This window comes from Brachycentrus maculatus, unplaced genomic scaffold (assembly GCF_059751285.1).
Source record: "Brachycentrus maculatus isolate JH-2025_06_01 unplaced genomic scaffold, ASM5975128v1 h1tg000790l, whole genome shotgun sequence".
Classification (NCBI taxonomy): Eukaryota; Metazoa; Arthropoda; class Insecta; order Trichoptera; family Brachycentridae; genus Brachycentrus; species Brachycentrus maculatus.
The window spans coordinates 17701-89789 of NW_028281518.1; the positions used below are offsets into that span (position 1 = coordinate 17701).

At 29.7% G+C, this 72089-nt stretch overlaps 2 protein-coding genes across 2 annotated transcripts in view; both read left to right on the top strand.

Moving 5' to 3' along the window:
• Positions 1 to 880, top strand: part of LOC148300201 (uncharacterized) — a 12104-nt gene extending 11224 nt beyond the window's left edge. The window contains exon 6 of the mRNA XM_088275113.1: positions 1 to 880. This exon is cut by the window's left edge and continues 429 nt beyond it. The gene's annotated coding sequence lies outside the window, so the exon portion shown is untranslated.
• Positions 881 to 28962: 28082 nt separating this feature from the next.
• On the top strand, positions 28963 to 42662 carry LOC148300202 (uncharacterized). Its single transcript, XM_088275112.1, has 6 exons — positions 28963 to 29381; positions 31913 to 32121; positions 33006 to 33141; positions 39953 to 40086; positions 40883 to 41084; positions 42414 to 42662. The coding sequence occupies exons 1-6, from the start codon at positions 29333 to 29335 to the stop codon at positions 42518 to 42520; spliced, it is 837 nt and encodes a 278-aa protein (XP_088131238.1). The 5' UTR covers positions 28963 to 29332; the 3' UTR covers positions 42521 to 42662.
• Positions 42663 to 72089: the final 29427 nt, after the last annotated feature.

The window sequence follows — 72089 nt, forward strand, 5'->3', positions numbered from 1 at the left end:
TGCATAGTACTAAAACGGTTAAGTAATTTTGTTTTGTGAAAAATAATAATAAAAAAACTGAATTATCTAAAAGTTTCATGGTAAAGAACCTGTATCAGTTTTTGAAATAGAAATTAATATACCATTATTTTAAATAACACTCTCCTTATCATTCATTCTTCGCTTTGTGTACTACCACTAAAAAATAATACTTCATGACTACGGGTTTCTCATCAGGTCAAATGTAGACTACATTTACATACATTCATAGTGGTGGAATGATTATTCCAAAACGGGTAGTCATGAAGTGTTTTAAGTGGTATTACACAAAGTGATGTTTAATCATTCTCATTAAGGCACCGCTATTGTAATACGATTATTGAATATGGTGCAATGAATCCAATTTTTTGGGATCCACATAGATCCTGCACCTCCATTGTGTTATAATAAGATATTTTTTCATGTTTACATACCGAATATGCTTAAAAAGTGAGTTATGGTATAAAATATACTTACTTTTATTTTCTGGACTCTATGTGGTGCTTGGAGTTACATATGGTACCACTGAACCACTGCTTGCATCGACACAGTGTTCACTCGATCTCCATTTAAAGACCTCAGGGTGATCAGTCCTACGAACCCTGAGTTGTATATGTTTGATGAGATGAAGATGACTTTATTTTAAAAAAAACTCAGGGTGATCGACATATGTATTTTGTTTTAGTGGATAGAAAATGGAAAACGAAGAACAGGTATTATACAAAATTAAAATAATAGTAGAAGTATTGGCAAGGACACTCGGGAAAGCACACTCATAATTGTACAACTTACGCAAGCTAGTATTATACTAGAGTTACTTTATTTTTTAATTTGCGTTGTATAATCCAATTATACTAAAAAAAACATTAATTCTAGCTTTTGCAAATAAATGAAATATATTTATTTACATTTTCATTATTTTCAATTAATTTAAGTACTTATTAAGTAGGCTTAAGTCATTGTAATAAAATAAATAATTAATATTGAAATTAAGGTAAAAAATCGCTTCAAAAGTAGTTTCCTAAACATAATTGACATAATAAAAAATATTATCAATGCCTTGGTATATCAGTTACGTAAAACATATGTACTCAAATTGATATAACATTAATAATTATGTAATATTACATTACTGTGAAACAGTTCCATTTTATAACAAGAAAAATATATTTAAATTAAAGAATAATATTTTAGGATTTCTTAATTTTTTGCTGGTATTTGTAATGTAAATTTATTGTTTATTAATGGTATCTCTAAAATTATTTACGCATTTTGTGAAAAAGTATTTAACTAACTAATCAACTAACCATCACGTCATATAAGTAGGCAATAGGAATACAATCCGACACCAGTCTTTGTACACAATCTTCGTCTCTTCCACATTTATACATCTTCTCATACATACACGCCGATTGTTCCAACTCCTGACCTGACCACTTTCAAGTATTTGAAATACTTGATTTTGCCAAATTTTTCTTGATCTTCCTTTTGCTTCTATGACCAACCACATTCGCAACATAAATTTGTTTAACATAAATAAAACACATAAATTTTCAGTTCAGTTTTGTTGAATATCTTAATTTTTAAATAAACATGATTTATTTTCTATGCAAAATAAAAAAATATTAATTTATCTTGTATTTTTACTGTTATCCCTTTTTGATCCCTGTTTACATTATCGTAAGTAATATTATTTTTTGACATCTCAACATAGATGAAGAAGAATATAGAACTCTGGGCATTTACGGCGGTTACGACCGACATAGGCTAGTTTACGTGATCACTTTAAAAATATAAATAAAAACATAACACCTAATTGGAGATAATCCAGATTTGTGAATAAGTATTTGGACACACTCAAAATGTTGTAACCGTTAGTTATTACTAAAAAATAATCCCTTATTCATAGAAACTTTTTATAAGTACCATTCCACAGTAACCTGATGATATTATATCGAGATAAGATAAACATTTATTCTATTGCATCGTTGTCCTCATTGCTGAAGATCGTATCTATCCTCCGCTTACTTATAGCTAGGTCTCTGAGTTAAATAATTTCAAATAGAAAATAGATCGTTCCTTACGAGATGAATTGACACAAGACCAAAAATCAAAAAAGTGAAAATTTGGAGCATAACAAATTTTGCCAACACATGCCAAAATTCAACTAATTTTAAACTTAACATTTTACTGAAGAGTGAAAAAAAAAGTGAATAATTAATCCACCTTCGTAATGTAATGGTTAGTAGGTTCATCTACCGTGCTAAAGGTTCTGGGTTCAATTCTCAGGGGGGGGGGGCGGCGGAAAATAAATATTAGTTATTTTAAAATATATATTTAATTTACCTTGGACAGTTCCCTAACGCGCAGGAGTGATAACCTTGCCCTCATGTAAGATAACACTGCGTCAATGGGATCCAGTACCCTTTGCACCATTGGGCGCGGATAAGGGTTAGAAGAGGATATGTACATATACATGATAAACGTAATAAATTTAAATACTTGAAAAGATCAGTACCCTAAAACATTTAAGCAGCTATAAATAATCTCCCATAATAATAATAATATCCGCACCTAATGGTTGGAAATTCGTCGTATATAAGCAGTGTTATCTTAGCAAGGGTTAGAAGAAGAAGAAAAAAATATCAATAGAATCTTAATAATAAATGTATCAAATAAAATGTTATTTTATTTATTTATTTATTTTCATAATACATAGATACATTCAATATACATATTCATTTCATATACACATTTATTATACGTATTACGGCTCTTTAGGCATGGCCTGTGTTGAGCCGAATACTAACATGGTAATACAAAGTTTATATATAATTTTTTTTAATTTTTAATATATATATATATTTTTAATGATTAGATTATAAACATAACATACAGGAGATATAAAAATAATTTATGTTTTAAGGTTTTTCAATGTGATAATTACACCTGGACTTTAATTCATTCACTTTCCACCTTGTCCCTTCCAATGTTAAGTAACCATCGACGGACACTGTTCTTAAAGACCTGATCACTCCTGGAAATCTTAATGGTTTCGGGCAGCAAATTAAATGTTTTTGGAGCGAGGAATGAAAAATTTTTTTGGGCAAAACTTGTTTTAATGGCTGGGCCAATGTAGTTTTTATTTAATGCTGCCCGGGTTCGAATAGTTTGTTGCGTTCTAACCTTTTCCATTTTATTCCAGAAGTGAATCAGTACTTCCTTGACGAACAGTTGCCGTACGTCTAGTACCATATAGCTTGTAAATAGCTCATTGGATGGGTGTGTCGAGTTACATTTATTTATTATTCTTAGGATAAGTTTTTGTACTTTGAAAATAGGGTCTAGCGTGGTTTTGGCACCTCCGCCCCAGCCAATAATTCCATATAGAATTATAGATTCAAAAAGTTCACAAAAAGTTCAAAACTATGAAGTATATGTGAAGAAATAAAACGCTCTCTTGAAAAGTATGGACTCATTTAATAAAATATTTCATCAAAAATAGTAAAATCATATTAAACAGTACTACAGGACAAGTTTTTTCTTACACAGTTAAATATAGAATTTTTCCAATAAAAATATAAGAACTCTCCAGTTGAAATTTCTATAATTGAAAAGATCTCTCAAATTGCCTTTGAAATTGAAACAAATCAAATAATTTATATAAAGATTTAGAAGTGGTTTCAAAAATACGAATGGAATTCAATTTAACTTTTTCTATTTATAAATGTACATAATAATATTGTTTTGTGTTTACTCTTCACCACCCTTAACCATGAAGACCAGCTCAATAAACAAAAGTTTGCGTAAACAAAAAAACTTTGCTTTCGACGTTACGATATTAAAACGAAAGCGTGCCGACAAGGACGAAACAGCTTAAGCCGTTTAGTTTTTAAAGTGGTCCTTTTAAGGGCCTTTGTTCAACATCCGAATTATAACCTTAATTAAGTGAATGGCAATTGTTTTATGCGAGTTAACGGTGAAACTTGGCTTAGTAAATCCCGCGTAAAGGTGATGACGGTGTATTTAATTAGACAAGTTAGTAACTATCTTACCTGCTTACCCAATCTAAGTTTGGTGCTTACCTAAGATTCCCTCGACTACACACCAGATATTGCCGTATTCATAGTAAAACTAACGAACCTCGAAACCGAGACTCTTGTTAGACATATTTACTTATTTATTTTTTAACAAATGTGTTAATTATATTAGTATATAACCACTTACCGAGATTTTAATCAGTGCATTATTAGTGCATGTTTAATCTCGGCTCGTAACGCATGTTTGTGCTGAAAAAAATTAGTGCATGTTGGTCTTCGGGTCGACCGAAAATCGCATGTGTTAAATATTTTGTGTAGTTTTAAGTGTATAAATGGTGCTATGGTGGTGAAGGATGGTATTGTTTGCATGCTGTGGTAGTGATTGTCCTGACGAAGAGATGGGTACGTTTCGACATGAAAATCTCGGTGAGTGGTTATATACTAATATTATTAACATTTTTGTAAAAAAATAAATCAGTAAAAATTACTAACCACAATGTAAATGCTTTAAATATTAATAATATTGAGAAAAGATATATTTATTTAATCTTCTTTTTACAATGTTTAGTCCCTGTTTGGTGTGGATCCTATTTAACGTGGTCCAAAGTTTTCTTTTGAGATTGAACCCTGGGACCTCCTGGTGTGTTCTGTTACTCTGGTAAGTACTTCGTATTTTTTCACTCCATGCTCCTCCTATATAGACTTCCAATGTATCCCAGCATCTTTACATTTGATTGTCAATTGTCTATATAGAGTTTACCTGATTTAAAATGTAATTGAAAAAAATATTGGACGTGAATGCAAACAATAATGACGCACTCAAATTTAACTAAGGTAATCACTCAAAATATATAATTAAACAATTTGAGTCAAGTAAAACTTGAAGACGTACTAATTTATTGAAATTGACAAAAAAAGTTTTCGATACTAATTTCTGTACGGTCGCTTAAGAAATACGCGTACAAATAAATTCGATCCCCCATTATTATAAGGATAGCACTGTGAATACGGGGACGGAAGACAGTCAACTGCCGAGACATGTTTTGCGCTCAGTAAAGTGTGGCTATTTAAACTAAACACAGTCTGGAGTTATCCAATAAATTTATTCAAATTAACTTAAATCTGTTATCATGAGATCGAAACTTGATTGAGTGTTTCTAGGGTAACATCTGTGTTTTTATGAATAGTATTGTGATTTATAGCCTCTAGATTTTACTTCCAAAGATTCTAAAAAGTATTTGTAAGAAAAATAAAAAATAAATATTCGCGGCATTCCTTTAAAATATTATGATTAAATATTTTGTACAAAATATAACGTTAACTTTTATTTACGTTTAACTTAGTTTAATTTAATTTGAAAAAAAAATATTGATACGTTTTTTAAAGTTCGTAATACGTTGCAATTAATCATCATTAATTATGGGTTATTTTGTGTATTATTGTGTGTTGTTTTGTACACTGTTGTCTAAAACTTTGATGTTTGAAATGTGCCTAATTTCGATTGTTTTTCATCGAATTATTATAAGTCATATTACATAAACATAAAACCAGCGTTTGCTTATTTTAGGGTTCAGTAAAATAAGAGTATATAGTATTTCAAAAGGGTCCATCCCCTAAAAAAGTTGAGAACTGCTGTGCGAGTTTGTTGTCGTACATTATTATTTTCATCTAAATCTTAAGTTTGTTCGAGAGTGAGTAAAAGTCCTTATATGTGTCACAAGCACATAGCTTGAAATGTAATAATTATATCCGATTCACCGGCGGAGAAAACCAGGGTACATTCGTAACGCGAAGAACAAATATTATGAATTTATGTATCTGGTACCTTCGGATTTGTATTCCGTGAATTTCAAGCGGGTGAATAAATATCTACAAAGTGGAACTGTGTCACATTTGATATAGGTTACGAACAATACATTCGACACAATAGTTCGGAATCTGGGCCGCTCGGTCCGCGATCATTTTGAGAGAATTCCAACTGTAACCTACAATCGCATCTTAACGGGATGAACTCGATAATACATTAACGTACTCGTACGTTTCAACCCTTTTATATTTACGCTGATGTTAGCAGAGTAAGGGAAACATTATTGGACAGTATAACGACTGTTCATTGTAACTGAAAAGTATTAAATTATGTACATGTACAATGACATACATACATATTCGCATAAACTATCTTAAATTCGTCAGCTCTTTTTAAGTCAACTTATTTTGGATCATAGTATAACGACTGTCTATTGTATCTCCAAAGAATTCAATTTTGTACTTGTACATATGACATACATACATATTCGCATATACTATCGTACATATGTACGTCAGCTCTTATTTCGTTAACGTGATTTGGATCACAGTATAACGACTGTCCATTGTATCTGCAAAGTATTCAATGATGTACTTGTACACATCACATACATATATTCTCATAAACTAATGCTTAGATGGTGTGAGAGTGTTCCTTAGAGACAAAATAAAGAGTTCACGCATTCGCGGAAGCCTGAGTGTAACAGCCAGACATTAATACTAAGGTAGAGGAAAAGTACTTGGGATGGTATGGGCACTTAGAACGCAGAGAACCTGAACATATTGTGAACCAGGGATTTCCACTGGACTTCCTCAAAAAACATCGAGGGGAAGATCAAAAAATTTATAGATGTTTGAGAAAGATAACATGATTTGTAAGGCATAGTCTAGGTGACGTTATCAATGATAGCAGGACCTACAACCTTAGGACGAGGAGAGCAAACACCAACAGTCTACAAAGATGATTAATTGGGATAGAATAAGGAAGAATAAGACAAACTCGCATTTACTATCTTACATACATCATCTCTTATTCGGTCAGCTTAATTTAGATCGTATTGTAAAATGAAATATCTTTTATTTTTTATAAAAATTTTACTTGGTTAATACCACTATATATTTATATATATTTTGACATGTGTTTCGATGTATTCAATATCATTATATACACTGCATATGGAGTTAAATAAAATTTTTAGAGTTGTTCCCTTAGGATATCAATGGGCTGTTCATAAAATATGGTAAGAGTTTAAAGCAGGATTTTATATAAATTTGATTAGAAATGGATTTATGGAACCATTTAATATTCAAATTAACTGAATTTGCAATGAATTTGTTATAATTTTTTTAATGAAATCGTGGTTTTAAACCCCTGCCATTTTGTACATGCATATAACATTTTTTATTTATTTGAATTTTGTCTAGCCAGTCTGATGATATCGGTAACGATGAAACATAGTCACTAGTCAAATAAAATCAAAGTGGAAAAAGCTAAGTAATTGTCGTTTTATAAAATATAAAGCTGTTTTATAAGAAATCTTAGATGTGTAAAATTTGTTTTTTTTTAAGATAAATTTTAAAATCTTGTGATATAAATAGTTAGTAATTGTTTTACATTACTAAGTGGTTTTAAATGTCCACAAAGAAAAATGGTTATGAAGCGAAACTCAAGGCATAAGGCATTAAACTCCGCTTTGAACGGTTATTAGATCATTTCCGGAAAATATAAAATTCCCTCAAAGTATGTTAAAAGAACGAGAGGTACTTCAATATCCTGTTAAGGAGGAAACTAAAATATATCGGTAAAATGAGAGGATTAAAACATCACTCCTAGGAAGAAGTCATATTTCATGACTATGCAACCTATTTGGCAGGTAAGGATAAGGTTCTCTATTTTTTTTGTAAAGCTGTAAACATTATGTAGTAAAGTAAAGCGCTCAGCACATTTGATTACCATGCTGAAAGTCCGAGGTTTGATTCCCATAGGTTTCAAAATAAATACACATAGGTATAAGGTTGTCAATTATCCGTAGCATGGTGAATGTTGCACGTGTGTAAAGTGATCACTATAACCCTATAACAGGTCACAATTAGGGAATTATCATCGAAATAAGTGACATGAATTTATTTTTAAATAAAATATACATTAAAAAGACTCAAATCAGTGTTTGATGTTCATATTTAAAAAACAAATTTGTATAGAGTTCTATAAAGTAAACGCCAAATCATTAAAAAAATAAATACATTTTTTTAAACTCTCCGTATCATTCATCGATCACTTTGCTTAATACCACAAATATATTTTTATAATTAAATGTATCTTTGTTTTTAAATCACAATAAATATTTTTTTTAAACATAATTATAATGTCTACCGTTTTCGAAGCTAACCGTTTCTTTGTAAAGTCTTGATAAAGAAGCGGTTAGCTTCGAAACCGGTTGACATTATAATTAAGTTATAATAAAATATTGATAGTGATTTTAAAACAATCAATCAATCAGAATCAAACCCTTACCCGCACCCCAGTGGTGCATAGGGCACTGCATCATATAAACGCAGTGTTATCTTGATCGTTAACACATGAAGGAAAGGTGATCAGCCCTCAACATCAGGTACCAGTCCAGGGTAATATCGAATTGATCCCCCCCTGGCAATCGAACCTGGGACCTCCGGCACGGTAGCCGAGCGTGCTGACCATTACCCTACGGAGGCGGACGAAAAAAAGATACATATAATTATAAAATGGAAATTCACAATGTTATTGCTTCGAATATAAATTATAAATATATTTTTGTTTATTGTTCGAGATTTGTGCCACATTATTATCTTTATAAAAAAAAATATAATTGAGGTCCGAAAATTCTATTGTTAACTCCAGATTGTCATTACACCCGTTCCCCTCGGGAATCAGAGCCGAATTACAGTTCCAATCAGTTGTCCTCTAGCACTTTCCGAATAAGATTATTTCTCAAGCCCCCAGCGCTACGAGTCGTCTCGCATTGGAAGGAAATGGGGAAAATTCTATTTCCATTGCACATAGTAATTAAGTCACACACCTGATTACTTTGCCTGATAGAGATTTTTTTTCTTTTAATTCATCCGTTAAAGCGATCTACGTAGACGGGACAAACAGAGACCTGTAAAAGGGTTTTAGTTCAAAGACACTGATAGAAATTAATTCCTATTATTTGAACGATGTCTAGGGTAAAACTGACCCAAGAATCTGTCGTATTAAGCATTTAAACTGTATTTAGATAGTTAATTAAAACAAATATTAAAACAAAGTGATTTTTGTGATGTATTATTACAAAAAATGTTTATTATTAACGCAGAAAACCTTATTTATTAATCAGATTTATTTTGTAATGAGTGGTTTATTTATCTTAATTTTAAGCTAACGAATGCAAGCCTTTGAGGTTCCTTCGGCATAGATTATATACAAATCCCGGTTTTTTGGCATTTTTATAAAAAAAATAAAGGCTTAATTGAAAAGAACAAAAAATTGCTCTTTTTCACTGATTAAAATAACTGGAGTGCAATGTTTCACACATAAAACTGACCCTTGAAATTACCAAAAAGAGTGTTTATAAATAAACCACGACCCTAACTTATGTATTAATTTTAAATCAAACACAGATTTTTCGAGTCTACTAAGTTGTATTTTATTAACACATAAAAAATTATACTGTGACAATTGTTTCGCCTTGTTAGGGCATTATCAAACGAATGTTAAAGGTCGGGATGGCAGGTAATAAGTAGTAGGTAAAATCTATATATATATATATATATATATATATATATATATATATATATATATATATATATATACATATACATATATATATATATATATATATATATATATATATATATATATATATATATATATATATATATATATATATATATATATATATATATATATATATATATATATATATATATATATAAAAACATGTAATAAAGCCTCTTTAGAAATGGAGACGGTATCAGATGCCAAATATCTTTTCCATTGTTTCGAAACAAGAAAAATCATTTTAGAATTGTGTCTAACTAAGAAAACAAGAATAATGGCTCAAAAAAGGTAAAAAGCGAAGAAACTTGTGTGTTTGACATAAAAGATTAATTGTCGGTGACCGAAACTAGTTTCTATCACGAGTATATACGTCAGTTAGTATAAGATCTCACTTCACCCACTACCTACCACTTTCTTCGTATTTGTATTCTCTGTTTATCTCCACATTATGTTTCGGACGGTTATATCTCAATAAGGTTGCCACTTTCATAATTTGAAAGATAAAAGCAGTAAAAATGAATTCAAATTATAAATAAAACATCATAAGTATAAATTGAAAGAGGATTCAAAAAAGAAACATACGATTTAACTTAATAATTTCTAAATAATCAATCAGTAAACAATGAAATCCTGGTACTAATAATATTAAAAAGCATTAAAACGTGCATTTTGGCAAAAGAAGTATGAAAACTGACAAGATTTAATCATAATCCAATATCTCACACGGATGCAGCAAAGAATGTATGATATACGTTAAAAAAAGAAATACATAAATAATGTAATTCTGAGCTAAGATTTTTGATGAAATTAATAAAGGTGTGTTAAGATGATCGATAATATTAATAATAAACAATTTATACAGCGGTATTTTCATGTAAAATTACCTCAAGAGCGCTTTGCAATTTACAATAATTTAAACATTTAAAACGAAATACGTTAATTTTTTTTTTCAATATCAATTTATGTACTTTTAATAAAATAATAATATTTTATTTCATTCAACACAATTAACAAAAGTTTAAGTTAATTATTTTAATGTTTACATATTGTTTCCTTAATAATTACACCAAAAACAGGCACGTAAGGATATAATTAATTTTTACTTAAAGAATTCTAGTCATTTTCAATGCGAAAGAAAGAAATAATCTATCTTTTCTACAAAGGGCTTATTCGTTGTTTATGGCGGTTGCTTAATAGGAATGTTGCCATCCCTGAAGGAACGAAATGGGGTTTTTGCTACCCAAACGAGCTGCGGCCTCTCTAAATCTTCAACTGTCAAAGAGCTTGTTCTCTCACTCTCTGATTTTGATTTATATACGGAATCCAACTGCGTGTTATCTAGTATCTGGACCATAAGGGATAACAAGATTATCAGGACCTCCGTGATAAGTTACTTATTGTTTTTCTCTGTTGTCACAGAGAAAACACTCCGTGGATTATCTTGTCGAATCGATAGATTTCGATCAATCTTGTGTATAAAAAAAACAATTCACATTTTATAAATTACACTTTTCATTTTGAGATAAACATATTTATATGCGAGTATATATATAAATATATATATATATATATATATATATATATATATATATATATATATATATATATATATATATATATATATATATAAATATATATATATATATATATATATATATATATATATATATATATATATATATATATATATGTATATATATATTTATATGTATATATATATATATATGTATATATATATATATATATATATATATATATATATACATATATATATATATATATATATATATATATATATATATATATATATATATATATATATATATATATATATATATATATATATATATATATATATATATATATATATATATATATATATATATATATATATATATATATATGTATATATGTATATATATATTTATATGTATATATATACATATATATATGTATATATATATATATATATATATATATATATATATATATATATATATATATATATATATATATATATATACATATATATATATATATATATATATATATATATATATATATATATATATATATATATATCCATGCTGGAAATGAACTCTCGGTATACTAATCGAATGTTACGTCTTACGCCATATCTGTAACGTCCAAATATCTCATAATAACTGTTGTAGCCAGATGCTTTACAAAATTTAATTTTTAAATATAATAATAAGGGTATGTTTTTAGAAATAATTCATAAGAAGGTAGTTTTTGTAAAATTTATTTAATTTTAAATTTATTTATTAAAAATTAGTAGCCAGTCAAATTATCGTACTAATATATAACTTGTCTAAGCTGGAAAAATATAATTAAATTAATGTAGATCTAATATGTAGTTTATATTTTATTTTCCTTAATGTCAGTCAATTGTGTAATAAGAAACTGCATTGAAGTAATGCAATGTTTATTTCATCGTTTATTATACGAAGGCAAGGTGTTTAGTCTTGCGTTTCACGTATCAGTACAAGACAATATTAAATAAATATAAGAGTGAAAATATAAAATATTTAAAAAGCTTGGAAACCGAATGTCCCAACCACTAACGAGGTGGACATAAACTTATTTAAAAAAGGTCATTTTTATTTAAATACTATTATTTTTTTATTTAATTACTTTTAAGGATAAGCATTCCTTCTTTTTCGGATTAAACGCGCTAATACATATAAAATATACAGCATTCCTATTCTTCATTTTAGGTGGCACGCAGGCATGAATTTAATGTGTTATCCCAAATCGAATTTTATATATGAGGCTACTAGTTCATGAATGATCATGAACTAGTAACCTCATATATAAAATTGGATCTGGCGGATTTTGAAAGTAGGCGTCACAATATATTGTATGTATGTACATATGTAAATTATATTATCAGTCAGACGGTGAGTGTTTTTCAAGAAATGCAATATCACTCTTCTTATTAGTTTTCCGATAATAAGGAAATATTGAAGCGTGATAAAGTTCACAAAAACATAAATAAAAAAATATATTTAAACTCCTAGCGAAAATATGCTCGGCATGATTCTTGTGTAATGTGTAAATTATTATACCTTCGGTATTTAAAAGAAATTGAATTATCTATATATCCTAGTATGTGTGTGTATGTATATATATATATCTATGAAAAATTATGTACTTAAATATATAAAATGAAACAGAAGAAATATGTGATTAGTATAAAACTACGCTTGCAAAAATAAAAACGTTAAAAAACGTTGGTTTTCACGGTTAACCTTGAATGTTAACTTTTGGTAGAAATGTCAGTCGTCCATAAACAATTGATGAAACTTTTTTTCAGGACATAGTTTTCAATAGATGAACTCTATGTTTACTAATTTTTATGCAGAATTTAGAGGTTTTCTTAACACAATGGGATATTATGGAAAATGTGTTGGGTTATGGTCCCGTGGTTAGAGTCACGGATTCTTGAGTAAGAGTTTCTGGGTTGAAACCCATACTTTCACAATTTGATACATATTTTTAAAAGTAGGAAATCGAGATTTTTTGTATATAATGAAAATACAAATATTTATCATTAAAAAAAAGCTTCACGCATCGGACATTTATGTCAAAACATATAACCTGTTACATACAGGTAGTGCATTATTTGTACTACCCGATCTAATAATCCCATAATAAAGAATACACTGAAATAAAATAAAGTAAATTTAAATGTCATTGATTATAATTTTCATTGTAAATAATTACGTGAAAATCATAATTTTCATTATATTTAAATTTGTAATTTTAACAATATTAACAAATAACATATGTAGACACTCGTTTAAAGTTTTAAATAATATCATATTATCTTTTATTTCCAAATAACATTTCTCCAATATTTTCACGAGCTTTGCCGAAGGTTTAACGGTATTTCCATATGTAGAAATAAACCCTCGCGGTCGTTCTAGGGCATCCTTGTAAATACAAAGTCAGCCGTTGCGGTTAAATGTGGAAGGTTTCCAATCTCCATACTATTATGCTAGTCGACGCGCGTCGTAAGTTAGAAGACGATGCATAATGTTAGCAAACCGTCGGCGTCGGGCGTCGCGACGTGATGGTGGCGAAGCGCCCCGTGTAAAGTGTCTCCCACTTTATCCCTTTGTAATATGCATTTATTCTCTTCGTAATGTGATAATTATCATGTAATTCAATTTAAAGTAGTTGGCGCTGTACCGTTTTAAAACAGTGATAACTTTCTTTTACCAAAGATAAGAAAAAGGAGTATCACGAGGAGGAGTATATTTGCTAAATTATAAAGAATTTATATCCACATTCCAAATAAAAGGAAAGAGTAATGATTTTATTTTCTACATAAAAAAATCAATGAATTTAGTGGCTCCTTATTTCTGAACGATTCAATAGATTTTATTTAATTGTTAAGAACTTATCACAAAACTAATATGAAGAATTCAATGTTTTTTTTTGCGAATGATAATACTAATTAAATAAACAACTAACTAACCACCATACTAATTCTCCACAGGGTAGGCAGAGAGGACTCAAAGAAAAAAAAAAGTTTTTTGATGGGACACTGAATCATTCTTGAAATTTGTGTTTTTTTTTAGTTCGATGTAGCAATTCAATTTTATTTAATATGTTTACTTATCACTACTTAGCGGTATTTTTATTCTTATAACATACATAATTATTTCAAATCAATATTACTTTCGAGTAAGTCTAAGCGACTTACTCGAAAATAGAAATCAAATTATAATTGCGTGGAGTCTTTTACTAAAAACCTTACTCATAAAAATAAGAATACGATTATAAAACAGTTTAAGCAATAAAAATCCTTATTCACAGGGTAAATGAAAGTGCCCATTATATATTTTTTTGAAATTTAAAAAATAAAAATAAAATATTTTACACAACAGAGTATATTCAAAATAAACCTATTATAAATTATAAAAATAAATAAACGGAGAGTGATTGTCTTTGTTAGTAAAATAAACATTTTAAAATTTTTACTGAGGAAGGATAATTTAAAGATAATTTGTGAAGAAAGCTCAGAGCGTGCAAAAAATATAAAGTGCTCATTTTCTCAGCTAAAACTTTTTAAATCTCTGAGCAAATTGAACAAGACATTTTTTTCTTTTAATTTCACGGAAGCTTTTATTTCTTAGCTTCAATGTTAATAATCTTTTTGAAGGCCAAGAAATCAAATAAGATATTTGATAAATAAAAGTTCTCCATTTTTAGTTGAAAATAATGTAAACGGAAAAACTGAAATATTTTATTAAAACACAACCAATAAAAAATATGGTATTTTGTATTTTTATTGCAACAAAATTAGATGATTTTTTTTTTATTTAAACAAGCATGTTGTTCAATATGACAAAATAAACAGTAGAATTTAATATTGTTATATAAATAATTAAAATATGAGTTTTTTTTTTTTTAAAAGTGTAAACATTTTTTTGACTTATTTAAATTGTTCTAGTTCATTTTTTTTATATTTCAATAAACTGTAGGTCCTTCAAATGAGGTGAAATCAAGTCATAAGAGTTAATATTACTTATTAATAAATCATATTGCTATTCGATGTCTCTCGATAGATTTTTAAATGGGCAAATATTAAAAATCTACTCATAATACACAACGTAAAATAGACATTCACTATCGCAGATAAAAATATTTTAATTTCATTGAATACACGACAAGAAATATGGGCAGTTCAACTCATGAATAAACGAATATTGGATATTAAGTACGATTTCCTCCAGGTAAACAATTCGCATAAAAAAATGGTTACCATTTAAAATTTATATTTAAATATAATAGGGTTTTGGTTTCACACATCAAAAGCATGCCAAAAAACACAACAAATAGTAGTCAGCGTTGAATATTTATTTATATTTTTAGTTAAAAAACTAAAGGAATTGCTGAAAAATAATAGTTTCAAGAATATGATATTCTTTACTTATCTTCAATGGCACCACAATTTTGCCGAGAATAATTCAAAGTGTATCTCATTTTAATAAAACCATCATTTGTCAAAAGAATAAAGCCTGCTTACACAGTCATGTCACATCGTTTCCGAATTAATACGAAAGTATACCATCCAAAGATATGTATTTATTCCAGAAAACATATTTTTAATAGCTCAAAAGACTTCCCTTACAGCAAAAGCGGAAACTTTTCCGCTGGAAATAAAATATCCTCGCTTGTTTATCAATACACAATGCGATTCGCAAACTCATGATATAAGCTTGTGTTTGATACATTTTTTCATCCCTCGCAATAAACAACTCCCCACATGCAAAAACTCTATTCAGGGGTGGTAAAATCATAAAAGCGATATGAAATATTTTCGAGGGGTTCAATACGCTATCACATGGAAGAACAATCTAATAAATATGCCGGTTATTTATTTCTTTATTGGATTGATATAGTTTTACTAGTATCTGTTGAAGTTTTCTCAATGCTCTTTGTCGAACGCTAAAATTTTGTGTTATTTTAAAGCTATTGTAATATTCTACCACATTGTATATATATTGTAGACTGTTTTGAAATAATACTCTCTTTATCAAGCATCGTTCATTTTACGTAATACCATTTTTATACGTATTTCGTATTGCGAAAAGTGAAAGATGAATGATAAGGAGAGTGTTATATTACCATACCACAATGTTAACAATGCTTTTAATATACAAAATATGTTTTTACATAAATCATAGATGTTTTTGGAAGCATAAATTCTAATGTACTCGTAGTAACATAATTTTTTTGACATCTCAACATATATGAAGAAGTATACGGTGATAAGTATATGAAGTCTGGGCATTCAAGGGGCTTACGACTATCATAGGCTTGTTTTAGTGATTGTTTTACACACGTGTAACATTTACCAATTCCACCCATGATTGACAACCACACGACTCAAATTCTTGGAATTTCTATATTTATGGTTCAATTTCGAAATATAGTGCTTGAATCACTAGAGTTTCACTAGAAAAACAATTAAAATGAAAAATAACTACTATAATTGGAGATAATTTAGATTTGTGAACAAGTATTTGGACACACTCAAAATATAGTACTCGTAGTGATATTTATGTTTTGACTTTACCAATTTGACTTTACATCTGCTTAGCCTCAGCAGATGTAAAGACAAATTGGATGTTTTTTTTTATTTCCTTAAGGTGTATATCCATTGGTATCGAAACAAGAAGCAAATTGCTTTGAGTAGATACATTCACGGCTCCATATATAGCGTTCCATTTCAATCAAATCTGACAGCAAACACACTGAAAATAGCAGCGATGAACGAAAGGTGAAATTTCGAGATAGTGATCGTATTACAATATCCCAATGATGGTTTGAAAAAATGCATTTTGGGTAAATTTTAACCATTGTTTGATTACCGTTTATCCTGACTAATTCTACCGTAGTAGCAACCAATATACCAGCAACCAGCAACCTACATACTTAGGATACATTCGAAATAAGGTTTAGAAACACTTAAATAGATTTTTGGCAGTAATGGGAAGACTACAATTAGTTTTCTATTGAGAACTGTAATCCATATCTGATTTTATGATTGAAAATAAAACAAAATTATATGAAGGAGATTCTATACAATATGCAATATTAATGACAGTTACCGATTAATAAAATTGACTATGAATTAGGTTTTTTCAAAGAACTGAATAATAATATTAAAAAAAAAATGGTTGCACAGCACTGTACACGTGATGGCAGTCAAACTTCTTAAAAATAAAGAATGAGAGAAATTTTATGTGAGAGTCAGAGAGAGAGAGAAAGAGAGAGAAAGCATCTCAAAAGAAATACAACAATACAAATTTGAACACAAAATTTTTAACGTGTCCAAATACTTGTTCACAAATCTAGATTATCTCCAACTATAGGAGTTATTTTTTATATTATTTTTTGACATCTCATCAAAGATGAAGAAGAATATGGAAGGATGGGCATTTACGGGGCTTACGTCCGTCATAGGCTTGTTTAAGTGATCACTTTACACACGTGTAACGTTCACCAATTCTACCCATTATTGACAACCACACTACTCAAATTCTTGGAGGTTCTTTATATATGAACCAACTTTGAAACATTATTCTAGAATCACTATAACTTCACTAGAGACATCTATTGGTGAGATGAAAATTTTTATTGAGCTTTTTATCTGCTCAATAAATTGTAAGAAATTTTACTTTAAAAAATGTCTCTATTGAAGTGACATTATTTAATCTTCCCTGTGTCCAAATAAACAGTAAATAAAAGTCAGAGAAGTAAATGCGTAAATATAAACACACCCAGACGAGGAATCGCGTGGTCGAGTCTATAGCCTGGCGCCTCTTGTACGAGCAATGGCTAACTCGAGGGGGGGGGAAAGTCCAAAATATACACGGAAATCTGGAAAAGTCAAGAAATTCCTTCTTAATACAGACTCTGCCAATGAACCGACACATTTAAAGGGGCTGATTTATAGAAATGGAAACATTTCCGCTAGAGAGGAATCTACGAATACATGTTTATTTCTCGTATTTTGTATAGATATTTGGATTCAAGATTTCAGCCCTAAACGGTAGATAATTCAGGGTTTTCTCCGATATCTTGTTTCGCTGGACAAAGAATAAGGATTTTATTTGAAAAACTTATATATTTAAGAAAATTCTAAAAAATTTAAAAAAACATTTGTTTTTTTAATGATTAAAATGTTTTTTTCGGACCAAAGCAGTTTTTTTTAAGTACAATAATTGATTCGAAAGGGTTTTAAAAAATCTTTTATTTATTTGGCAGTCATTTTGTGGTAATATCTTTCCAAATTGAAATTTAGTTTTATTTAGTAAATACCACTATTTTTAAATAATCAATAATTTAATAACTTTTCCGAATTAAAAGTGCATTAAATTATTATTTTTATTGTTAAAATCTATTGGGACATGTTATTTAAAAATGGTGAGGAATGCATTGAATCGTATGTCATAAAAGATTTTATGACAAAGTGGTATATACTAAGTAAAACATAAATAAATAATATTACTAACTGCGTACTTCTCACGTAAAATTTTCATACAAAAATAAATATATTTTCTTTTATATTAAACGTAACATTTTTTTTTTAAATTTCCATAATTTCTCCCATATCTTAAAGCTTATGTTCAAATTTCATCCACTTTATGTTGGAGAATTTTATATGTAATTACCGTGTTGTATGAATCACGAATCTCGGAAAAATGTAAAAAAAAACTTAATCGGCCACGCAACAAAATCCTACATAAAGCCCAATTTGATCAGAGCTTCGCTACCCTCATTTTAAATCTCCCCCAAATTAGTATAAATTTCTGAAAATTACCAAAAAAACCCCTGAAAATTGTTGAAGCAATTTTCCGTTGAATTACGATTAAGTTTTCTAACGTAAGAAAATATGGCAGAATGAACCGTCTCACACCAAAAGGGAAATTAGCGCCTGGAGAAAGCTCGCTTATGCAAATAGGCTAACAAGATCTCCTTTACCGCACTTTACATAATTAGGCAAGCGACTGAAGTATGGTGTACTTCCTAAAGCAAGTTTTGGCATTGTTATTATTTCTTAATTAGTCGCTCTAGACGAGCTCGTAGAAGTCACGTAAAAACCCTCATCAGTCTGCTATACGACGTATAGAAATTTGAACCTGTTTTAATACTTTGAAAAAATCTAATATAAAAATAAGTCCAAATAATAAAAACCTCATTCAGTATGCGGTATTTCACAAGAACTTTATTGAAATTTTAGAGTTTTAGAGTTACAGAATAAGAGCAATAAAGTAATAGGATTATGGAAGTCTTAGCATTTACAGAATTTCGACGTGTCATTGGCTGGTTTAGTATTCATTTAACTGTGTGTAATTGAACACCCAAATTATTATTCCAATTCCGAAAGTTGATTTAATATATTTTACGCTTCTAAACATCGAATATATAATATCGGCAGAGACAATAGAACGTCACCCATTCTGTCTATCGAAACACTCTTAGCCTTCAACTCCAGCTCTTCACTGAAGTACTTTCACGTTTTTGGAATACTTGATTATTCCAAGTTTTTCTCGGTATTCCTCTTATTCTATTTCGTTTTGTTTAACTGTATTTCTTCACTCGTTTGCTCCACATGCCCAAACCATTTGGACACACCTTCTTTAATTTTATAGATAATGCTTATCTCAGCCTTGCATTGTTTCATTATGTCACCATTCGAACATCTACCATGCATCATTTTGCCTCACATTGATCTGATTTCCTCACATTTCAACTGCATTCAGTCTAATTTCATCCTACTTTTGCCAACTTCATGATTCACTTCCACACATTAGGGTTAGAACTGGTAATATATAACAGTAAAAATCCCTATAACGTTGAAATAGGTACCGCATTATCAGGGGGAATGTTACACATACTTAATTTTAAATGTTGTATTATTACATTTTAACCAGCAGAAAAGACTGAAATGAGTGAACTTAAAATTAAAATACTAACATTGTTCCCATTGAAAAACGCGGTAAATATTACAACGTTATAACGGGGTTCACATAATTAAACCCTTATCCGCACCCAAATGGTGCATAGAGCACTGTGTCATATAAACGCAGTGTTATCTTGATCGTTTATACAGGAAAGGTGATCAGCCCTCCGCTTCAGGTACCAGTCCATGGTAATTTTGAATAAATATTACAGTGTTTATAACGGGGTTTACTGCATGGATACGTTTTTTTTTTGCTTAAAAATAATTGATACCACATCTTACTTTAGACCAAATAATTGTAAATTATGTATGTAATTAATAAAACTAGTTTGGATATATTTTCCTTTGTGTGTAGCTAAAAATAAGGTTTCTAAAATAACCATAGAATCCTTGAATGAAACCACATCTGCATGTTAGTTTATGAATCCTAAATCTACCCTTACATCCATCACATAATCCTTGCGGTTCCTTCAAAATCCATGAAGATAAAGCGTTACTGTAATTGTGGTTTATGCTAAACAATTTTTTATCTCATTTTAATCATTTAACTTGACTTAATTTATCTACTTACTAGTTGTACCCGACTACGGGTTGCTGTGGTTCAATCTGATTATATGGAAAAAAGAAAATAGAAACGTTTTCTACATAACTAATACGGTTAATTTCACAACGTTTGTTGGAATACAGTATTTAATTCAGCTGTCAAGAAATACACTGATTGCCATCAGCATTTGCTAAGTATATAAGTGGAAATATTACGTGTGTATAAAGTGATCACTTAACCAGCGTATGACAGATTGTAAGCCGTGTAATTCCATATTAATTTTCATTTATGTTATGTCAAAAATGTGAAACATTTAACTTTATAGATAAATGTATGAGGCCATTTTTTCCAATATCTCACGAAAAAGATGAATATAATTCAATACTATGAGATGGGTTTCAAAGCTTCACTCTCTTTATAGACAAAACAGTGTTTGGCAATTTAGTAGGAGATAGAAATTCAAAAACACGTATCAAAGAGAACCCGAAATTCTCCTTCTCTTGGGTAAGGCGAGCTTAATTTAAGACCAAGCCGTCAAAGATTAAGTGGCGGCCTTTATCTGGAACTAAACAATTAGCGAGTGATTGACTGAGAGCTTTATGGAAGCCTTCAAACAGTTTTTCAGCATTTAAAGAGATAAAAAGTATTCAAACTCTTTGAAGTCTCATCCCTAGTTTTTGGGGAAACTGGATTTTGTTGGTTCGCAGTATGATTAATGCAAGTTCTATTATATAAAGGTTTCAGTATTTCAGGCGCAAAACTTTACGTGTGAGAATTTACAAGTATGAAAACCAAGGTTCAAATCATGTTTCTTTACTGCATTAAAATATCTTTATATTATAAACAAAACAAAACATTTTTTTATATTAGCGAGATTAACGTTCAGTATGTCATGTTTTAACACTTTCCTTGGTATTACACAAAGTGATCGATGAATGATAAGGAGTTTGTAACATTACCATACCATAAGGTTAATAATATTTTTAATATACAAAATACGTTATTAATTACTTTATTATATTTACGAGTCAAATCATTAAAATTTTATTCCAGCTACCGATGCGGCCAAATCACTCTCTCCAACAACGTCATTTATCAAAAAACTTAATTTTTCAGGAGATCGTTTGTTAAGTTAAAAATATAATGAAATGCATTAAAAATAAATATCAAGCCACTGATTAAACTTTTTACCGTGCAATAGATCTTTTTAGGTAAAGCCTGAATGTTTTTCTCCATTTGAAAAATATTTCGTATATTTGAAAAAAAATATTAAACAATACCTTTTCTTCAAAATGCAAAAACAACACTTTCTGCCCTGTAGCGGGTAAATATTAAGTTAAAAATATGTAATTTTTGCTGGGATATAGTACATTTTTTGGGCATTCTAAAAACACGCACAACTGAAAATTGACGATTTTTGATGTATGACGTTGTTGAAAGGAGTGAGCGAAATGTGCAATGATCGATTTAAAAAAAAAAAACTTATTGAGTAACGACGTTCAATCGTTATTCAACTGAGTTTTTATATTGCTTGAAACAATTCTTTTCAAAATCACGAAAATTTAGCGTCTAGATGTCAAAATGACGGTAAAATTTTAGTAAATTCAGTTTATTAATGTAGCTTTTCAATCGAATTTTAGTAGTAAAATTACAGCAAAAAGACCGAATTTAGCTTGTATTTTTTGTACTTTTTTTGCAAAGTACATGCACCAATAAAAATTAGGTTTTCTCATTTTTCTGTTCCAGCAGCGTAAAAAGAGAATTTAATATTAGCTTGCATCTGAATATGCCCGAAGCCACAAAGTTTCTCAGTTATTTTTTTTTAAGTGGCCCAGGAGAAATTAAATTTTTCTCGCTTTGTGTACCAGATACCTTCTTGTTTAATCAACGAATCCGTACCAAATTCAAGTTTATAGAATAATGTACACTTTCTGACACAGCCTTCAACGGATCTGCAAATGAAAAAAATATATTTGTATGTATAAGTAAAGCGAAATGTTTCGAAGGAAAAAGCTTTGATATCAAAAATATACAATTTGTAAGTAAAGAAGTCAGAAATATTACTTTGTTCTTTTGATTCTTATGAACTGATTTTATTTATACAAAAAAAAATCGAAATTGAATTATGGGTTGAGATTTCTTTATTTATTTTTATTATCATTCGTGGAAGTGAATCATGGAGTTGGTAAAAGAAGAATGAAAGTAAACTGAATGTAGTAGAAATGCAATCTCTCAAATGAATATGAGGCAAAACGATCTATGATACATATTCGAATTATGCCTTGCATTATAATGCCTTGCGTTATTTCCTTATTTCACAATTCGAACAATTAAGAAGGTTCTGGCATATATTGTACCTTGATGTAGTATTTTACGAAAATAACACATTATGAATTTTCTGTTATTTGATTATTATTATCATTATTATTATTATTGTATAATTTATAAATAAAAAAAAACAAGTGGCTCATTACTAAATCTCGGTTTCAAATTATGGCAGAGTGGATATGAACCATAAAACTCTGACTCTAAGTCTACGATACTAACCATGGAGCCGCTGCACAAAACTATACTTACTAATTAAGGTTTTTTTTATTTATGCTATTTTTGAAATACCTTTTTGTTACATTATTGTGTTTAAATTACAGTAAAAAGGAAACTTTGTCACATTTAATACAATAATTATTCTAACGATAGGATCTTTTTTGTTAAGCTACCTTTAGATTTTCATATGGTTGCATCAAAATTATGAAGGAAAAAGAATGCTCCATGAAAGTATGGAAAACAATAACTGTGGTGAAATTGAAAAGAGTGTATAGTAATGCGAAGCACTGCATTGAAAGAGAACAATATTCTAGCAAATGCTCTCATATTGTCATGGAAATGTTCAATGGCCATTTTGTATGTAGGGCCGGTGGCATAAAAGCAATAAGGCCATCGGAAAATGAAAAAGTTCGATAGTAAATTTTACTTTACGTGCATTGCGAGCAAGTTGATTTTGAAGCAAAGTTTCACGTTACGGGTAGTTTGGGTAGGAATCGGTTTACTCCGGGTGGGGTGTAAGGTGCCAAGTTCTGAATGGGAGAAAAGTAATAAATATCGTCTGCAAGAGTACTACTCGAGTCTTATATTTCCGCGATGCTTGCTACCGCTTATCCACAATATAACGATTTTTTAACCACAAAAATTGAGGTCAAATTGTAATAATTTTTTTGACATCTAAACACGGATGGTGAAAACTATGGTTGTAATGATTAGTACGTTTGGTTTCCATGGCGAAAGTCTTGGGTTTGATTCCAAAAAGTGTTTATACAAATAGTGTGATTTATTAGTACAATATTTATTTATTTACAATATTTTGAGTTCGTCCAAATGCAAATAGTTCACACATCTGAGTTTATCCACTTAAGAGTTATTTTTACAACTCAACATAGATAAAGAAAAATAAATTAGTCTGGTTATTTACAGGGCTTATGGACTGTCATAGGCTGGTGTGATCACTTTACCCATGATTGACAAATACCATACTAACTTGTTTTAACTCCTACATATATCATAAATCTCATGACACTTTATGTGTGAGTTTGATGTAGCCGATGAATTGATGGTTTGAAAAATCTTTTATTTAAGATAACCTGTTTATTTAGATTTTATGCAAGATAGTAACCGGGTTTTTTTATGTACTGTGAGACGCCTGAAAACATCTTATAATTTGACCAAATTATTTTCATCACAACCTTTTTGAGTATGTCCAGACCCTTATGATAAATGTCCTTGTTCACAAGCCTTGAAAATATCCAGAATATTCTATTCTTCTTCATCTATGTTGAAATATAAAAATAACTTGTAAGTGGAGAAATCCAGATTTGTAAACAAGTATTTGGATACACTTAAAATGTTGTAAATAAATACACATTAGACAAAAAAATAACTTTAATTTTTACCCCTGGGAATCAAACCCGAGACCTTCGGCATAGAAACAAAACGTGCTTACCACTACTTAATGGAGGCGGACAATATTTCATTTATTATATTCGTGCTCAATATAAACTTATTTATTTAAAATAAATACATTTCTATGCAAAGAATTTTGATATCAGACATGAAGTACTAATATAATATTTACATATAATTTCCTTCATATATATTAAATCAGGAACATACTAGACCATAAAATGTAATTTAGGACGAGAAAGCTCTGAAAAGCTCGACAAAAGACAAAGAAACTTAAAACATGCCATATTACATACAAATAAGGGAATGGAAACATGTGATGAAGTATTCTCAATATGAACCCTTACATAAATAACTCATCTTATTACTTACGCTAATAAAGGATATTCTTTCCCATATAATGGAGGAATTATTATTTCTCAGGAGAATAAATATTTTCCAAGAATGATAAATAAAGGGTGGCTAATTGGAGTTTCTGATGAATGGTTTTTCTTATAATTCCAATTTTATTTTGATTTCAGTTAATTGTAAAGAACATGTTAGATATTGATTACGGATTTGGCATTAATTTTGTAAAAATTATGATGATTTCAATGTTTAAATTTAAATTTAAACATGTAAAATATAACTTTTTTTATTATTTCGAGAACTACTAATGGTCCAATCAAGAGAAGACATCGCAGACTTTATTAAATTTTTTACAATATGTATTTTCACAAGCTGCTGAACATTCAAATTTCAACAAAAAAGTGTTATTTACAACATTTTGAGTGTGTCCAAATACTTATTCACAAAATCTGGATTACCTCCAATTACAGGAGTTATTTTCATATTATTTTTTAACATCTCATCAAAGATGAAGCAGAATATGGAAGTCTGGGCATTTACGGGGCTGACGACCGTCATCGGCTGGTTTAAGTGATCACTTTACACACGTGTAACATTCACCAATTCTACCCATTATTGACAACCACACTACTCAAATTCTTGGAAGTTCTATATATATGAACCAATTTAGAAACCTTGTTCTTGAATCACTAGAACTTCACTAGAGACATCTATTGGTGGGATGTAAAGAAGCTTTTTATTAAGCAGAAACTCTTATATTAGTATGTGAGGTCCAAATCCTGGATTATAATCACACACATGAGAAACGCCAGAAAATACCATTTTTATTTTTATTTAAGGTTTCTAAATTGGTTCATATATATAGAACTTCCAAGAATTTGAGTTGTGTGGTTGTCAATAATGGGTAGAATTGGTGAATGTTAAACGTGTGTAAAGTGATCACTTAAACCAGCCGATGACGGTCGTCAGCCCCGTAAATGCCCAGACTTCCATATTCTGCTTCATCTTTGATGAGATGTTAAAAAAAAAAAATAAAGTGTTATTTTTTGTGTCAAATTTAAATTCAATTCGTTAGTTTTAATAAAATAGTTACTTTTATCATGTGCTCTTTAGTATCATTTTTTGACATCTCATCAAAGATGAAGAAGAATATGGAAGTCTGGGCATTTACGGGGCTGACGATCGTCATCGGCTGGTTTAAGTGATCACTTTACACACGTGTAACATTCACCAATTCTACCCATTATTGACAACCACACTACTCAAATTCTTGCAAGTTCTTTATATATGAACCAATTTAGAAACCTTGTTCTTCAATCACTAGAACTTCACTAGAGACATCTATTGGTGAGATGTAAAGAAGCTTTTTATTAAGCAGAAACTCTTATATTAGTATGTGAGGTCCAAATCCTGGATTATAATCACACACATGAGAAACGCCAGAAAATACCATTTTCATTTTTATTATTTAAGCTTATAATTTGACCAGATAATTTATTTACAACATTTTGAGTGTGTCCAAATACTTGTTCACAAAATCTGGATTATCTCCAATTACAGGAGTTATTTTCATATCATTTTTTGACATCTCATCAAAGATGAAGAAGAATATGGAAGTCTGGGCATTTACGGGGCTGACGACCGTCATCGGCTGGTTTAAGTGATCACTTTACACACGTGTAACATTCACCAATTCTACCCATTATTGACAACCACACTACTCAAATTCTTGCAAGTTCTTTATATATGAACCAATTTAGAAACCTTGTTCTTCAATCACTAGAACTTCACTAGAGACATCTATTGGTGAGATGTAAAGAAGCTTTTTATTAAGCAGAAACTCTTATATTAGTATGTGAGGTCCAAATCCTGGATTATAATCACACACATGAGAAACGCCAGAAAATACCATTTTCATTTTTATTATTTAAGCTTATAATTTGACCAGATAATTTATTTACAACATTTTGAGTGTGTCCAAATACTTGTTCACAAAATCTGGATTATCTCCAATTACAGGAGTTATTTTCATATCATTTTTTGACATCTCATCAAAGATGAAGAAGAATATGGAAGTCTGGGCATTTACGGGGCTGACGACCGTCATCGGCTGGTTTAAGTGATCACTTTACACACGTGTAACATTCACCAATTCTACCCATTATTGACAACCACACTACTCAAATTCTTGCAAGTTCTTTATATATGAACCAATTTAGAAACCTTGTTCTTCAATCACTAGAACTTCACTAGAGACATCTATTGGTGAGATGTAAAGAAGCTTTTTATTAAGCAGAAACTCTTATATTAGTATGTGAGGTCCAAATCCTGGATTATAATCACACACATGAGAAACGCCAGAAAATACCATTTTCATTTTTATTATTTAAGCTTATAATTTGACCAGATAATTTATTTACAACATTTTGAGTGTGTCCAAATACTTGTTCACAAAATCTGGATTATCTCCAATTACAGGAGTTATTTTCATATCATTTTTTTAAAATGATATGAAAATAACTCCTGTAATTGGAGATAATCCAGATTTTGTGAACAAGTATTTGGACACACTCAAAATGTTGTAAATAAATTATCTGGTCAAATTATAAGCTTAAATAATAAAAATGAAAATGGTATTTTCTGGCGTTTCTCATGTGTGTGATTATAATCCAGGATTTGGACCTCACATACTAATATAAGAGTTTCTGCTTAATAAAAAGCTTCTTTACATCTCACCAATAGATGTCTCTAGTGAAGTTCTAGTGATTGAAGAACAAGGTTTCTAAATTGGTTCATATATAAAGAACTTGCAAGAATTTGAGTAGTGTGGTTGTCAATAATGGGTAGAATTGGTGAATGTTACACGTGTGTAAAGTGATCACTTAAACCAGCCGATGACGGTCGTCAGCCCCGTAAATGCCCAGACTTCCATATTCTTCTTCATCTTTGATGAGATGTCAAAAAATGATATGAAAATAACTCCTGTAATTGGAGATAATCCAGATTTTGTGAACAAGTATTTGGACACACTCAAAATGTTGCTCTTTAGTAAATTATTTTTTTTGTAAAAAGTACTAGAAAACAATATAGGCATACTCCCACCAAAAAATCAACAAATTACAACATTTGACAATTATAAAACCATACTTTAAAACAACCCATTTAAATGCATTTAAGAATTCTTCTATATCTTACAAGAAAATACCTCCCAGCAAAACATACAAATCACCATAAACACAATTTATGAAAACGTACATACATAGATCCAAAATACAAAAATACATGAAACAAAATCTAATAAATATGTCTTTTGGTCAAAAGAGCTTTGATAATTTTGTAATAAGATTGTACAACCTGCTTCCATTTTCCATAAAATTATGGATAAAAAAGCTTTACAAACTAGATGGTAGATTTGAAATTTATCGCATCATTCGGCCATGTTGTATTTGATTGCATTTCAAAAATAATTTACTTTTCACGTTATTTTATATTTTAGTATTGCAATATATGCCCTTGGTACGAGAAAACCCAATAAAGGCACAATTTTGAAAATTGTAATTAGTCATGATGTGTAGAATGAAAGAAAAATAAATAATACTCTTTTTTGTATATTAAAAAAAAAATCATAACTTTGTGGTATGGTAATAATATATAAAAATATATAATTTAAAATAATATAAAATATAATAATTATATGTTATTATATGATTATTATATAATGTAAGGTGATAATATATAATATTAAAGTGGTATTACACAATGTAAACAATGGATGTTAAGAAGAGTGTTTTAAATAACTCTCGTTATCACAAATAAATAAATTAAATATTTGAAAGTACATACTTGACCTACCACAAATCCTGTGATTACGTATCAGGTAATGCAGCAATCTGTTAAGAGACTCGCATAGCTAGATCCGCCCATTCCCACATCCGTGCGTCTGGACGTCTTTCAGTTCGTTTCGACGCCTTGTTGCGAGCCGACGCCGACGCTCCGGCGTTACGTGGTCGTAGCTCCAAACAAATTAGGGAGCGAAATATTTCATTTAAATCATCACGAATATGGCGGGAAAGATACCAAAGAGACGTATAAAATGATGACTCAGAATATTGTTACATAAGCTATTATCACTGCATGATTTTAACAATTATATAAGTGCTTAGAAATGGAGATGTATTCAAAACAACGTATAAAAAAGAACATTAAGTTTTTAAGTGAAATCCTAAGTGTTCGTGCTTTGAGTGACACATACATTATCTCGGGGCACGTCAAGGAACGAAAACAAAGATCTTCTGTATTTTTTAGTAACGTGTGAAGATACAATGTACTTCAATTTAAGTTTTGTTTTAGCCATCATCTCATTTGTGAATGGTAAGTATATTAAATATAACTTTAAAGTAAACATAACTTTTAAGTACTGATTTGAACATATTATAACTTTTTAATGTGTGTATGTTGTAGGCATGTTTGTATTAATTCGTTAACCGTTTTCATCTACACTGTTTTTTAACATTCAGACAAGTTATATCACATTTCATATTATAACTAATTTTCCTTACTCTATTTTCTATATAAGTACTATTTTAAGTATTTCAACTGTTTTTCTTTACAAATTTCATAATCTAGTAATTTACTACGTATATACATATGTACAAAGCTTAACAATGTTCTTTTTATTATAAGTCTTTTAACTATTTTTCATTTTATTCTAAAAATTCAATTACGGCCGTAAATATATAATTTAATAAATCTGTAAATAGCACTATTTTTATTTTTTTACTATTCAGTATCTTTAAACACATTTTTATACGTACATGTACATATTTAATAGCATGGTATGATTATTATTTTTGTTTTTATTTGATAAAAAATAAAGTATTGAGTTTTGTTGTTGATATACTAACATATATAGAACCCTTATCCGCACCCCAATGGTGCATAGGGCACTGCGTAATACAAACGCAGTGTTATCTTGATCATTTACAAATGAAGGAAAGGTGATCGGCCTTCCACTTCAGGTACCAGTCCGGGGTAATATTGAATAAATAGTACAGTGAAAAAATCATTTATATTTATTTTACCCCCCCTGGGAATCGAACCCGGGACCTCCAGAACGGTAGCCGAGCGTACTGACCATTACACTACGGAGGCGAACGATATACTAACATAGATGAAGAAATGTATGGAAGTCTGAGAATCTTTACAAAGAAAATTATAGGTTATAAGCCCTGTAAATGCCCAGACTTCTTTATTCTCTTTCATCTTTAGATATTAACACAAAACAACAACATTTATTTTTATTTATGAAAGAGAAAAACGTTCACTGTTTTTTGACTATTGATTGAAACTTTATCCAGAGAATTTTGTCATATGATGTATTAAAGAAAATTAAATAATGATTTGTGTGGCCACTTTGCGGTGAACTTATTTTTATTTTTTAATATGATACCAAGAAGTCATACTAATTTTAAGTGGTCAATTGATTGGTTATCTACACTTTTTTATCAAATGATGTAATAGACAAAAAAAATATTTTGCTGCTCAAATATTGTATGTTAAGTTAGATAAAAAGGTTATCATAGTAGGTACTTATTATCATTGAATTCCGCAAAAACACTCAATTAATATACTGTTAATTAATACACGTTTCATTCATTACATTTTTATTGGTATAAATATGTTTTTGATTGAAGCAAAGTATGTTGTTAAAAAAAAGTTAATTGACAATACAATTCGAACCGAGTTTAAATAAAAAAACTCTCGAATGAGTTAGTTTTAAGAGGATGGTCTTGTGATTGTTGTCATGGAAAAGTTTAAATTTGAAAACTCGAATCCATTTCCTAACAAATTTTGAATCCCTGAAAAAAGTATTTAAATTAAGTATGTGTGTATTTAATAAAAATAAGATAAAAATACATTTTTTTAAATCTTAAATGAGATTTATTTCAATAGCAAAAATTTATTTGAATTTTATTTTTTGTATTAGTATATTTTAATAATTATTTTTTAAATCAGTTTATATAAATATTGGTGGAAATGAGAACTAAAACTCGTGACCAAATATTCGTTTAAGCCAATTTTTATATATCAAGCTTTGTTTTGGATTAGGATGCGATTCATACAAATAATTAGTAAAATCACATTGGACCCCTACATTGGACAGTTGCAACTCAATTAATAATTATAAAATATTAAAGCTGAATAAACCAGCCTGCGCTTCAAGTAACAGTCTAGAATATCATATTGAAAAACAGTGTAGTGATAAAAAAAATATATATCTTATGCGCTGTCCACTTTCCTATATAATTTAATTAAGATTCATATAAAAATAGTTTTATTGGATACATTTCAGCAGTTTCACACAAAATCGAAATTTACATAGTGTAGATACCATTTATCTTAAGCTTCTGAATTTTTCGACTTTGGTATTTTGAAACCGATTGTCGATCCATATAATAAAGAAACAATGAGAATTTATATTTTAAACTTTATAAAATAACTCGTGATAAACCACAAACTTTGTTTTTAACCACATTTATTTATCAAACAATTATACCACCTACTCACATACGTAAGAATATTTCTCTGTTTTAAGTTAAGTATGAATCCATCTCTGAAGAAGACAAGGTATTTATTTAGCAAAACCGATTGCAATGATAGTAGCAAAAATATAAATAATGAATAACAAAGGTTATGTTTTATAAATTATAAAAAGATTGTAAAATGTCCCATAAGGTGTCAGCTAATTTTTTTTAATTTTTATTATTTATTATCCCAAATATCACCAAATTTAAAACTATTGAAGTAACAAAGTTACCCCATTCAAAATACCACCCCTCTCGTTTTTTCAGCATTTTTTTTCAGTTTTTTTTTTTATCCTAAATTTTTATATTTTCTTTCAGAGATTTGGTGCCTGAGCATCGCTGACGTGCGAATCTACCCAGCGGCTGTAGAGAGAGGGGGAAGTGTGACGCTACAGTGTGTTTACGAATTGAAGGACGAACCCCTGTACTGTATCAAGTGGTACAGGGGCTACCGGGAATTCTATCGATATGCGTTTAACGACATCCCTGCCACAAGAGTATTCCCATTCTCGGGCATATACGTTGATGTGCGTATTAATTTAATTATATTATAGAGCGTACTTTATTCAGAACCGCCTTTAAAATTAAGTAATTTTTATTCATTTATTGAAATTAAAACACAATTAAAAGTTGGTCATCAATAGCTCAAAGCGAGAAAAGTCAAAATAACAAGAAAATGAGGCTAATTTAATTATTTCTTTAAAAAATATAAAATTACAAAGCATACAGATTAGATGTCCTGGTGAATTGCATTAAGCAGTGTGTTAAAGCGGGTTGTGACAGTATAATTCAATTTTTTTCTGAAATAATGAAAAAGAAAAAACACTTCTTTATAAATAAACCCTAACTTTAAAAAAAGTGAGTTATAAAGAATTTTTAAAAAGTGTAGTAAAAAAATACGGCATTTTAAAATTGTCTTTTAAAAAAAAAAAAATTTTTTTTTTAAATTTGTGCAAATATTTTATATTCCTTGATAACAATTCAAACATCTCAACAGTTCTAATTTCATATAAATTAATCGTAATATTTGGGTACTTCTCTCCGTCACTTACTTCAATTTCATACTATTTATGTGAACCCAAGCGACTAATTATTAGATATAGGTATCAAATTGTGGTAGAGTGGGTTCGAACCGAGAAACTCTGACTCAAGAGTCCGTGACACTAACCACGGGACCACAACCCGAAACACTAAATTAATATTTATTTATTTTATTTATGTAAATAGTTATTCTTATTATTTTTTGGGCGATGGTATCGCTTTTATTTACTTTAAAATACTAACAAATTACATTTAAAATCATTAATATGTACATATGATTGTAGGTTATACAAAGTAATTATTAAATGGGGATCGGGTTATGCGGAACGTAGTGGGAATTGAACTAATTAAACTTTGCCCTTTGGTGCAGCTCGCGAGTTCCAATGCAACGCAGGTTGTTCTACAAAGGGTTGATTTCACCCTAACAGGAAATTTCACTTGCGAAGTTTCTGCTGACGCCCCTTCATTCTCTACTGCGGTGGCCTCGGGGTATTTAGAAGTCGTGAGTAAGTATGAATTGAAATGTTGTACATTCATATATTATATATAGTGATAGTTAATCCAGTAACATAACTATGTACATTAGTGAAAAGGTCGTGTGCTATTTCATTTACTCGAAAATTGCTTAATTCAATAGTTATATTAATGCATACAATATAAGACAGGAGAAATTGAAACTTATTACTTCCTAATTTCGGGAAAACGTAAGTAATTTTAAAGAAACAAAAAAAATCTAAAATACTTTTTTTAGTACAGTACAATACATACAATAATTGATTATGTGTAAAAACATATTAATTTTATTTTTACTATTGTAGTTAATTACTATTTAGTACTAACCCTCACAACGCACTTTGCGAGGGTAGGCAGAGATAAAAGAAAGCCATACCACTCTGTCACTCTTCCATATTCATGCGTCTCCTTATACACACACGCCGATTATTTTAATTCTTGGCCTTGCATGTCTTCTTTCAAGTTTTTGAACTGTTAGCTAAGTTTTCATCGGTTTTCTTCGGCTTCTTATTATTAAAACTACATTCGTTTCAAACATTTGTTCTACCATTTTTTCTTCGATCATTTGTTCCGCGCGTACAAACCATATTAACACACCTGTTAATACGTAACACGAATAAAGCGATACTAAGTAAACGCTACGCTGATTTTATTTTTTGTTATACTTGTAACCTCTTTACTTAATAAATAAGCATTGTCATAGGTTTTTAGTTTCATAACTTTTGAAATAAACCTTACTCACCTACATTTATTTCATTTAAAAAAAAGCAAATATAATATGTATGACAATTATTTTTTAAAAATATCTTACATATGTTTAATACTATCATAGATTTGTGATATAACGTTTTCACAATTCTGATTTACCTATTTAGAGATATAACATTAAAACGAGTTGGCATTTAATCGACCTACTAGTTTTTATCCTAATTAGTATCCAGTCCTAATAAATTGCTTAATACATCAACTTTTATTAAAATAAAATTAAAACCTCATGAAAGTAAAACAGAACATCACGTAATCTCAGATTGCTTGGGATCAGTGTAATTTTGTTGTTTGAAAAAAAATTTTCAGAACCAATCTGGTTCTTACCTAAGTCCTAATTGTATCTCCGACAATCCGGATTTATGACAGTTCCCCACGGTGTTAAAAATGAGAGATTTTGACAAAAGTTTAATTAGTTTTTGTACAGCCGCTCTTGGAGAACATTTTTACAAAACCAATCAACTTCCTCCGTTTCGAGACAACCATTATCTTTCCTTTACAAGATAAATCTATTTTGAGTGTAAAATTGTCCGAGTGCGCAAATGCCTTAGTTCAGGGACTGCGAACCTATGGCACGCGTGCCATAGGTGGCGCACGAGATGATTTCGCACGGCACGCGAATGAAGGGAAAAAATAAGAGTGAAAATACATTTTTTCAAAGTTTAGACTTACAGACAAAAGTACTTGTGCTTGTATTCTTTTAAAAGCTACCAGTTTTAAATCCAATAACAAAAATCAAAAAAAATAAATAAAAAATTGGCAACAAGCATCCAATAACAAAAATCTCAATAATGATGAAGTTTTTAGCGCTCTACATTTTTTTGATTAAGTCTATTTTTAGTGAAATTTTAGTGATTCAAGCACAATGTTTCGAAATTGGATCATATATATGTATAGAACTTTCATGAATTTGAATGGTGTGGTTGTCAATAATGGGTAGAATTGGTGAATGTTACACGTTTGTAAATCGATCACTTAAATTAGTAACTGCCCAGACTTCCATATTATTCTACATCTTTGTTGAGATATACATGTCAAAAAAATTATGTGAAGTCTATTTTTTATTTATTTATTTTATTTTGCCATTAATAAGTACCTACTTAATTTTTTCCGAGGTATTCATGCTTTGTTTATATTAAAAATCTGAAGTTTCACAAATATGTGATACATTTTAATTCGGAGCACGATATATTATTATATTTTCAAAAATGTTTGCCATCCCTGACCAAGGTACTGCTCCATACATTGCTCTGTCTCCAGAATCCAATTAAGACAAAGATACCTGGCTTATTTATTGAACCGACGCGAATAAGAATAAAATTAAATAATTTATTACAAATGCAGTTGCAGCATCGGTACAAAATAGCCCTTTAACTTTTTACAAAGGAAAAAGAAAGGTCTTATCTTTTTCCCAACACTGTACCTTTTTAATTGAATGGTCGAATAAAAACTCGAGACTTGTACTCTTAATTTCACGTTTAAAAGAATTTTTAAAAAAATGGAGTTTGCAAACGTACATACGTATATTAATACATACTATATACGTATGTATATATAATATGTCCGCCTCCGTAGTGTAATGGTCAGCACGCTCGGCTACCGTTCTGGAGGTCCCGGGTTCGATTCCCAGGGGGGGGGTCAAATAAATATAAGTGATATTTTCATTGTAATATTTATTCAATATTATCCTGGACTGGTACCTGAAGCAAAGGGCTGATCACCTTTCCTTCATGTGTAAACGATCAAGATAGCACTGCGTTTATATGAAGCAGTGCCCTATGCACCATTGGGGTGTGGATAAGGGTTTTTTATTTATTATATAAATATGTATATATGTATACAAAACGACACATCTTTATGAATGCAGCATAATATGAAAAATGAATTAAATAATTAACTTTAAATTAAATATATAGCAGTCATATTTTTCTCAATAAAGAACTTAAGTCAACTTTGTTTTTAAACACTTTGTATTGGTCCTTTTTTTCTCCAACCGGTTTCGACAAGGACCTTGTCATCATTTGGGTTAAACGTGTACTTAGTATCTGCGAAAAACATTAAAGAAATAAAAAAATAGTTTTTAAAAATGATTTAGAAAGGAGTATTTCAAAAAAAATATTGAGAATTGAGTATTTTAAAAATTATTGAGATGAGTATTTAAAAAAATTATGTAAAAAAAAAGTATTTTTAAAATTATAAGGGAATGAGTATTTTAAACATAATTAAAAAATGAGCATTAAAAAATTTATTAGTAATGTCATGTGACTCGATATGATGTGTAAATTTATATATATATATATATATATATATATATATATATATATATATATATATATATATATATATATATATATATATATATATATATATATATATATATATATATATATATATATATATATATATATATATATATATATATATATATATATATACATATATTTAAAGGAATGATCCGCAAAGCGCCTTTTGTAGATGCTTGTCTGCAGGTAGGATAGTAAGGATAGGGAAGGTAAATATGAAGAATGCATCACAAACACCCAGAACAATTCAAAATAAACCTTTCTTGAATTCATTTTGCAATTGTCGGGAATCGAACCCACTGCGCCAGTTTCGCAGTCGAGCGTCTACCCAACTAAGTCACGGCGCCTCTGTGATTGCTAAGTATTTTGTTAACTGAGGAATTGAAATATATAATTGAAAAGGACTGTTGTCCATATTAACATAATTGCATTTTGTGAAGTGTTTCTTATCTTTATGTAACTTACTAACCAAACATCACGCCACTTCTCCGCAGGAGTAGGCAGACATGATAACAAAGAAACCTTAGTGTAGCGATCTTTTATCTTTGACTATCTACGGATTAATTAGTGATTTTATTCTTTTATTATTTATTTATTCAATTAGTTTATATTACACTAATATAAACCATCTCATTTACATCTCCTCACAGTAAACAAAACATTAACTTTTAAATTCTTTCAGACTCTTTTCATTCTTCATACATTCCGGCATCTCATTATACATTCTCAAACCATTAAATACATGAACCATATTAAACTATTTTGTGACTCAGTTTTTTTCAACAATGGCAGTCTTATTTTATCCTTATCTCTAGTAATATGTTCATGAAAATTTTCGTTTAATACTATTTTATCCTTAAAATATTTGAGTAATTTATTGTTTAATTTTTTTTATATAAAGATCGGTATATTTAATTTAATTCTCATTTTTATACAATAGATAACCAGTTCAGTTCTTCTCAAATTATTTCTATATTATTGTAAAATCTTTTTTTCTTCAGCACCATTCTCATCACTTTATTTCGTCTAATTTCCAATTTATTTGAATTTCCTTCACTTGCCTCAAATAATTTCGTTTCTAGCACTTAAAATTCACTTTACATATGATATATTTGAAATTATTACGATAACTCGATAATTTGAAAAACAATTATTCATCGACCCGAGTACATTATAAATTAAGTGAGCTAATTTGCGCGGCAAAATTGATTGTCTAACCAACTTTTGAAAATCGAATTATCAATGTTCCCGCGCGAGAACGGTGTCGCCATAATTAATTGATCACGCTCCGCCATTACCGTCCCGGGCGGAAACTATTCGAAATCCATTACAGAAATTAATTCCGGTGAAATATATTTCCATGGACATTTCCCGCGATTCTTCCAGGTGCAGAACTTGCAACACAGATCCGCGTAAGATTGTTTTCAAAGTAGGAAACAAGTTCCGTTTCATTAAAACCGAAATAGATCTCCCCGTTCTCGCTGACTCAGGTGGAGATAATTGTCAAACTAGACGGTAACGACGCAAACAAAAGAACGTTCCCGAAAATTTGATTTTAATTCATTTTTGCTCTGGCAACATTAAAATCTTCTTTATCCTACTAAATTATTAATCGAATAACATTGCTTTTATTTAATAGATTTATATTATCCACTGACACTTCGTGATGGAATTGCATTTTAATATATAATTAGATTAAAACCAATATTTTTAGCTTTTCCACTTTATTTTTATTTGACCAGCGACCGGGTTTCGTCGTTACCGACATCATCAGAACAGTCTGATGATGTCAGTAACGACGAAATCCGGTCGCTGGTCAAATAAAAATAAAGTGGAAAAGCTAAAAATATTGGTTTTAATCTAATAATATATTGCTATTATTTTATACTTCATAAAAATTTCTCCATGTACCTATTGGCATTGATTTTATATGGAAATTTATATTTTAACTACTTAGTCAACCCAATTTAAATTTTATTAATTGATTCGACAGTCACCTTGTGGTAATTAATATCTGTGTATTTTTAATTTAACTTTTACTTGGAAAGTACAAGTATTTTTTAAAATCTATTGTGATACGTGTTTCGATGCATTTGGCATCACACTGTGTCACCAAAACCATCCACTACGTTATAGAAGGGGACAAGTTATATTTGCCAACACTTTACTTGTTTACTTAGATTCTGGGTTAATAATCCCGTTCCTAATATTCTTCCACCTTATCATGTAATCGTTTAATGGTGTGTGTGTCACTGAATCCGATTAAGACAACATTATCTCAGCCGTTGAAAGAGTCAAAGTGATTTGTCACACGTTTCAGATATGCCGTCTTTCTCCTAACTAGCGTAACTGACAATTTCGAAGAAATTCAGAAATGCGTGTTATAACTTCATCTTTTTTCATTTAGATATCCCATATTTACAACTTGGAAAACAATTTTTTGTTCTTTAATAAAATACTGGGTACTTAGTTGACATTTAAGATTAAATAATTGGTAATAAACATAAGCATCCAATACACTTTTTGGTGAAATTTGTGCAAACTCAGATACAGAAGGGATAGTTAATATAAAGAACTTCGATGTATCGTATTTCTTTCGATTGTAAGGTGTCAACTTAATATTGCAATAAATAATTTATTTATTTATTTTGGTATCGAAAAAAATTAGCAGAAGTCAATTATTCAGGTTCTATAATAAATGTATATATACATATATAAATATGGCGTGTGATCAAAAATGTCCTTTCTTCAATAAACTTTAATTTAAAAATTACGTTTGAGTTGTGTTGAACTGTTATGATAATTTTGTTCAGTATTATTTGACATTTCACTGTGAAAAGACTAACATCGCAACAACAGACGTTCTAAAACACAATCACGGCCAATACTTGAAAGATATCATATTTCTATATTCTCAATATTATTAATATTTAAAGCATTTACTTTGTGGTTAGTCATTTTTACTTATTTATTTTTTTACAAAAATGTTAATAAAATTAGTATATAACCACTCACCGAGATTTTTACGTCTACCGGTTTCGAGACGTACCCGTCTCTTCGTCAGGACAATCACTAACACAGCATGCAAACAATACTACCCTTCACCACCATAGCACCATTTACACACTCAAAACTACACAAAATGTCTAACACATGCGATTTTTGGTCGACCCGAAGACCAACATGCACTATAGTTTTCAATACAGACATGCGTTACGAGCCGAGGTTAAACGTATATTAAACGTAAATATACGTTTAACTTCGGCTCGTAACGCATGTCTGTATTGAAAACTATAGTGCATGTTGGTCTTCGGGTCGACCAAAAATCGCATGTGTTAGACATTTTGTTTAGTTTTGAGTGTGTAAATGGTGCTATGGTGGTGAAGGGTAGTATTGTTTGCATGCTGTGTTAGTGATTGTCCTGACGAAGAGACGGGTACGTCTCGAAACCGGTAGACGTAAAAATCTCGGTGAGTGGTTATATACTAATTTTATTAACATTTTTGTAAAAAAATAAATAAGTATCATATTTCTCTTTACGTACAATAATAATAACGATACGAATAATTTGCATTTTTGGACTTTAATGAAGAAATTTAAAAACATCATTTTAATTCTGTCAATAAACATACCTTTATATTTAATAACTACAAAAAAAACATAGAAATACCTGTCACATGCAGCAAGTCACGCAAAAACCACATAGTAATATGTATTCACATTTTATTATTTCCAGGCATTCCCCAAGGAAGTCCTGTGATAGTGGCGGAGAATTCACTTTACGATCCAGGGGATATTCTGAGGGCTAATTGTACAGCACCCCCTGCGCGACCGAGGCCTAATGTTACAATGTTAATTAATAATATAGAGGTAAGAAAAAATACAATAATTCAATTACTTAAGTGGGTTTTAAATATGTGTTATAAAAAATACCTTTTATGGTTTTCCTTCTACTATCATTAACTTTTATATTTTAAAAATGAAAGCATTTTCATCCTTATAATAAACTAATATTTCACTTTAAATATTAGTAGGGTGGGGATCAAAACCGTATTTCACGACACGATCGTGTGTTATTTAAATGACTTTTCATTACTTGAAAAAAAAGTACGATTTCATATACCGTCCTTTTTTTTAAATTTTACTTGATAAATTATATCAACAGAGACGAAAAACTTAAAAATATTAGAATACTGAGATCTGTCATTATCGCATTTGAATAAGCACACAAACTGTGTAATATAGACTATCTATGTTCGTAAAACCATACTTTGTACACTACAAAATAAATTTTAAATTAAAAAAAGATTAATGTAAGATAAATAATACATTATATTTTATTTATTTGTGTACCGTGAATTTGACATACTTAAGTCATTAATTAAACATGACGATCGACTTAACATTGCATCAATTTCATAAAGTCTTCTAGGCACTTTTGGGTGCGGATAAGAGTCAGTAGATATTTTTTTGAAGTATTTCACATACTTGAAAATTTGTTTTGAAGATATTTTTTGCATATATCTAAAATTAAACTCTTTTATTAATTGGGAATATTATTCAATTCGGGCAAGATATATGATAAATTCATAAAAAAATATTTGAAGTTTTTGATGTAATTAAATGATGGCATTTTTAAATGAACCAGTATTTTTTCCTATTTTAGATACTACCAGGTCGCTTAGAACAGCGTGAAGTAGAGGGAGGACTAATCCAGAACCAGTTCTCAGTTTCTCTTTTGCTTCTACCAGAACACTTTAGTAGTGGACCTCCAATGTTGAAGTGTACTGCCAGAGTCTTGAATCTCTACGCCCAATCAGCGGAGCTTCATCTTAGATCTAGTAGAGGAGCTCCAAGAATTGAAAGGGGTAAAAGTCTTATAATTTTACTAAATTACTTGCAAATTTTACTGATAAATGACTTGAGAGACATTTAACTGATACTTTATTTTTTTAAATAATTAATCAATGTCTCAATTTTTTTATCAGACACAGGTTTATTCACACTACGGATGATATATCAATATTATAAGTGTTTCACTTGAGATGATCAATTGGAAAAATCTGTATACTTAATAAATTTCTCAACTAAACACCCTACAATTCCAAATCTATCAAATAACAACTAGTACATGCAAGGAAAAATTGTGAAACAATACGAATATTGAATGATTGGTTTCTACCATTCTTGGTGAACGTTACCCAAAAGTATAAAATGGTCATTTAAGCCAGTCAAATACCAGGTCCTAAATCCTGGGGTGCTCAGACTTCCATCCTGTTTTGTATAAAAATGATATATGCTTCTTTTCAAATTGAAATTTTTTTTGAAAAGTTAACAGTTTTAATTTTTGATAAATATTCGCAAGAAGTCAATGTCATTATTTAAAAAATCGCTTTGTTACAAAAATTCACAAATCACAAAAATTGTTCTACCATTTAGAGAAAAAAAGATGTACTATTTTATGAGTTTTTTTTGTAATTATAGAGAGTTTCGACACCTAGGAGTGTGAAAGTATAAACACTTTTCATTGATTTCTTTGTACAATGTGACCCCAGAATTGTACCCAAATCACGGGACTTATAACTTCGTTTTAAAGTAATTAAGGACAAAGAAAACACTCTTGATATGATGCGGTACCTTATGAACTATTAGGTGCAGATAAGAGTTTTAAAAAATAGAGTATTTCAGATAAATTCAGTTAATGACATTGAGCTGTCATTATATTTGTTTATACTCGTATATGCTACTAACCGTGGGACTCATACTTATAAGCAATATATAAATATTTTATACTAGTAAAAGTATAAGTAGGGTGAACAACTTCGAGTTCTCTAAACAATACTGGTATTCTACTTTTCCTACCTACTCTTCCTTATCCTTTTCCTCTCCCAAAAAGCAATAATATTGTACACTTCTCTCTATGACCATCCAAAAACTTCAAAAAGTACAAAACTTACCATCTTGCTTCCATAAAAAAATAACGTCAGCATTTTTTACACGTGGTTGGACATTTTGCTGTCAAAGCAATATTCAGGTGGACAATCGGCCGACGGAAATTTTGCCGAATGGACTAATGACCGAAAGCCATCCATTACTAATGATACATGGCTCTTATTGACGTTTTATTTCTACCCAAATATTTTATTCAAATTTAACACTTACTAATTTTATTAATATGATCTCATTTTTGTTTTCAGTGACTTCAAAAGCAGTATCTTTAAAAGACAGCAATATCATCACCGGCTTCCTTTACCCCATTAACTATGTTTATTTATACCTGAATAAATTATTAACATATAGCTGAAAATGTAATACTGTCCGTAACTTATAAAGTTATAATTATACTTTATATTTAAACTATTAAAAATCAATGGGATAACATAAGAATCATGTGTTGAATAAAAATGATTGTGATAATTTATACGAAATAAAATAATTAATAAAAATGCATTTGACTTTACTTTAAATCCATAAAATATACATATAGGTTATTATTTATTTACTCATACAACAGGTCAGATAGAAAGCTACAACTTTACAATCAAAACTATTTACAATTAATTTTAAAATAAGTTTTAATTGAATCAAAACATTACTTAACTACTCATAATTTAATTATAAACCAATAAGTTATGTCAATTAAAAAAAAAAGTGTTTTATTTATAATTTAGTCATGTCTTACCACAAAATTAATGCAAAAAAAATAAATAAATAAAGTGTCATTATTTTGAGTCTTAGATTTATTTATTTATACTATGGAGTAACAATAATCAAATATGTTAAAAAAATACGGCTTGACTGAGCGGTGAGTGCAATACTTTAAAAAAAAATAAAATTAGAAATATTTGTGATTTTATTATTTTACAAAAATACTTCAATTTCATACTAGTTTTGTGAGCCTAAGCACCTCATTATTAGAAATAGGTATCAAGTTGTGGTAAAGGGGTTCGAGCCGAGAAATTCTGAAGAGTCCGCGACATTAACCACGGGACCACAACCCGACACAAGCTTAGTCAGCCATATTTTTTTACAGCTCTATAGTATAAAAAAAATATAAATTTTGTGAATTACATTGCGTAATTCTGGAGAGATGATGCGAGAAAATTAGCTCTGTGGCAATCGCAAGACTGCGCTCTTGTGCTACCACATGTCCCACATACCTCTCCCGGAAGCTCATTCTGTCTTATTGGCGCATTCCAGTGTGGTATTTGTGCTGAAGCAAACATACCACTCGCTCTACAGTGTCGGGGTAACTTCGTAAGGGCCCTGTATTCATTATTGTAACATGTTTTTATATATCTTATATGAACTTACATCACAATTCAAATCCGATGTACTGCTGCAACAATGTTGATTTTGAATATTTGTAATTTTAAAATTAATAAAAAAACACAAATATTTCAATAAAAATTGATCGGTAAAAAAAGAATACCAAAATGATTTTTTTTCTGGTCCTCGGTGGATTTTTAAAATGAACCAGTATTTCTAGATGACTTGAATAAAAGAATGTTGTCATTAAACTTTAAGTGATAAAGATATGTAGAGATCCATGCTGATGGTTTTCAAAACTTTTACCAGTAGGTAAGATACGAGCCAATTTCTCCACATTTTCATTATATTTTTAAACAATTTTTTTTAAATTTATCAAATTACATTTATACCTAAGCAATGAATAAATGTATTCTTATCTTCAAATTATTGACTTGATTCGTTATCAGAATCTTGATGGGCATAGCTGCAACTTTTTTTTTGTAAATTCTGAATTATAGTAGTTTATTTTTATATCGTATAACACTGATTTTTTATTACAAATCTAAGACAAATTTTGATGGTTAAAGCTCCATGAGTTAAAAGTATCATATAAAACTATAATAGATGCACTCAATGCAATAAAAATATTATTTTACAAACATTTTTTTTAATCAATGTAAATAAATCTTGTTATTTGAAATCCTGTATTGATTTTTTTTTATCAAGAAGCTTGATAATTTACGCAAAATCCAGGATGTGAGAGAATGTTGAAAAATAAAATAATACTAAAAAAAAGAACTTTACGAGAAAATAGATTTTTTGTTGTTATTGATATAATAATATGTATAAAATATTTCTTGTGATTGAAAAATTCAAAAGCATTGATAAGTGTTTGCAAAGCTGAAAAATGATAAAAAAAATTTGATATTCGATTAAAATTTTAATATTGTTTTAAAATTCAAAAATCTCTAAAAAATAGGAACAATATTGACACAGTTTAATTATACTCGTTTAGTAAAACATTTTTTTTTCTTTATCCTCTTTACTTCTAAATCGAAATAAAACTTGTTGAAATGAATCTTATCAAACAGATAAAAAAAGAATAAAGGGAGAATTATTGATCGGTGAAAATTCGTTTAAATTACGAGGAAAAGTCACCACATAAATTTAGTAAAGTGAAAATAAATTTATCTCTTGGAAATGTGACAGCCATTTTGATCCAGGTGCAACGTTCAAACGTTCATCGAACTTCATGGTGCTTTTTATATTATAATAAAACGACCCTTATCAGGGAGTGTGCACGTGAATACATAGCATATTCTGTTCTTACCCTTCCGAAATGATTGGATATTGATGGCACTATTTGCAAGGGTGAAAGGTTGAGTCACAACCCACCCCGGCTGTCATATATAACTGACATCCGATCCTTACCTTACCTCATCTGATATTGGGGTCCTTGGATATCAAATATGGAGGGAATCAGATAAACCGGGACCGTTTTCCAATTGGGAATGCAGAGAATGTATTAGAAATCTATTTTCCGATATTCAAACTAAGGTAACCGACCCTATTAACGACCCACATAGGCTTTGGCTCCCATAAACGTGAGATTTACATACATGTTGTTACAAAAAACGTGGCGCAAACCAAAAAGGGTAGACTTTATAATATATTATTTATCAAAGAAAAACCCGGATTATTAATTTCCTCTACTACAATATTTTGCGTTTATACCTCCTTACGGGGTAATTTAATATGAAATAGGTTTGGTAATAAGCATAATTAGATTAACTTCTTTAATCATTTCGTAATCTATCGAGCACGTTCTTATTTATCTGAGTAGTATTGTTATTATATATATATATATATATATATATATATATATATATATATATATATATATATATATATATATATATATATATATATATATATATATATATATATATATATATATATATATATATATATATATATATATATATATATATATATATATATATATATATATATATATATATATATATATATATATATATATATAAATATATATATATATATATATATATATATATATATATATATATATATATATATATATATAAATATATATACATATATATATATATATATATATATATATATATATATATAAATATATATATATATATATATATATATATATATATATATATATATATATATATATATATATATATATATATATATATATATATATATATATATATATACATAAACATTAAAGAAAGGTCGATGAAACCGGGTAATAGTCTGAAAAGAAGAAAAAAGAATCACTGCGTAAACCATATTTGTGGTTATTTTTATTCCGGAAATAATAAACAATATTTTACAAAATTAACAAAAGGCTATTGGGTGAAAATTTTGTGACTAAGCCGTATTCTTCTTTTATTCAAGGTCTGTTCGTATTTTGGGTCTTTTATAAACTTGGTATCGTTTTTCAAAAGAATTTTATAGTTTTCCGTAAGATTTTATGTTATGGTGTAGAAGACTGGCGGGTCCCAACTATGATATTGAAATAATCGAGTTTCTTGTTTATAAACATAGAATTTGTATTGAATATTTTTACGTACCTATCTATATATATACGTACATATATATTTGGATAAAATAAGAAAGTTTCAAAACAATTTTAATACAATTATAAAAATTGAATGAAATCATCCCCTTGTTTTCATATAAATATCGTAAAAGATAATAAAAATAAATTTGATAATTTTAATAAATTCTATCTCAAAGGCGATTTGATGTTTCTGTCAAATAATCAAGCTCACGATTTTAAATGTGTCTAACAAAGAAATAAGTTAATTGATAATTTGGAAGTTCAAACAATTTTAAAGGCAATTCAGATGGTATGGACAAATAGGTCGCAGAGAACCAGATCATATTATGAACCAGGCAACCACCATAGATCTTTTTCGAAAGATATCTAGAGGAAGATCAAAAAATTCATGGGTGCTACAAAAAGATAACATGATTGAAAAGTATGACCTAGGTGACGTTGTACATGATAGAATGACCTGAGGATGAGACGAACTGACCCCAAAAGTTTTAAAAGTTAGAATGGAGCCAGGAAGAAGAAGAAGATAATTTAGATGTGATGGATAATTACTTACATAAAACTTTAAATAAAAAGAAAAAAAAAAAATTGACGAATAAGAAAACGTAACATATTTTCCTAGAATATAAGGGTGGAAAATTTTGAAAAAGGTACCTTATCACGGTTGAGATGAAATATTCATGCGCTACATCGTATGTGTATTAAGTATATTGCATGAATGTGCGGATCTGATAATTCCCGCTTTCAAGGCTGTTGTGAGACCCTCGAAGCTTTAGATAGGTAAGAACATTTATTTATAAAAGCTTCTGTTTGAAGGATTCGCCGAAATAATATCTATAACGTAGTAAACCGTTATTTTAGAAATATCGAAATGGAAAATTCTTGAAGCAAGGCTTGAATATTTTTTTTGGGAGCCTATAATGGTTTACAGATTTTTGATACAGGGCTTTTTTTGTAAATAAAGCTTATAAAATCTGACAAAAAGAGTTAGAACTCATTTAACAGTCCAAAATTTACAACATTTTCAGAGTCTCCAAATACTTGTCCACAAATCTGAATTATCTCAAATTAAAGGATTTATTATTCATTTAATTTTTTGACATCTCAAGAAAGATGAAGAAGAAAATGGAACGTGATGGTCGTAAGCGAAGTAAATGCCCAGACTTCCATATTCTTCTTCATCTATGTTGAGATGTCAAAAAATGATATGAAGTGTAAAATTCCATAAATTGATTCGACAGTAAGTTTTTGGTAATATTTACCCATTTTTAATTTAAGTTTTACTTGGTAAATACCACTTTTTCTTAAAATGTATTAAACGTGTTTCACAAACTAGATTTGATGAATAATTTTTTCATATATATATTTTTAAATATTTTTCTGCGGTTTGTTGAAAGATTGGTTTCTTTTCTTTTCAAAACCATTTATTTATTCCGAAAAAAACATTTTTTTCTACACAAAAACCTAGGTTACCTAGGTTAAAAAAAAATAAGGCGGGCTTTTGATTATCCAGCCTTAATGAATGAATAAAACCGATGACAACAGATAATTTCAAATATTTGCCGTAACTGTGAAAACGTCAAATATTTTGAGAGATCATATAATTTATGCAAAAGTCTTCGCCTTAATACATTTTCCGTCATTCCCTTTAAACTAAGTAACATTCAGTTTACCTTGCCCCCGTTCTCAATTTATTTTTGTCAGAGAGTAATCCGTTCCATTCCGGTCACGATTGTCATTTATTCGCCGAAAGAGATGGCGACAAGTTAATAACATTTTGTATTCAAATCAAAGCAAACAGCTAAATTGAATTTGTTAGGCTGATTCTTGCGGACTCGGAAAAAACGCGAACAAATCATAATGGCTCCACTACACAAAAATGAGGGCAATTGTTGGTACTCCTTGGCGAGGTTTCCCGAGACTTCATTAGCCCGAAACTCAAATTGTTTGATTCTGTTACAGCGCCAATGTGAAGAGAAAATATTTTCCTGTTGTTTTCTCTCATTGAAGAGTCTGTTTTTTTTTTAAACTTTTTGTAACGTAGAGATTGGCAAAATAACCGTTGTTTTTATGTTCTAAATTCTTGAAATGAAAAAAAAAAACAAACTTTATATTTGTTCACAACATATTTGTTTGGAACATTTTGAGTGTGTCCAAATACTTGTTCACAAAATCTGGATTATCTCCAGATTATTATTATTATTATTAAACCAGCCTATGACGGTCGTAAGCCCCGTAAATGCCCAGACTTCCATATTCTTCTTCATCTTTGATGAGATGTCAAAAAATAATATTTGTTTGGGTTTATAAATCTGGGTTTAATCACTTTTTTGCATTTTGACATCTCAACATATATGAAGTGGAAGTCAGGGGTCTATGGGGGATTTAGAGCTGTCATAGGCTGGATTAGTCACCCAAAAATGTGGTAAATCAAATAATTTGGTCAAATTATAAGCTGCATAAAAAAATTGTAAATCGTGTTCAGACGTCTCTCAGTATGTAAAAAAATCCTGTTTGTATCTTGCTACGTCTAAATAAATGGGTTTCTGCTCAATAAACCTTTCTCCAACTAACCAAATTTGGCATTATTTTACTCACACATAAAGCGTCATGAGATTGATCATATTTATATGCACGTATGAATATGAGACCATGGTGTCATCGGACAACACTAGTCTTACATTTACGGTCATATTATGTAGTTGGCAGTTAGTTTACTGGATGTAAATATATTTATATAATTAGATTTTGGCAGTTATAGCAAAAAATTAATAAGGCAAAAAAATGTTTATAAATGAGAACATATAGTAGATGGTATAACATATAAGGGTTATCCGAGAAGACAAAGCACAAAAAGCTGACTATTAAGAGTATGTAGTTACTTCTTCTTAAGTACGTTTGGTCTACAAAGCGGCTATTGCGGTTTAAGTTAAATTTATTATTATTGCTCTGTTTATTGTCTCAGTAACGTACGAGTAGTTTACCTTTATACGTATTACCTAATGTATAGTATTATACTAAGTATAAACCTTGCGCATGAATAATATTTGTACACACAACACACATATGTCCCATTGTTGCATAAGCCAAACCCCATACTGGTTGAATTAGCTCCATGCCGGTTGTCATAATTAGAACAATAAGCGAATAATGTTGTAATGTAAGTTCACAATAAGCATACACGTGTATTGTAACTCTATGGTTTGGTAATATCCTTTGAAACTCGACGGTACCTGGTTCAATGAAGTCGAATAAAACCCTTTTATAAATTGCATGAAAATGAGATTAAAAAATATTTTGCTTTGATATTTTTTGACGAAATTCCATTTTGGACATATTGGATTTATATTATTTTTTGACATCTCATCAAAGATGAAGAAGAATATGGAGTTCTGGGCATTTACGGGGCTGACGACCGTCATAGGCTGGTTTAAGTGATCACTTTACACACGTGTAACATTCACCAATTCTACCCATTAATGACAACCACACTACTCAAATCCTTGGATGTTCTATATATATGAACCAATTTACCATATGCTATGATATACTTCTATTTTTTTCAAAGCATTTTCAAACCTACCTATCTATGTAAATCATATACATAAACTGCAATTAAAAATACGTTTTCACATTCACGAGAATAGCAAAATGAATTATGAAATAATAATCATTTTTAATCGGTGTGGGTTTTTGCACTGTATTATTTACGTAAATCTTTCTTGTCCTTCCTACAGGAAAAATAGCTACCTGAAAAAATGGTTTGCATATTCAAATCAACCGATGCATGTTTGTATTTGAAAGGATTTAATATTAACGAATAACAAATTAATATTCACGTTTAAAAAAAGTATTAAACCATTTATCCTGTACTTTCGATAAAAAGTAGTTGACATTTATAAGTTCATTCGCAAACAAAACGAAAAAAACGCTTTTTGTTTTATTTTCAAAAATTTTAATATTTAAAAAAGTTTGTGTTATTATCAATAATGGATAGAATTATGAATAAATGAGTGCAATTATTTTTCCGCCTCCTTAGCCTCCGCCTCCTTAGTGTAATGGTCAGCACGCTCGGCTACCGTTCTGGAGGTCCCGGGTTCGATTCCCTGGGGGGGTCAAATAAATATAAGTGATTTTTTCACTGTAATATTTATTCAATATTACCCTGGACTGGTACCTGAAGCGGAGGGCTGATCACCTTTCCTTCATGTGTAAACGATCAAGATAACTCTGCGTTTATATGACGCAGTGCCCTATGCATCATTGGGGTGCGGATAAGGGTTAAAAAAAAAAAAATACACAGGAAATAATATGGACATAATAAAATATTTTCATCGCAGGAAAATATAATTTCATTCTTTATATTTTGACTTAAATTTTTAAAATATTTTGCCTTTTTATTATTATTTACCTCAATAAACAAACTTTTAAAAATTATTTTTCATATCATTAAAATGACATATTAAGTTTTATTACAAAAAAAAATTAACAAATGACATCAATTATACATTGATCAATTTATTATTATTTTAAAAGTAAAAGATTATGTGCCTCCTAAAACTATGGTTTAATACTGCTTATTCACTAAAGCTCTAAAAATTAAATGAAATAGAGAATCAATTATTTCATTTAAGCACATCAAGCAGTTTTCAGTAAGGTTTCGTGATAAAAGCTCCGCTTTCGCTTTGTCTCACATACTTTGATGGAAAAGCTCCCGAAACGATGTGAACCAGCGTCAGCGGTAGGATAGTTGATAGACTGGTGGTGAAATTACTAACTGTAGAGCTTTAGGGTTGGTCTGCCTCGTAGCCTTAAATTTAATCTCCTTCGCATTATGCTCGTGTGCTCACTTAAACTTTCAGGGAATCCAAAGAGTTATATGCTTTCAGGACTGGCTAATTTCGTGTCATTATTGTGCAACCATAATCCAGCAGTCGCCACCCTCAGTCAAGAGAAATACTGAAAAGGAAAATATTTTTCAGTACAATTTTTAAAGTTTTTATTTTAAAATAGGTACTTGAGATTAAAACAGAAATATTAAACCAAATAAATCTTTGGAGTTTTTGTTATTGTCAATAATGGATAGAATTATGAATAAATGAACATTGTATAAAGTTATCACTCAAACCAGCCCATGATAGTTGGTTATTCCATGTAAATGTACAGACTTTTTATTATTCTTCACGTATGTTTAGATATCCATATTTTTTAATGTTACTTACCTTAATTTTAGTTGAAAATATAAGAAATAAGAACAAAAATTTAAAATGCGTAAAATGTATGAATATACGTTTGTCATTTAAAAAAATATATTTGTTAAGAATTAACTCTTTTTAATTTTTTTTTATATTCAGTTATACTAGTATGTATACTCAATTAAACACTTTTTGTGTTCGTTTTGTAACTGTATATGAATTCATTTTATTTTACAACTTTATAGTATTTTGTAACAAAAATATTTTGTAACATGAAATTTTGATAAAATTTATTGTTTTCATAATGTAAAAACTGATAAACATGTTTCAATCGACAAATTTCATCAATATTTTCTGGATTTCCACTATTACTTACAATCCACTCTGAGACGTGTTTTGATGCAGTCCGCATCATTTTAAAACACTGTGTGTAAAGCTTATACCAAGTTCCACTGATAAAAAATAATAATAATAAAAATAACAGATTGTTAAAAAAAGAAACAGCTCCTTCTTCAATATTCAATGTCCCAAAGACCCAGCTCTAAAATTAAGAATAAGCTTCAAATATGTTTTTCGAAAATTATTAAAAAGTGAAAAGTGGTATTTACTAAGTAAAACTTAATTTAAAAAATATCAACCCTTCTCTCATCATTCACCTTTCATTTTGTGTAAAACCAATTTAATGAACACTTATTCGTGACTACCGGTTTTGAAACAATCATTCCATCGTTAGGTCATTAAAATATTATTATAACGGTCTAACATTTAAACAAAAAAATACATAAAGTAAACGATGAATAATTAGGAGAGTTTTTTTTGTATATTAAAAGCATTTATAACTTTGTGGTATGGTAATGAAACACTCTCCTGATCATCCATTGTTTACTTTGTGTAATACCACTTTTGTGAAGAAGTTGTTTTTGAAGAGAGCATTATATTATTGATTGATTCGGCATTAACTTTGTGGAATGACATGATTATTTTAATAAAAATTAAACACTTGAATAATCCACTGAATAGAGTTTTATTTTTATTTACGACTAGTTTCGAAAACAACAATTGTTTTCATCTTCTGGTACAAATTAAAACTAAGGAATAAAAATATATGTATTTAGGTGTTTATATAGGTTAAAAAATATAGGTAGGGGGGTTAAGGAACAACATTTTTTGTAAAAGGAAACATTGATAATAATTTTGACGTATTTTGAAACAGTATTTTATTAATTATTGTTTTATCTGAATTAAAATTTTTATGTATTTCTAAATTTTCTAAATTATTTATGACTTGACCTTTATTTGTAACAGAGTGTAATAATTTAAGTGTATGAAAGTCAAATGAGTGGTTAGTTTCCATGATATGATTTGTATATTCCGAAAAATAATTACTTGTTAGTCCACGACGATGTTCTCTAATTCTAATTCTTAGACTTCTCGCAGTTTGGCCAATATATTTTATACCACAAATTAATTATCATAAGATATAAGAGAGCATTATATTATCATACCACAAAGTGAACGCTTTTAATATACAAAATATAAAAATACATTATTCATCGCAAAGACATACATATACGTGTGTAGATACAGTTTAACAGCATGTTTAAGATATTGATAATCACATATGCAAATACAATATGTATACTGAATACTATATGGTAAAGCCGTAAAATAAATAAATAATGACATGCACTTAATCCCTGTTATCCCCATATCCGGCATAAACCAGTAGCCGAAAGCCTAATATTATTACGCGGAGGTGGACAAGAGCGCGACACTAAGGGTCGGAACTTCGAGTAGGTACGTATAGGGCTAGTTAATTAACAGTGGACGGCTTAATTTTGGAAGTAGGGAGGCAATTAACATTATTGGATAGGAAGCTCGCGAGACCGGAAGAGGTTTGGGTCGGCTATTTACCAGATTATTAAGATTATGTCATAAATTTACTAAAAGCAGGCGTGTTAATCACATGTTTAAAAAATGTGATGCGTGTGTTTTTACACAATTTATTATTATAATTTTTAATTTTTTTTTTTAAATTCCAGCTCCCTATTCCAATTCCCTCTCCTTCATAAAAAAGGTAATAATAGTTTAATTCAAAAAAATAAATATTGTATTTAAAATATTATATATTTAATTTTCGGTTTTTCATTCTGCGAAAACCTGTAATTGGAGCTTTTTTAAATAATTAAGATACATACATATATGTTATTGTTCTCTGTTGGTTTTCCAAATAAAAAAAAATAATAAAAAAAAAATATTTGTTAACTATATGCATGCATATAAATTGTATACTGTATACATTCATTAAATTTTGTTTTAACATAATAAACATATTTTTTGCAGAGACCTACCAAGACCTACTGTGTCTTGTCGGTGGAGTTCTTTGTACATACGTTTTTTTTATTTAGTGTTTTTATCTACACATTATAACCTCATAAAAAAGAAGGAAAAAATCTGTATAAAAATCTATTTTTTTGCTTTTTAAAATTCTTCATTCTTCAAACTCCTATCTTAGGGCACTTCATCATATAAACGCAGTGTTAACTTGATCGTAAACATATGAAGGCAAGGTGATCAGCCTTCCTCTTCATGTACCAGTCCATGGTAATTTTAAATAAATATATAACTAACTAACAAACCACCACGGGGCTTCGCCGCAGTAGTAGGCAGAGAGAATAGAACCGTACCACCCTGTCTTTGTAAACATTTTTCGCCTCTTCCACATTCACGCATCTCCTCATACATACCCGCCGATTATTTCGACTTCCGACCATTCGTTCCTGACCTGAAAACTCAGTTATATTTATTTAATCCACCCCTGGGAATCGAACCCAGGACCTCCAGAATGATAGCCGAGTGAGCTGACCATTACATTACAAGTTTTTAAAATAAACATTGAAAATCCGTTTCAATCGATTTTTAATATAATAACGCACAATATTTTATATATTATGGGTGTTTTGACGTGTTCAATTTTATGTATTACCCGTGTACCTACTTATGGTTGCGGGTAAGGGTAAGTTGTGGTGAAATAATGAAATGTTGATCTATTTATATATTCAAAAATAAATAAGGTTAATATACCGGCAAATCCTCCACATATCAATTATATTGTTAAATAAAATATGTATGAAAAATATTTTAGTATTTAATTTGTTACCAATAATTGTCAATAACAAAGTTTTTTTTTAAATCGGAGATGATAACATTTTTTTTTATTTTAACTTAATACATACACAATGTTTGGTTAAATATTAAAGTAAAGTATTAAAATATCTTTTTTGGACATATTTTTTAAAAATTTTATTTACGTCCTAAAATACTTTATTTTATAATTTTAAACATCATTTTATCTCCTGAAACGATTTAAAGCTAGTTTTAGCTGTCAAAGGAACCTTGAATAATAGAGTCATTCTACAGCATGAATGTTGAATACCAAGGGTTGTAGGGTTTTTTTATGAAACGGCCCATTATTTGTGCATAATTCACGGCCCGTGAAAACTGGACTTGATATAAAAGTCAAGCTAAAAGGTCGAAACACTAATATTTTAACATTTTAAGGTTTATATACATGCTGAAAATTCATGTACAGTTGCTCATTCCGCACACATACACATGTATGTACATCCCCATTAGGACAAACGGCACCAACCCCAAGATGTATTTGTAAAGGTTTACAAATAAACTAAAAGTTACATTTTCAATATTGCACGAAAAATCCTTTAAATGAAAATTGGTTCTGATTACTATATTCCACTGAAATCTTAATTAATGTTGCCACAAAACGTGACCAATCCTGTGTTAAACCAATATGAAAATATTATTTTGAGATATAAAAAGACTTGGTTTTTTGATCCACTCATATTTTTATTAACAACCAACTAGTTTCGGCATCAACCTATTGCCCTCTTTAGGGTTTATTTAATGACTAGTACTTACTATGACTAGATTCATAAATTAAACCCTGAAGAGGGCAACAGGTTGTTGCCAAAACTAGTTGGTTGTTAATAAAAATGTGAGTGGATCAAAAAACCAAGTCTTTTCATTTCTCAAACTAATATATCACTTTGATCCATAAAGTAAATGCTTTCAATATTCAAAATACAATATGAAATCATTAAATCGCACCAAAACGTAACAATTTTACAAGCTAGAATTCCTGATTATAATACTTTAAATCATTTACAATGGAAATGTAACGTTTTGGTAAAGATCTCCACATTTGTTGTATAATATTATGTACTGAAATGTTTCGGAAGCGCGGAAAACTTTATTTTAGGAGCATAACTTAATATTTCATTTACCAAACCTACATTTCTTAGCTATTGCGAAATTATTTTGGCAAGTATAATAAAAATGCTCAAGTAATTTGTAAATTCAAATGCGTTGCTTAGAGAGAGCTTATTCTGGTGAGACTCCTCGTTTTTTCGATGAAAGCAAGAAAAAATTAAGGATTTTTTATTTGATTTATTTTTACATTTAAAACCATATGTATATATATATATTTTTAACGAACGAATCACTTAGCTTGACACATAAATGTTAAATTTTGTTATTGTTTAAGTCATTAAAAAAACACCTGGATATATTAGATTCACCATAGTACATGTTATATTTTACCGATCTTTAAAATAAACGTAAATTGAAAATTCAACTTAACATAAATTTTACCTAAAAAATTGCGAGACGTTTTAAATAAATAATTGTCGACCTATTAAGATTTATGTAGGCTCTTGAAAGTGGTATGGACATGTGGAGCAAATGAGGCTTTAAGTTTATTTGGCAGATGTGAACGGGAGAACAGAATGAGGACAGAATGGCACTGTAAGATCAATCAGAACCTAAAATCTGGTGGCATCAAAAGTCTGCGTAATCGGAGGGTATGTATGACTTGATCTATGGATGTGAACGAAGCTAAGAGTATTGTCAGGACAGATGAGTATGACGTTCTATCTTCTCTGTATACACCTGCAGGAATACGGCGTGATGGTGGTAGTAGTTGAAAAATTTATGAAATGTAAATGTACATATTTGGAATAAAGATAAATAATTGAAAAAAAACAATTTTGGTCGTTGATTTATTTGATACAAAAAATCCTCTGCTTAATTCTCCAATTTTTGAAAATAATGACTTTGCTTTAACAGAGAACGACATATAATTCCAACAACAGTTGTCAACATACTCGTAAAATCATAGGGGAGGGAATGTATTTGAAATCCCCATAACGGCTTTAAACGCCACGCCATTGCTGTACTGTATTACTGCTCTTTAATATTATTCAGCTTGTGATAATAAATAAAAACGTAGTGTAATGTATTGCGTAATAAAATGTACACAAAATTGTGCGAATAAAAAGGTGATGATAAAATAAAAACAAATTGGCTAGCCAACATGAATAAATTAGCATACTTAGCGAATAGTTTATGACGAAACAGTTAATTTAAAGAATATTTGTTAGTTTCGCCTACCATTAAGTTTTCTATTGCTCTTATTAGAAAGTGTTATAATAGTGTAATTTTCACCCCACTAACAATGATACTTAGTTTTTGAAAATAAATGTAAAAAGTGTAAATTAAAACAACTTTACACTAGGCAGAACACTGCTTAAAAGGTGAAAGGCTCTAAAAGAAGAAGAAGAAGTAAAATACTTTTTTGGATCAATTCAGCGATATTATGTTCATGAAGTAAATATATCACCTATGAACAAAATAGAAACGTATTATTTTTTAACATCTCATCAAAGATGAAGAAGAATATGGAAGTCTGGGCATTAACAGGGCTGACGACCGTCATAGGCTGGTTTAAGTGATCACTTTACACACGTGTAACATTCACCAATTCTACCCATTATTGACAACCACACTGATCAAATTCTTGGTAGTTCTATATGTATGAAACAATTTTGAAACATTGTTCTTGAATCACTAGAGACATCTATTGGTGAGATGAAAAGAAGATTTTACTGTGCAGAAACTCTTATATAAGTATACGAGGTCCGAATCCTGGATTATAATCACACACAAGAGAAAAGCCAGAAAATATTATTTTCATTTTTATTATTTAAGTTTATAATTTGACCAGATATTTACAACATTTTGAGTGCGTCCAAATACTTGTTCACAAAATCTGGATTATCTCCAATTACAGGAGTTATTTTCATATTATTTTTTGACATCTCATCAAAGATGAGATGTCAAAAATCCATATTCTTCTTCATCTTTGATAAGATGTCAAAAAATAATATGAAAATAACCTATAAAAATACCCTTACTATTTTATGAATTAAAAACAATCGAATTAATTTTGTTTTTAATCTCTACAAGAAAAAATATATTTATAATTTATTACTCAATTTCGTTTATTATCATTATAAATAATATTTAATAACGCCATAATCAATACTGGAGTTTGATAAATTTAACGTTTCATTTATTGATTTTACTTTGTAAGGAATGTATACATTATTATTAAAGAAATTATAAATATTTTTAGTAAAAAACTCAGTCTTTATATCTATATTTAACATACTCATATATGGAATGTCTTTTGTATAATGATTTATTTAAACAAATAAAAATTATATGCCATTTATAAAAAACACACTGCTGAATAAACAGATGAATTCAGAATAAAACCCAAGCAAAATCCTATAATTTTCTCGAAATATAATTCAGGAAATACAACCCAACTCTCGCTTCAGAGGACGGGTAAAATCCTCTCACTGTATAAAAATTACATTGAAACATTAGATAACAATATCACGGACACTTTATTTCGTCTTACATAAATCAACATCACACACAAAGGGTGTTTTCATATCGCGGAAATACGAGCCTTTGAAAGCATTTTTACCATAAGCCGCAAATTCGAAATAACAAAACAATTGATTTCAAGTTGGCTAACAAAATCGCATTAGACCACAGTAGAACAATGGTTGGGCAACATGGCGGACGTAGCCAACTCAATATCGCATTAAGACGAATTTATTGTATATTGAGATGAAATGAATAAGATATCACGTATAAGAAGAACAAAGAAGAGTTAGGTATATGGATTGTTCATTTGTCAAACAGTTTAAGTCTACAAGAGGCTGATATATTGTTTTTTGTTAAATAAAAACTTTGTTGATATTTCGTTTTTTTTTGTAGTTTGTTTTATTAAATTTGACTATTTGATCTGCATAAAAAGCTACGAAGACAACGAATTGGAATTGTTGAATTGTTAGTTTGGCCTTTAATTATAACACGGAGAGGTGTCTAAAATAAAATCAGTCTTGGGTTCCATATTATGGAATATATTTTAAAGGATATTGACAAATGTACGTCTATTAAAGACTGATATATTGATTTTGCTTTTTTAAAGCATTTCTGTGGCACTGTTTAATTAAATTTTATGTTATTTTTTAAAAATTAATTTGACCTTCATTTTCACCAAATGATACGTAGAGCAACGCATCGAGTCAACACGGTGTGGTATTAACATGATCTTTAACTATATTAAAGACAAGATGTATATAAAATTATATCCATCCTGGGCTAGTGGAATGAATTTTACGGGATACAGATGACGTAGGTGAATTAGTTCAAGATGAACGACAACAATGAGATTTGAGGAAGAGAACTGATAAGAAACGGTAGACAGGAAGAGGAGAAAAGTAGTAATGGCTACGGAACTTAATTTTTTACATCTAATAGGACAAGCTTATGTAAGTTATACACTAATCCAATGTACAATGTACAAGTCCTTATAATACAGTAGTTGAATTGAATTGAATGAAAAAAATCATTATGTGTCTTAAATACATTTAATAATGTATTTAAGACACATTTCAAACATAAATGAGCATATTTCAATATTTGAAATACGCGACTTGCTTTAACATTAATTAATTTATATAAAATTTCGTATAAAATTATAAAATAAAGATTCGTCTTAATTTGTACCAATTTGATTTGTTCACATTTTTTTCACATAAATTTACTAAAATTGCTTATTTGCACGAACTTTTTTTTGTTTCAAATAAAATAAATTCCACTATCAGTGTCACTGGTAACGCAAATATCGCAGAAAGTTGAATTTCATTGTCAGTTAAAAGTTCACGAAGACTTGACACAAAACTGAAATTTTCAATATTTTAAATCAAAATTTTAACCAAATAGAACTATTTGATAGTACATATTTTGCAAACTAATCATTTACAATTTTTGGTTACTTAAAGATAATTAAACTTTTTAAACATTTTGATTATTAACAAATCACGATTTAACTCGATTGACCTCTGAACCCTACGTTTATCCCGAGAACATATAAATAAAGCAACCAAAAGGAAATAATATTTATAATAATTTATTTATCTTAAGTTTTTCATATTAAGAATCTTGAAAATACAGTGGAACACCAAAATTAATCACGCATATGTACGTTTGAATGTATGAAACGCTATTACATTATATGTAATGTATAAGTTAACGAACGAAATATTGTTATAATATTTGAAGTCTTTACAAAGATGAAGAAGAATACGAAAGTCTATAAATTCACAGAGATAATGACCTGTCATAGGTAGGCTTAAAAGATCACGTATCAACACTTAGCATTCTCCACATCATTGACAACCTCAAAACTCAAATATTTGAAACTCATAAATATGTCATATTTATCTCCCGTTACTTCATGTTTGAGTTTTTGGCAGAATCTATGGTAAATTCAAACCAACCATACTTTCTCAAGAAAGCTTTGGCAGATCTTTTTACTGAAATATATGCAAGATCCTCACCAATTTATTTTACGCTCACTGGGACGCCTGAAAACGTGATTATCAATTTTTGGTAGAAGATTTACTTAGTAAATACCACTGTTTCTTAAAATCTATTATGACACGTGCTTTGGTGCATTCCGCATCATTTTCAAAAGCCGTATACGGTGTTTGAAAATGATGTTAATCTAATTAAAACATCAATTTAAAATGGATAGATTTTACCAAAAAGTGACTGACGAATCAATTTATGAAAAATGTGATTTTAAAATTTGATTAAATTTCTATGCCATTTATTTGTCCGCCATTAACTTGTCCGCCTCAGTGGTGTAATGGTCAGCGTGTTTAACTACCGTGCTGGAGGTCCCGGGTTCGATTCCCAGGGGGGTGAAAATAAATATAAGCGATTTTACACTGTAATATTTATTTAATATTACTCTGGAGCGCAAGTTCCAAGAAGCGCAATAGTGATCACCTTTCCTTCATGTAAGTAATGATTAAGAAAACACTGCGTCAATTCGATGCAATGCCCTATGCACCATTGGGTGCGGATAAGGGTTATAAGTTAGTATGTAATACCATTTATTATTTGACCAAATATGAATAATGTTTGCAAAAAAAAATGTTGATATTATCATAAAAAGCCGTGCTTTATACAGTCCTGATATAAATGATCAAATTTTAAATAAATAATAAGATAAAGAAACTCAACTCAAGTTATGAGGAAGAATTTCATAATAACAATGTGCTAATTATTTAATTAATTTACAAGATATTACATATCATGTTAATTAATAATACACACTCGACGAAAACGCCGGTGATTTATGTGAAATCCTTCTACTGGTGTCTGAAGTAAAATAATTATGGCCTCTAGGAGCCTGTCCGTTTTGAGGTCACGCATGAAATTCAGGATCTAACCAAGACCTTCAACACCTTTTGATTATTTCAGAACACAATTTAAGTTCGCTCCAGTTAGTAATAATATTCGTTTCATGTAGGTACCTATAGAAACTAACATCAAATATTTCATGAACTATTTATTACTGTAAAGATATAATAACTTCAATTTAATATTTACATCATTTTGAGTGTTTCTAAATACTTGTTCACTAATCTGAATTTTCTCCAATTACAGGAGTTAATTTCATATTATTTTTTGACATCTCATCAAAGACGAAGAAGATTATGGAAGTCTGGGCATTTACGGGGCTGACGACCGTCGTAGGGTGGTTTAAGTGATCACTTTACACACGTGTAACATTCACCAATTCTACTTATTATTGACAACCACGCACACTCAAATTCTTAGAAGTTTTATATACATTAACCAATTTTGAAACATTATTCTTGAATAACTAGAGCTTCACTAGGGACATCTATTGGTGAGATGAAAATAAAATGAAAGTAAATAATATGAATATAACTCCTGTAATTGGAGATAATCCAGATTTTGTGAACAAGTATTTGGACACACTCAAAATGTTATATCAATTTTCCTTCCAATCCAAAGTCAATTCCTGATTATTGTTCTTTAATTGTTGTTCTTAAGGAAATGACTCGCAAAGCCTCTATTAGAGGCTTGTCTGTAGGTAGGAAAGTAAAGAAAGGGAAGGGAAGAGGTAAATGTGAAAAACACATCACAAACACCCAGACCAATTAAAAATAAATCATTCTTGAATTTATTTTGTCGGAAATCTCACCATTATCTGCACTCAGTACTGTTAGGACATTACATAGTATAAAAGCAGTTTTATCCTGCATCAAACATATGAAAAAAATGTGAAATAAAGAAGAAAAGTGAAGAAAATAATAAATCTGTCCTTCGCTTAAAGTCTCTTTAAACACTTGGTAACCGCACCCAATGGTGCATAGGGCATTGCATCGTGTTGATGCAGTAAAATCTTGATCGTTCTTTTTATGAGGGCAATGTGATCACTTCTGCGCTTCAGTGGCCAGTCCATGGTAATATTAAATAAATATTACAGTGTAAAATCGCCAACATTTATTTTCACCTCTCCATCACGGTAGCTAAACACGCTAACCATTACGCCACGGAGGTGGGTGCTTTAAGTACCAGTCCAAAAGTATTTTGAAAATAATATAAGAGTAAAAACCCCCACATTCATTTCGAATCCCCCTGGGAATCAAATACGAAATATCTGGCAGTGAAGCCAAATACTCGAACTATTTCACTACGATTATACATAGTATATAATATATTCTTGTAAAACATTTTGTTATTAAGCTCAGAATGAATGTCATTGTCTGAAAACAATTAACTATTAAGTTATCACTGCGTCATTTTGATACAATGTCTTATACACCACATTATACTATAAGGGTCGAAAGAAGAAAAAATTAAGAAAATTTTCTATAAAAATGTACTCATTTTTTTTTTCACAAAACCATCATGAATCATTGTCAAACAATTTCTATCCCTTATAAAATAAGTTGCTTTTTCTAAATATAAATTATAAATGTTCATTGGACATATGTTGTGTATGAACACACTTTATATATATTCTCAATACTATAATATTAATATTTAAAGCATTGACTTTGTGGTTGGTCATTTTTACTTTTTTTTACAAAAATGTTAATAATATTTGTATTGAAACACTCACTTAGATTTTTATGTGTCCCCGTCTCTTCGTCAGGACAATCGCTACTACAGCAATGTTTAACACATGCGATTTTTGGTCGACCCGAAGACCAACATGCACTAAAGTTTTCAGCACAGGCGTTACGAGCCGAGGTTAAACATGCACTAGGGTTAAACGTATTATGGTAATAAAAACATCTTATAAAAGCTGTTTTTATTACCATAATACGTTTAACCCTAGTGCACGTTTAACCCTAGGGTTGACCAAAAATCGCATGTGTTAAACATTTTGTGTAGTTTTAAGTGTGTAAATGGTGCTTTGGTGGTGAAGGGTGGTATTGTTTGCATGTTGTAGTAGCGATTGTCCTGACGAAGACACGGGTACGTCTCGAAACCGGTAGACATAAAAATCTTGGTAAGTGGTTATATACTAATATAATCACTTTATATATTTGTATTTACGAGTATGTACAATGCATACTATTCTTCTGACAATATATTGTACGCAAAAGCTTTTCTTAACCCAAGGAAAATGAAAATATTTGCTTAGGTATTTTGATATTATGTTTAATTTTAAAACAACAATATGCCTATTTGCAACAATGTTTGAGAATACTATTATAACAGAAATATTTTCTTTAACGAAGTAATATAATAGTTTCAAGGTCGCCCCAATTTAGTAAATAGCCCATAAAATTAGTATGTTCGACCACGGCGGTATTTTCGGGCATACAACGGAGCTTGTCTTGAAAATCACGTGCAACTAGCCGTGGGTTAAATAACTACAGTGAATTCCAATAGGGGCCAAACCTTTCATCAAGGATTCATGTTTTATACATTGCGGAGAAAAGGCATCTTGGCTTTATATTCCCACTCTGCCGGAAAAACGCAGTAATCGCCAATATTATTTAAAAGCCAATATTATTATCTCCAATATAATTGGAGATAATACAGATTTGTGAACAAGTATTTGGACACCCTAAAAATGTTGTAAATAAAGTATCTTGTCAAATTATAAACGAAATAAATAATAAAAATTAAAATGTTATTTTCTGGCGTTTCTCATGTATGTGATTGTAATCCAGGGTTCGGACCTCACATACAAATGAAAGAGTTTCTGCTCAGTAAAAACCTTGTTTTCATCTCACCAATAGATGTTTCTAATGAAATTCTAGTGATGGAGGAACAATATTTCGAAATTGGATGATATATATAGAACTACCAAGAATTTGATAACTTGTGGTTGGCAATCATGGGTAGAATTGGTGCATGTTACAGGTGTGTTAAGTGATCACGTAAACCAGCTTGTGACGGTCGTAAGCCCCGTAAATGACCAGATTCCATATACTGCAGAAGAATAATCTTTGCTGAGATGTCAACAAAAGATAATTTAATGTGTCTGAATTAAGAATTATATATATATTATAGGTTTCTAAACTAATCCCTAGAAGTATCTATTATTTTTATATAAGGAAAGATGGAAGTCTGATAATTTTAGGGTATGTTACCTAGTATTTAGCTGGCTTAAGAGATCACTTAGACTCATATCACATTCACTATTCCTTCCGCCAAATATTGAGTATCCATATTTAAATAATTTTTGAAAGATGTAACATGTAAATGAATTGTTGTCACACACACACACACACACACACACACACAATATTCTTCTTGTTGTTGAAAATTATTGTTTCCTTATTTAGAAAACACATATAAAAAAACAATATCGAATACGTAATAGAAAGGGCGTGTTTTGAGTTAGTAATAATATTCAATAAAAAAAAATCAAAATAATTTGACAAGATTACATCCGAATATGAATTATTTACAGCATTCAAGTAATAAAATTGCGACTGTTTTATGATGTTGTATTTTTAAGTAGAATTTTTTAAATGGAACTTCTTAAAATATATTTTCATTTAAAACACACTTAAGACGATCATATAAATTACGTTTTTCAAACAAATATTGCCTAGGTTTTTGCTGACACAAGCTGCTTTTATAAGGATTAGAAGATTCTCTATCAAAATTTTATAAATTCGTTCAATTATAAAGATATATTTCATCTTACTAAGCAATAAGTAAATTTGCAATTATAATATGTGGAACAGTCCAAATTATGATAAGTATAATATTATTTAAAAATTTAAATAAGTGGTAGCTACGTGGTTCTGCTCGAGGAGAAATGTAATGTTTAGATGAGCAAAGCATGTGGCATACATATTGATTATATTGTACGTTGTGTGAGATAGTGATAGACAGTACCTTAGTAGAAAGTAAGAAGCATATTTTCAGTTGAATACATAATGGATTGATTGAAAGCTGCGTTTATTTTTTAAGGTTTACCTTTTCAACCCTCTGATAGGGGATAATTCCCTAAGAAAAGGTTTATCGTTTGATGTAAAAAAAAAAGTGAACACCATTTGGTTGAATAGTAACAGATATTTGGATAATCGAAATATGGGCTATATTTTTTACTCACAAAAACCTGATTCCTGTTTTCAATATCCAGGTAGGCCAAGGTTTTTAAAATAATGTACAAATATATGTTTGTATACTTGATAATAAAACAAATATTCAAGATGTGTTAATATGGACAAATGGAAGTCCACGAATTTATATGGTTTAAGAGCAAAGGAAGGATGAAAGCAGAGTGAACGCTGTTGAAATGCGCTCCCTCAGACGAATGTGTGGAAAATCATTGTATGACAGAATTAAAAACGACGATATAAGAAAGGAATGTAAGGCTGAACGAGGAATAATTGAAAAGATTAGGAAGAGCTCTTTGCGGTGGTATGGACATGTGGAGCGAATGGATAGCGAGAGAATGACTAAGAAAATATATGTGGCGAATGTGAGAGGGAAAACAGAACGTGGACGACCGAAAAAGACTTGGCACGATCAGATCAATCAGAACCTAAAATCTGGCGATGTCAAAAGTCTGCGTAATCGGAGGGCATGTATGACTAGATGTATGGATGTGAAGGAGGCGAGGAGTGTATGTCAGGACAGAAGAGTGTGGCGTTCCATCCTCTCTGCCTACCCCTGCGGGGAAACGGCGTGATGATAGTAGTAGTAGTAGAAAGATCTATCATTGTTTGGCTCTAGTGACACTTTATACACTGTTTGATATTCTAATTCTCAAAAAATATACTTTTCTCTATTTACACTCGTATAATTTATCTTGCTTGTTTAATCGAATTTTCGTTAGTAACAAAACATTTTATAAAACACTTGTTTATTATATTAATATATTTGATCAATATTGAGTAATATCTAATTTGCTCAAAAGAAATCAAAACGGAAAACATTCAAGAAGTGTATAAAGTAATCACTTTACTAAGTCAATGACAGATAGTCCAAGCATTTAAAGACTAAGACTTTTATTGTTAAAATATGCTTCGTCATTGTTAAGACTTTTTTCATTTTTCATATTAATTATTAATTGTTTTTATTAGAAATCAAACTCATCATATACCCAAAAACTCACAAGTAAGACCTAATTTTGTCATATTTAACTACTGGCTAACAATTCGTTCATGGGTGATAAACCTATCACGACGTTTTGGCAGACTACGTTAAGTACTCTTCTGACAAAAACAAAATAAAGTATTAACGTTTCTTCTTCCATAAATCTTCTTTTTACTGAGTAAACAATTTCAGTATAATTACTTAAAATCCTCTGGACGTTTACTAAAACCACTAGAACCTCCCCAAGGTCCAATATAATGTCGGTAACTTGACGCCTAAAGCTCTCGGGTGTAACTCAAGGAACCGCAATACGCCCCCAGGGAGCGTGGGTGTCGCAACGCCGGCGTCGGCGTCGGCCTCGCTACAACTCTCTGGCATTCACATGAAATCTAGCGGTTTTGGAGCTTTACTACGAGATGTATTTGAAATATGATAAACCATTCAAATAAACTTTTATTCGTTATTTTTTGAAACTGCAGGGTACTAAAAAAACAATGCTCTTTTGAGGAATTCTATAAACCTGTCAATTCTTTCATGTTCGTTATTTTATTATTTATCAATTCGGCATTAATTGTGTGAAATGACTTATGACCTGCTTTAAGCTAGTTAGGTGATCACTTAACATACATATGTACATCATTCATAATTCTACCCATAATTGACAACCGCACTAGGTACTCAAATTTTGGGAACTCCTACATATGTCATTAATCTCATGACACTGAAGTGAGTTCATTAGAGCTATCTATGTAAGATTGAGGAAGCTATGTTGCAGAAACTTTGGAGGGCAAAATAAAAACTGACAACAACTACCCTCAAAGCTTTATCCTAGAAATACTCCCTTAACTCATGATTTAAAGGTATCAAGCACAAAATCATTAAAAGATAGTCAAGTAAAAATTACTACCTGCTTAAGTTTATTTTAAAGTCTTACAATATGGTAAACATTGTTAACAATCTCCATATACCTTGCAAGATCATTTCAATCTACTATAAACGAGATTCATATAAAAGTATTAAGTCACAATAGTTCTCAATTTCTATGGATTCCTCAGATATTTTTTACAAAAGCGATTTTCTAAATTAAGGAGACGTAAGGTATATTTGAACATATAACACTTTTAATTGACATAAGATATGAAAAATATTTTGAATTAGATTTTAAAAAATAATGGATATAAAAATTACTCCAACCTTGAAATGTTGCATATACTTGTTTTTTTTAAATATTTTATTTTACTGGATTGATATTTTTTTTTAATAATCTTCTTTTGTTAAAATGGATAAATCAAAGGGGCGTGTAGACATATTTTACTGATGTAACTTTTATTAAGCCAGTCTTATATCTGGAAATTTATGAAAGTCAAGGGTTTTAATTTATCGTTAGGAAGAACAACAAAGAAATTAACCCAAAAGATGGGAGGCGACAAGAAAAGTTTAACCATTTGTTTTGATAAAGCTTATTTAAAATATCAGCATACTGACTTTATTCCGGAGCTTTCTTAAAGTCAACGTAAAATCCAGTTCTGAAAATTTAAATACACAAATAATAATTCAAAAGAAGGCATAAAATATAACGATTAAAACCGCTTACGATTACGATGGACAAAGATTCGTACCGATGCATTAAGAAATGTGGATATTAATATTGATAACATACAGCAGAGGCCCTATTCAGAGATTTTAATTATTCACACAAACGCCCAGAGGGCTTTTACAAGTAAAAATACAAGTTCCAGAAAAAAATAGAGTTGTTGTAAGTATAGTAGTTATGTTGAGATGTCAACATGTAAAAATAATTCCTACTGACTGACTTTGCGACATGAAAAATTTATAACACTCTCCTTAATATCAATTGTTTACTTTGTATAATATCACTTATTAAAAACATTTATTTATTTTTTATAACCAAACCACAAAATTATCAATGCTTTTAATATACAAAATAAATGTAAAAAAAATAAATCATTGAGTTTTAAACGATTTACTTTTAAAAAAGAATCACAAAATATTATATTGCAAAAGGCATAACCTTAAAGAAATTCCTAGGTTTCATAAAATATAATTTTATTTTATGAATAAAAATGTTTGTTTTTTAATAAATGTTTAAAAACACAATGTTATTGAATTTGTTTGATTTATTTATTTATCCATTTTATCAGCCTCCAATAGTTTGCAAGTGATTTTGGTGGAATTTATACGCCAATAAAATGCTAACAGTTCAAATAAATACATTTTTACCCTACTTAATTAAATATATGTAGTTAAAAATATCAATCCGCCTAAAGTAACATTCGAGTAAACTACAAAGATTTTAAATATTAACCATGTTTTTATTACGTTTAACATGACATACCGTAATAATAATATATTGCAATAATTATTTTCCATTTTTAATTAAAGTTTAACTTAGTAAATACCACAATTTCTTAAAATCTACTGTGACACGTTTTTCGATGCATTCTGCAGTGGTATTTACTAAGAAAAACTAAAATTAAAAATGGATAGATTCTAAGCCCACATAACTCAGTGACTGCCAAATCATTTCATGAAATCATTATTGTTCCGTTTAAGTTTCAGCAGTAGACGTAGGGTTTCAAAATATGACGAACTGCAGAATGGTGATACAAATTTTTATTATTTTTAATATACATAAACGATATTAACAAATATATCAATCAAAATTTTCTCATGTTTGCTGACGATACCAAGTTATTTATACGAGTCAAGTCTATAGACGATTGTTCCATGTTGCAAAACGATCTCGATAATCTAGTGTCTTATTGTTATCTTAATCAGCTGCCTCTAAATGTCAATAAATGTTTTAGCATTACGATCACAAGAAAAAAAAAAATTATGTTTGATTATGAAATTAACAATAGTCGGCTGACCAGGAAAACTGAATTAAGAGACCTTGGTGTCATAATGGACGAGAAACTTTTGTTTTCTTCACATATTGAAGCCTGCGTTAATAAGGCCTACAGAAACTTAGGTTTTATTTTTCGAACCACTAAACCATTTAAAAATACATCATCTCTTGTAACTTTATATAACGCTTATGTTCGTAGTCACCTCGAATTCGCCTCAGTCGTTTGGAACCCTCAGTACGCTATATATATAGCTCAACTTGATCGTATTCAAAATAAATTTTTAAAAATGTTGGATGGTAAGCTTCATTTAAGTTTCAACTCTTACGAAGAATCTTTAGCCTTCCATAAATTATCTTCACTTAGTAAACGTAGGAATATATCAGATTTATGTTTTTTGTATAAAGTTATAAATAATATGACTGAGAGCCCCTATCTTCTTGCGCAGATACCTTTTCAATATCCAATTAGAATCAATAGGCATAGTCATACCTTTTATAATCCAGCACCAACAAAGAACTATTCAAAAAATTCCTTTATTTATCGAAGTTGTGGGAAATTTAATGAATGTTGTACACACCTTGATATGTTCTACTCCAATCTTTCAAAATTTAAAGCTAAATTGTTCGAAATCTTATAAACCTAAAAAAGTAATTCTATTCCCTGTCCTTTCCTTTTCTTCCTTTCCTATCACTGCCATCTCCTTTTCTCTTTATCCCATCATGTCTCATGTCTCTTCCTTTATATAGACCTCTCTTATGTATAGTTGTGAAGAATTATAATTGGTACTCATGATTTTATTTTTTGTATTCTGTATGTATCATATATTGTAACTGTTGTTCTTCCTTCCAATAAAATAAAATAAAATAAAATAAAATAAATATGCATGTATGTTGAAATATGTGATAAAAATAATGCATATTTAAAATTTCATAGGAAAGTTATACAACAATTTTTTGATCGTGTAATATCAAACAATTATCTAGGAACGTCCGCTCGGTTTTGTCATTTTGTATTAAAAACCAATCGCCGAGGATTTCGCCTCGTGTCATCCCAGCTTCAGCGAGCTTACTAGAGCTTTCGTTGTAAAAAGCTTTTTCACGCCACCCAAGCGTCCTACAAAGTTAAGGCTTTAAATGAGTTTACACACGACGGGTTGTGTTGTGAAGGTGAACTCTGTCAACGTGGCATATACTGCTAAAGGATACTGCTATACTCTATCAAACTCCGCAGTTGAATTTTCTGGGAACTTTTCATTCAATTACCAACCCCTTCATACTAATAGAACGGATAAATTTTATTACCAGGAAAAATGTAATTGATATACTTGATTTTTGTTTTTCTTCTTCTAATCCTTATACAAAGTGTCCGCCTCTGTAGTCAGGTCATGTCGTATGGTCAACACGCTTGGCTACCGTACTGGAGATCCCGTATTCGATTCCCAGTGGGGTTTCAAATAAATAAAAGTAATTTTTTCACTCTAATATGTAATCAATATTACCCTAGACCTGAAGCGGAGGGCTGATCTCATTTCCTTCATGTGTTCACGATCAATGATGCAGTTCTGCATTTATATAATGCAGTTCTCTATGCACCATTTCATGTGGATGAGGGTTTGAAGAAGAATCGTTTTACACACTATATAGTGCAAAGGTCACCGTATCGTTTTGACGCAGAATTATCTTGATCGTTAATAACATGAAGGCAAGGTGATCGCCTTGCGCTTCTTGTACCAGTCTTAGGTTATATTAAATATCATAGTGAAACGAGTGATTTCTCTATTTATTTTGACCTTAACTAAGAATCGAACTCGGGATCTTCAGAACTGTAGCTTAACTCCTTTACCACTGCACTATGAAAGTAGATATTTTAATCATGAAAAATCATAATCATCTCAAAAAAAATATTTTTCATTAATTTGTAAAGCTTTTAAAATATAAAATATTTATTTAATTATCTAGGTTTTGGAATTACATGTTTAATAACAAAGATGAAATAGTGAAAAATTCAAGCATAAAATAAGTGAGTCCTGAAATAACCTAGTATTGTGAATTTAATAGACAAATTCGTAAAAAAATATCGGTTTTCGAAATATATTTTTAGGAATGGAAAAACAAACTTCAGGAATATTTATGCTATTCTGATATTCATTATCTCATATTCCTATCTTTATAGCTCTCAAATAATTAGAGATATGTTTTCAGTTAGGTTTATCATTTGAAAGGGTGCTTTTTCTTGTGGGTTTGTATTATGATTAAACTTCGTTACCGTCGCTTTAATACCGGAAAACACACTCAATTTAAAATTAATAAGGGAGGCTCTTTCATCATATTCATGCCGTAATAAATTGAAAAATAATAGAGTTTCCAGATCATAGCACACCGGCACTGACGGTATTATTCTCCACTTGAGATCACGTTATATCAGGGTATAATATTTTAAAAGGGTTCTTCATATAAACTCTTATGCATAGCGGTAATATTATAAAGTCATCGAATTTCATAGAAAAATCATATCGCTGACAAAAATGATTAGTTTGTGGTATATATAGAAAGTCTGCCTCAATAAGAAATTTATCAGCCTCCGTAGTGTACTGGTCAGCACGCTCGGCTACCGTTCTTGAGGTCCCGAATTCGATTCCCAGGAGGGAGTCAAGTAAATAAAAGTGATTATATCAGTCTAATATTTATTCAATATTATCCTGGAGGGACCTTGCGTTCGTATGTTAACGATCAAGATAACAGTGCGTTTATATGATGCAGTGCCCTATGCACTATTGCGGTGCGGATAAGGGTTTGAAGATGAAGATATGTGACAACTATTTAAAGGGTGACAACTATTTAAATTTAACAAAGAATTTATCATCGAGATTCTCAAACGATTTTTCTATTCCAAAATGCAACACCAAGCAATTTCAGCAAAACTTCAAATATTTGGCAATCAAACATTTCAATAAACTCCCTAAAGAAATAAAAAAATAGATGATATAAAAATCCTCAAGAAAAAAATTAAAGCTCTATACATTTAAATCTTTAAAAAAATGTATTAAAAAAACTATTATATCTTTTATTATATAACATTAAACCACGAGTGTAAGTCCCTTTCCAAGCACAAGAGCACAGACTCTTT

Bases quoted from the DNA above. Each gene is read 5' to 3' on its own strand.
- LOC148300202 (XM_088275112.1), top strand. From the start codon at position 29,333: ATGTACTTCAATTTAAGTTTTGTTTTAGCCATCATCTCATTTGTGAAT. The intron at 29,382-31,912 runs GTAAGTATATTA...ATTTTCTTTCAG, and splicing joins CATCATCTCATTTGTGAATG to AGATTTGGTGCCTGAGCATC. The intron at 40,087-40,882 runs GTAAGAAAAAAT...TTCCTATTTTAG, and splicing joins TGTTAATTAATAATATAGAG to ATACTACCAGGTCGCTTAGA.